A 72,089-nucleotide genomic window follows, 5' to 3' on the forward strand; every position below is an offset into this window, starting at 1 on the left:
ATGTCTTGGAGAAAAATCTATAATTTTGTTAATCGGTCTTGGTTTAAGTATATATTTTAGTGGCGCAAACAAATCTATTTTTTATCCCTTTTGCTCTCGCTTCCGTACAAAGAACCAGACTGGAGGAAAAGTGGCCATCAGACCAAACCTAAACAAAAAGCACGAGTTTTATATAAATGGATCGAAGTGGTTACCGTAACCGCTATGTCAAAAGTACCGTTCTTCGTATCTGCTGTGAACAGTGTTGTCGTTGAGAATTTTCAAAAAGTGGTCAATAAGGATTTTACTTTTATGCTACATATCCGCACAGAAACGTGCCACAAACTTTGTGTAGCAAGACCGCACCAAAATTATACATTGAACTGATCCGTTAAGGTCAAGCTCTTAGCAATGCACCTTTTAATTTAAATTTTTAACACCTATAAGCTGTAAATCAATTTAAAAGGAGTAATAAAAATTCTTCCCTACATTAAAATACCCAAAAAACTATGGTCATATTCACAATCAATGTTATGTAGGTGGTCTTTTTAGAATAATTTGTTATGGACAATATGTCAAAAAATCTGTGACAAAATTTGAAGTATAGGTAATTATATTTCGACTTTGAATACGCACCTTAATTTTTAAATAATGGATTTCTTATAAATTCGAAAGGATATAATTTCTGAATCATATTTCTATAGACACTTCTTAAAATAATCAAGTGCATTTTTAATTTTGATGTTTATTACAGGGTAAAATATTGAGCCCAACATAGTTCTAAAAATATTTGAAATAGTTTTCAAAGGAGCAAATTGTTCTAAAAAGGATGAAATCTCCGCAAAGCGACACAAGGGCAACACTGTATGTATGTACATATGTGTTTCAAAAAATCTCTCTTTGATTGCCCGCAAACGTTCATGCAAAACCCCATCTGAGAGATGAATTCTAGAAATTCTTACTGAAAGTTAAAAATTTGCATGAAAATTTGCGGAATTTTCCCGAATTTTCTAAAAAGTCTTAAGTGTATATTTGGATTGTTGGTGTTATATAATACTACATATTTTTATAAAAATATCGAAAATAATGAAGGTCGAAGCAAAACTTTGTAAAAACTGGAAAAATCTGAGTGATGATGACTTTTGTAGATGAGTGTAGATATGTATGTGTGTTTGTATGAAAAATTTTAAGGTCACTTTATCATACTTAAAAAGTTGACTTAAATCGCCCCCTCCCAAATCGTGCTGGATGCGCCCCTGGTAGAGAGTACCATTTTCCCCTCGTTTGTTGCCAAATCTACTCAGGATAATATCCACAATATTAAAATTAAAAATAATATCAAAAGTCACCTCGTCGCAGAGTTGCTCATTCTCGTCCAACAAAAAAACATCAATTTATTTCCAGCTAAAACCAGCTATTCTGGAAGTACACTCTAGCTGGCAGGATCGCCATATAGAATAAAACAAAAGATTATTTAGGAAGTGGCACCCTTGAGTGCCGAATACCCAATCTTCTTTTATTTAAAACTTTAGCTTATTTATACTTTATAATTCTTATTCGCTACTTGGATACTACAATACATTTTTACTCTAATTCTTACTAAGCCTAACAAAAGTCATGTAGCCAAGCGTACGCTTACACATTCGTACACAAATTCATGAGCTGCTTCAATGCATTTGCTTAAAGCGTGTGAAAGTGCCGGAGTAGAGGAATACGTGGTGTCAGCAAATTCTTAGTTACTTAGCTTCGTTTTGTTTATGTTACAGACTATACAACTTAGACGCTGCCCGTGCTATGTGTGTAGATATGTATACATTCACTTTGGATACATTACACCAGGAATAAATCTCATGACAAATAAGATTAAGGAAAAATATAGCTGGAAAATATGAGAAGTGACATAAAAAGTTATATGTATAAAACATTGCATCCACTGTAAGAAAAACAAAGTTAATAAACATATAAAGGAGCCAATGGCTATAACGGAGACGCCCCCGAAAGCGTTTTACATAGTACATGCCGATAAAATTGGACCACTGCCAAAGATAGTAAATGGAAACGAATACGGAGTAACCATTTTATGTGACTTGACTTAATATCTGTTTACAATATCCGTTCAGAGAAAACTCGCACTAACAGTTGCTAATGCGATATTCGACAACTATATACTTATTTATGGTTGCATGAAAACAATCAAGACGGATATGGGAAGCGAATATAAGAACAATTTAGTTGAGGAATTATGCAAACTTTTAAAAATTGAGCATACAATCTAAACAACCTTCCATCATAATACATTAGGTACGGCTGAACGCAGCCATAGAACATTCAATGAATATGTACGCTCCTGCATATCTAATGACAATACAACTCCATCGACAACCCACGGTTATTGTCCTTTTGGACTAATTTTCGGAAAATCAGGCCAGACTTACAAATTTTTACAAAAAAAAAACACAGTTAGCCCGGTATACAACCATGTTGCTTATGATAAGGAAATTAAATATAGGTTACAAATAGCACAACAAAGAGCGAATAGATTAGTACAAGAAGCTAAGAAAAAACCAAAATCTTATTATGATAAAAATAGTTGCAGTAAGGAAATAAACATAGGAGATTTAGTACTAGTTAAAGATGAAGCAGGACATAAGTTAGATAGTAAGTACACAGGACAGTATAAAGTACAAAATATAGATAGTAAAAATAATTACAATTTAATTCCCTATAATGTAGAAAATATAAACGAAATAAGAAAATTATAATATCAAAATAGGCTTAAAATACTATAAATTTAAAATGGTAGAATAATTTAAATAGAAAAACTAATTACAATAGCACACACTTAAATTAATATAAGTATTCCACTTTATTCCTAATATCCATTAAGTACTCATAACATAATATGTACAAAAAAAAATGCAATTGTAAACAAATCAAAAAGGACATAAAGAGTACATAACCAAATAAAGTTACGTCATAAATAAACAAAATAACAATGTAAGCACATACGGATTCAAAAGTTAATTGTGCCACTTACCACTTACTAGTAAAGTAGAATGCTTATATTTATTTAAGTGTGTGCTATTGTAATTAGTTTTTCTATTTAAATTATTCTACCATTTTAAATTTATAGTAGTTTAAAGTTAATTGTGCCACTGGCAGCTTCGGCTGCTCCCATCAGTCGCCTTTCTAAAGGCGACGTCGACGTGGTCCTTATCCAAGAACCCTGGGGGAACAACTCAAGGATTTGCGGATTGGGGCCCATTGGGTTTAAGCTCATCCGAAATGCAGATGAAGATAAAGTTAGAACCTGCATTTTAGTAAAGTCTGAGCTAAATATTTCTCTTACCTAATTATAGCAATGGTGACGTTACAGCGGCCAGCTTGGCAAGCGGAGGCACCCACTTAATGCTAGCCTCCGTTTATATGCCGTACGACGCAGAGGAACCTCATCCGCAAAAGCCGGTAAAAGTTCTGGTGGCCGACTCAAGCAAAGGCCATCTGCTAATTGGGACAAACGCAAACGTCCACCACGTGCAGTGGGGTATGGATTTTATGGGTCCTTACCCACGTACGTCCGATGCCCATGTGTATATGTTTGTTTGTTTAGACCATTTCTCTAAATTTGTATTTTTAAGACCAATGCGAAAAGCAACATCTACTGAAGTAATCAAGTTCATGGAGAACGAGATATTCCATGTATTCGGCGTGCCGGAGTACGTGCACTCAGACAACGGGAAGCAATTCATGTCAGAAATGTTCACCTAGTTCCTGAAAAGATATGGTACCACACCTGTAAGGACCGCTTTTTATTCACCGCAAGCGAACGCAGCAGAGAGGGTGAACCGATCAGTACTGCAGATCATCAGATCCTGCACCAAAGATAATCAAAGAAACTGGGATAAGTACGTTAGCGATGCAGCATTTGCTCTACGAAGTGCCGTGAACTCCGCCATTAAGACATCACCATACTACGCCGTCTTTGGCATGCCGATGATACAACACGGCACGGCTTATAACATCCATCGAAAATTAAGTGCGCTGAAAGACGCCTAACATGAAGTACTGGAACAATCCGACCGACTACAATTGATAAGAAACAAAATAATGAAGGAATTGCGGTTAGCTCACGAAAGGAGCAAGAAGGTATATAATACAAGGAGTAGAGAAGTAGCCTTTAAGACTGGACTACTCGTTTACCGCCGTAACTTCCGGCAAAGCTCAAAAATCGACAACTACAATGCGAAGCTTGCCCCAAAGTAAGTCAAGTGCATTGTACTCAAAGCGATAGGAAATTCGTTGTACGAGCTCGGGGACACTAGTGGAATGAAAGTCGGGGTATACCACGCAAAAGACATTTTTGTAGCCTAGTGTAGATATGTGGTGCCTCGTTAGTAATGTTGTAGTTGTCTTCTGTTTATATGTAGTTGCTGTCCTTCATGTATAGACATTATTTCACACCTGAAAATGTACTATTAAGGTAGGTTTTGGTGATATGGATAAGGACTAATACAGCGTGTGGATTTAGTAAGGCTAGAAAAATGTACACAGTTGTAAACAGGTAGTAGTAATGGTGATGCACTGCGGGAATGTTTGGAGTGAAAAAAAAAGAACTAAGCCCGGCACTAGGTCATGGGTCGAGGCCACACGTTGGGCTGCGTTGAAAATTCCTTTACGCACACGCTCCATGATACGGGTACCATCGGCGGGTGCGAGCCTGTAACGGCAGCCCTAATATAATAGCTTCAATTGCAAGTAGGCATACAGCACAATGTATCTAACATTGCAACTAAATATTAATAGAGGGATTTTGATTGATGCGCTGTTGACTAACATGCATTACTATGTTAGCGGTGGCTGCACATCATTCGGGGATGCATGTGTATTTGAAGATATATCTGTATATGCGTGTATATGTTAGGTTTTTAGAAACGGACATTACTGCCTGGTTCGCTCACACATGCTACTATGCCAAAAGATAGGATTTTACAGGAAAATTGCCGGTGGCACTGTTATGTCAAAAAACCGCTTTGCCTGACACTATAAAAGGGCCAGCACGCGCATCATTTGCGAAAGTTAACCAAATCGCGGATTTAATCGGGTGGTGTACCTGTGCTAAAATTTCAAGTGAACCTTAAATAAATAAAAAGACAATTTAGAAAAAAAACCGTAAAGTAGTGTGACGCGAGTGGAACAAAAATAACGAGGTGCACAAGAAACGGAGGAGAACAAATCGGTGTGACGGACACCGTTACAAATCCGCCAGGGTTTCTGACCAGGAATCTGCTGGCCTAACCGCGATTTGGTTTCCAAACGTTTTAGCTACTACCCTATCCAACAACAACATTCATCGACATTTTTGAATAGAAAAAAAATGCGTACCAACACACACCAGAGAAATCCACACACGCATCTAGGGACATACATCCACTAGGCACCAACACATTCACCCACAAGCACCAAGATTCGTCAATAACAACCAGCAACACTAACTTACAGCCTGACACACACATCACCAGTCACCATCTTTCACCTGGTCAAAGTTGATAATACACATCCATCCTATTATAAATCATAGCATTCCATCTTTAAACACACACACGCATATAACTCCATCCATCGTAACACCAACTGCACCGAGCTATAACAGATATCAACACACACCCCAATACGGTCGGCGACATCCAGTTAAAACACCCACTCATCCATCCTATTCACATTCACGCACCAACAAACATTCACCGGCAAAGACACGAAAATTTTACCAACAACACGCAAGTACACACCGATCTACATATTCACATATCCACTGTAACACGCACACATCAACACATAATTAAGGTAACATAATTTTAAAAGGGGTTGGCCATATCCATACTAGCCAGAAATAGTGGCGTTTAGCGGCAGCAGCGCGGTCATCGTGAGGTGACAGAGCAAAAGCGGTCAGCTGTTATAAAACTTATGTACGTTCTAGTACATGGAAGGCCAATGCACCCCAATCGCCCATTAAACCACCACAAAAAAATCATCATATTCAGCACTAAGTAAAGGCAGGCTCTCGGGTTCTCGGCAGCACAAGCTGTGAGATCAGAACAACATATATTTGTACCTGTATACACCACTCTTATGCAGCGAGAAACAGGGTGATTGAAAAAGGATGACCGGCACTAACCAAACCCGATATTGTTTTTCTTATTTTGATTAAATTTTCTTTTATAGTTTAAGTTTATGTATACTTGATTTTACGGAACATTCGGTCCCTAGTTTTGTGCATGAATTTCTATTTCCAGTCTTTTACACTTACACACACATCCCCATAGGCCATCTTAAAAGTTTTTTTGTTGAGTTAAATTTTTTCTGGTCCCAATTTTCTTTTTTTATTCATTCTTTTCAAGCATTCTACCTTGGTACGACGCGTTTAATTAAATTTTATTAACTAGATTTTTTTGATTTTGTTTGGCCTTACGCAACAATAACAACACAAACATATATGAAGTTACCTTGCGCACGAAACTTACACTATTCATACTTATGCCTTTTTGTAAATTGGCGCGAACTGCCAGTAATCCCCAGTGGCAGTTTTTTAACCCTTGGATTTCCTTTTTTCCGGATAATTTACCTTTTTATTAAACGCGTTATACTTATTACGAATACACGCACCTGGGTGTCTAAACGGAAATAATAATAGTTTAGAAACAGACACTGCAATAATTTTATTGCACTTTTATTCAGCTAGAGAGGGCCAATATTACATATGTGAGTAGGGTTGTTGTTTTGATCTCTATTTCTTTGCAGTACACTTTCGGATGGTACCATTAGAGAGTTGAAAGCGAGGTGAGTTTCAACAGCTGACCCATATTATATGTATGTATATGAATATGTATGCTCAATAACCTGTTCACGTAAATAATTCTCATATTAGAACACAAGTCTTTACATAAATATCACTATGTACAAATGTGCCTGCATTGCGGAAAATAATCTATGCACGCACGTATGTACATACTTATATTAAGTCATACGCTCATGTACGCTCGATTGTAGATACTCAGCTGAGACTGAGATTAGGCTTCAGAACATATACCCTATAGCACTCTGCGTAAATTTTTATTATTGGTACTCTTTTTTTTCCCCTATTATTGTGTTTTGATGCAAATCAATTTGCGGCTATTGAATAGTAATTTAATTTAAATTATACAATGTATCTGTACTAGTTGCATGGAGTACATAGTACTAAATATTGAACTTTTCTTGGATTTCATTTGGCTTCAATTTTTAAATCTCTTGTTATTGATACCCAATGCCAGTTATCATTTGCTGGGCAGAATATAAAATAAGATACTTAGAAGTTATTGTAATAAATTTGTAAGCCAGTATAAACGAATACTTGCTTTGCTTCATTTCAAATGGTTCGTTGAGAGTATCTAAAGGTAAATATGGAGAAATTTAACTTTCAGTGTTAGTGTGGGTGGGGCCCTTGGGGAAATGGGTGACTGTATGGGGGTTGTTAGACAGAAATGACGAACTGACCAGTGACTTAGACCGACCTTTTGACGGACGAACAAGTGTCTGGAAAGGGAACTCCACTCGGATTATGGAGCAAAAGTGGAGTTCAAGGCTGTTTGCGTTTAGTGAACAGGTGGGGTGGGATGGCTCCCCCAGACAAGGACAGGCTTCTTCAGGTTTTTCTTTGTTTATTTCTATCGTCAGATCCTTCTAAGGCATGAACTTTTTTGTTGCTGTAATTGTGGTTAGGTGCTGTGGCAAGAACAGCGCCCCAATACCGACGAGCTCTAGCCGGGCGACCAACATGCCTGCCGGCCGCCGTATCTAACCCCTACAGGCAGTTACACAACAGGTATTTCCGACATAAACACTCGTGGTGAGTCACTTTTTGATTACTTTTTAACAACTAACCTGGTAGTTTGCAATGTAGGTAATGAACCAACTTTTATTACTAAAAACCGTAAAGAGGTTATTGTGTTCTTAAGGAACATTCATTTTCAGACCACCGGTGTATTGAAGTAATGTTAGAGTTCTTCGTCGATCAGCCCATTGCGAGACGTAACCCACGTAATACAAACTGGGAACTACATAATGAGCTTTTAGCAAGAGAACTACCAGCACTGCCCCCACAAAGCCGCTCATCAACGGAGGAGAATTTGTTTTGTTGCCGCGACTTCAGTATATGCATAAACATACAATATCCGATTGATCTCACGAAAAAAACCGGTGCAAATATATTGCTCGCTATTGTTATTTATACTCGACTGTTAAAAAGCAGTCTGATTCATGAAATGTTATTAAATGTTTAACGAATATATGAAAATAGCAATGTATGCTCGAAGGAAAAACCCGAATCACACTTTAATGGAAAATTCGTACTTACCATTTTCGAGTTCCTCCGCCCTCGGTTGTTGTTGTTGTAGCGATAAGATTGCTCCCCGAAGGGGTGTTCGATGTAATGGTCCTTTGCCGGATACAGATCCGGTACGCTCCGGTACCACAGCACCATTAAAGTGCTAGCCCGACCATTTCGGGAACGATTTATGTGGCCACATTAAACCTTCAGGCCATTGAATCTGGTATTTTAGTCGCTTATTACGACAGGCATACCTACCGCTGGAATATTCTGACCCCCTAACCCGCCCTCGGTCTTTTAGTTTGCTGGTTGTCTGTCACTCGAACTTCCAATTGTCAATTAATTAAACAGATTTAATAGTTCACGATGCCGAACGAGTCGGTAAATCGAATGAATTAGGTAAAATTTTGTAATATTCTAAGGTTAATACAATCGCGAAAAAATTAATCAAAACACAAGCTTTAACACAAATTAACACAAGTACACAACTCACAAGTTCAAATGCCCATGACTAACTATATTTACGCCACGCGGCACCGACAATAATTTTTCACACAGGAATTCGTAGAGGTAACAATTCTAGATCGGCAAGCGGTAGAGGCAGAAATGCAAATGTCCGCGCTTTAAACGCGAGTGCCCCTCAGGAGCGAACACTGGGGAGGACGAACTAAGCGAGTAAGCGAACTTCCCTCACCAATAGGCATCTATTATTTAAATTTAAATTACTCAGATTTCATAGAATTACAACTTAACGAGTCACAAAAATGTTTTTCTTTCCTAGTAGACACTCAAGCCGAAATTTCTTTAATAAAAATATCATGCATAGACAGTAATATTTCTTTAAATACGAACGACATTATTAACATTACCGTTGTCACTTCTAATTCAGTTTCTACTTTAGGTAAAATTACAGCAAATCTAAATTTTTCAAACTTTTCTATTAAACATACTTTACATGTAGTAAATGAAGACTTTAATATTCCGTCCGATGGCATACTGGGTAAGGATTTTCTGAAAATTAACGAATGCATTATCAATTATGAAAGAAGTAGTATTTCCTTTTGGGTAGGTAATGAAAAATTCGCGATACCAATCCTGCACGGAACAGAAAGCGACAGGAGGAATGATATTCCAAGATGTGATATTCTTAGACTTTTTGATTTATGAGATTTACCCGAGCCACTTTTCGTGGACTCGCAGGAAATTGAAAAAGGTGTTTTCACAGCTAGGTGCATTGTTAATTCCAGTAACCCAATAATTAAAGTCACCACGGATGATGTCAAGTATATAAAAAGAAAAAGTATTCGGACAGAAAAACTTTCAAATTATAATGTTTATACAATTAACATGACAGAAACAGAAGACAAACGTACGAAAAAACTTATTTCAATTTTAAAAAACCAAATACCTCAACATGCTCATAGTAAATTAATTGACCTTTGCATAGATTATGCCGACATTTTCGCTCTTGACACGGACAAAATGACTTTAAACAACTTCTACGAGCAAAAATTAAGATTGACAGACAACGAGCCGGTATATGTTAAAAACTATCGATTGCCATACTCCAAACGCAAAGAAATAAATCGCCAAGTAAACAAACTGTTAGACAACGATTTGATTGAACCCAGTTATTCCAATTACAATAGTCCTTTGATTGTAGTCCGAAAGAAAGATACCAATTGCCACAAAGGTTATCGTATGTGCGTAGATTTTCGCGCAGTAAACAAGAAACTCATTGCTGATAAATTTCCACTAGCTAGAGTTGACGATATTTTAGACAATCTTGGAAGGGCAAAGTATTTTTCCACATTAGATCTTTTTTCGGGATTTCATCAAATCCCCTTGCATCCTGACTCACGTGACATTACTTCTTTCAGCACTGACCGAGGTGGAAAGTGCTTCCATTCGGTTTAAATATTTCACCTAATTCATTCTCACGAATGATGACAATAGCTTTTTCGGGTATACCACCCAACGTCGCATTTTTGTACGTCGACGATATTAGGGGGACTCATGTAACCGTATAAATGCCAGCACGAGCTGTCAAATTTTGTATGAAAAATCATTTATACAATTTGTATAAATTAACGCGCACATTTTACCGTGTAAACGTGATAAACTCAAAGGAATGCAACCTTGCAGACATAACAGCTGATAAAAACTATTTGCGTTTGCTAAAAAGTTAATTCAAGCAACGGAGGAGGTAAAATAAACAATTCTTTTGTAATTTTTCCATTTTTATATATAATCTATTGTATTTCAGAACACAAAACAAAAATCCAAACGAAGAAGAGTAAATCCATCACACCGATGGACAGAATCAGAAAATATGGATTTAATTGAAGCAGTTGCTGACGCAACTAGAGGCCGGCCGGAGTCTTTTGAGGTATGTATACAATTGTTTTGAGTGCATTAATTGCTGATAACTAAAAGTAATCTGTTTAAAGTTTAACATATGCGGTAGTCGACTTAACCTGCCTAATATTGCTGCCACCAGCTCGACTAACTTTCAATTTAGCTGCAATATTTACCAGCCTTGGCCAGGAGCAATGTGTCGTATATTTCTTTACATATTTATAAGTGATTGTTTATTGCGTATTTTATGCCAACTTGCACTGACCCAGCGTTGCTGTTACATGTTTCAACTAAATATCGCCGTTCAGGCTGGGACAGTCTGTTGTATACATATGTACATGTGCATAATTGTGGCCGTATGTATGTACGTTGATTTTGTGATTCTTTTACTAGGATTCTATGGTCTACCTACTTTGGCAAAATGATGTAAATACTTATATTCAAATATTTTGCTATTTCAGAAGCCGACAGCCGAACGCTTCTACACAAGAATAAAATCAATGGCAAGCAGTCTAGGACAAATAGAATGGATGTCATTAAAATGCAAAATGAGATACCTCAAGGCATCGTACGTTTCTGCTCTCGATTGGAAGAACAAGACGGGGTCTGGTTTGTTGGCCAGTGGTGACGAGTCTAGTGTGACAGCATACATACAAAAAATATGCCCAAATTTCGATATGCTTGCTGATATATTTGGGCAGCGCAAAAATGTAAGCCCGCCGTTTATTTTCGACAGCCAAATTGATACGCAAATGACAATCGACCATTCCTACTTAATTTCCTATGTCACAGACACAGAACCAGAACAGGACTACGTCTTTGAGCCTGTCGCCAGAAGCCAAACTAGTACTCCTGAGCCTCTTTGTCTTCAAAGTAGTGTTGATTTAACGCAACACAAGCAGAACAGAATGTGTAATGCAAAACCGGTCAATACACAACATAGCACTTTTGAGCATAAATTGCCACAAACCAGAACGTTATCACCGATTCAACAACAAAAAAACAAACGGAAAAAAATGCCTACTACTAACACCTTTAACGACTTATCTTGTTTGGTTGATTTTCCGACAGGGTGGATAAATGATGTATATTGGAACGATTTTCCGTCATCCCTTGTCAAATTTGGTTTTGAGACAAACCGGTTTCGGCGTTGTGCCATCATCAGTGTCGATTTTCGTTCTCGTTTTCCGTCATCCCTTGTCAAATTTGGTTTTGAGACAAACCGGTTTCGGCGTTGTGCCATCATCAGTGTCGATTTTCGTTCTCGTTTCTCAGAACGAAAATCGACACTGATGATGGCACAACGCCGAAACCGGTTTGTCTCAAAACCAAATTTGACAAGGGATGACGGAAAATCGTTCCAATATACACCTTTAACGACCTTCTTCTTATTCAAGAAAAAAAACTGGAGTTAGAAGTTCAAAAACTAGAGCTTGAGAGGGAAAGGGAAAAAAATAAAGTACAACTAAAAGAGCTTGAATTAAAAAATCAAATTGAATTAAGAAAGATGGAACTTGAAATACAAAAAGAAGAGAAATTACAAATTGAAAAATTAAAATTAGAAAGTCAGGAAAGATTGAAGAAGTATGAAATTGATTGTAAGCTTAAGTAGTTTCATTCTTGTATTTTAACCAAGCAGACGGACACACTGCTTATTGTCATAGTGAAGCCCATCGAGACAAAGTTTAGCTATGATACTATGATGGCATAGTTGGGAACAATGCATTAGATTTAAATTTCCACTACCACTAAATTTTTTCATGGAAATGAAAACAATTTGGACTACTACTTAATTTTTTAATGGTAAAAAATTTAATGCTGGTAGATAACGTTACACTAAAATTATAATGGTAGTGGAAAATTTAATTTAAATCAAAAAATTTAGTGGTAGTAGAAATTAAAACCTAATGCATTTTGTTCAACTATGAATAAAAGTAATTCTCTGGCAGCTAGATTCACGACTATTAATTTACCTGCTTTGTTGAACAAAAAATATGTGAGTAAAATGATTTTGTTTGTTTTTTTAGGGTAATATAAATTTTTAGAAAATGAATTACTTAATTATATTTAATCAGATATTAATGGCAACAACTCTGCCTATATCAGCACTTTTTAAAGAAACTAAAAATTTCAGTGCAATCGTATTTTTGTTTAATGAAATTTCACATTTTCAGTTCTTTAATTTAAAATTTTTTATTACAAAATAAAAGCGAATTCAAATGCAATGAATTTTAAAAATTAATAAATATGAATAATTACAAAATGCATTGTGGAGTTTTCCAAACATATAGCAAAAATTAATGTGTGTGTGTGATTTTGTAGAGAGGGTGGGGGCAATAGAAATAAAAACAAGTAGGGAAGGCTAAGTTCGGGTGCAACCGAACATTACATACTCAGTTGAGAGCTATGGAGACAAAATAAGGAAAATCACCATGTAGGAAAATGAACCTAGGGAACCCTGGAATGTGGTTGTATGACATGTGTATCAAATGGAAGGTATTAAAGAGTATTTTAAGAGAGAGTAGGCCATAGTTCTATGGATGGACGCCATTTAGGGATATCGCCATAAAGGTGGACCAGGGCTGACTCTAGAATTTGTTTGTACGATATGGGTATCAAACGAAAAGTGTTACTGAGCATTTTAAGAGGGAGTGGGCAATAGGTCTATAGGTGGACGCCTTTTCGAAATGTCGCCATTAGGGAGGGCCAGGGGTGACTCTAGAATGTGTTTGCATGATATGGGTATCAAATGAAAGATGGTAATGAGTATTTTAAAAGGGAGTAATCCTTAGTTCTATAGGTGGACGCCTTTTCGAGATATCGCCATAAAGGTGGACCAAGGGTGACTCTAGAATGTTTGTACGATATGGGTATCAAACGAAAGGTGTTACTGAGCATTTTAAGAGGGAGTGGGCATTAGGTCTATAAGTGGACGCCTTTTCGAGATATCGTCATTAGGGCGGGCCAGGGGTGACTCTAGAATGTGTTTGTACGATATGGGTATCAAACGAAAGGTGTTACTGAGCATTTTAAGAGGGAGTGGGCATTAGGTCTATTGGTGGACGTCTTTTCGAGATATCGCCATTAGTGTGGGCCAGGGGTGACTCTATAATGTTTGTACGATATGGGTATCAAACGAAAGGTGTTACTGAGCATTTTAAGAGTGAGTGGGCATTAGGTCTATAGGTGGACGCCTTTTCGAGATATCGCCATTAGGGTGGGCCAGGGGTGACTCTAGAATGTGTTTGTACGATATGGGTATCAAATGAAAGGTGGTAATGAGTATTTTAAAAGGGAGTAATCCTTAGTTCTATATGTGGACGCCTTTTCGAGATATCGCCATAAAGGTGGACCAAGGGTGACTCTAGAATGTTTGTACGATATGGGTATCAAACGAAAGGTGTTACTGAGCATTTTAAGAGGGAGTGGGTATTAGGTTTATAGGTGGACGCCTTTTAGAGATATCGCCATTAGGGTGGGCCAGGGTGACTCTAGAATATGTTTGTACGATATGGGTATTAAATGAAAGGTGGTAATGAGTATTTTAAAAGGGAGTAATCCTTAGTTCTATAGGTGGACGCCTTTTCGAGATATCGCCATAAAGGTGGACCAAGGGTGACTCTAGAATGTTTGTACGATATGGGTATCAAACGAAAGGTGTTACTGAGCATTTTAAGAGGGAGTGGGCATTAAGTCTATTGTTGGACGTCTTTTCGAGATATCGCCATTAGTGTGGGCCAGGGGTGACTCTATAATGTTTGTACGATATGGGTATCAAACGAAAGGTGTTACTGAGCATTTTAAGAGGGAGTGGGCATTAGGTCTATAGGTGGAGGCCTTTTCGAGACATCGCCAATAGGGTGGGCCAGGGGTGACTCTAGAATGTTTGTACGATATGGGTATCAAACGAAAGGTGTTACTGAGCATTTTAAGGGGGAGTGGACATTAGGTCTATAGGTGGACGCCTTTTCGAGATATCGCCATTAGGGTGGGCCAGAGGTGACTCTAGAATGTTTGTACGATATGGGAAAGGTGTTACTGAGCATTTTAAGAGGGAGTGGGCATTAGGTCTATAGGTGGACGCCTTTTCGAGATATCGCCATTAGGGTGGGCCAGGGGTGACTCTAGAATGTGTTTGTACGATATGGATATCAAATTAAAGGTATTAATGAGGGTTTTAAAAGCGAGTGGCCCTTAGATGTATATGTGAAGGTGTTCTCGCGATATCGACCAAAATGGGGACCAGGTGATCCAGAAAATCATCTGTCGGGTACTGCTAATTTATTTATATATGCAATACCACTAACAGTATTCCTGCCAAGATTCCAAGGGCTGTTGATTTCGCCTTGTAGAACTTTTTCATTTTCTTCTACTTAATATGGTAGGTGTCACACCCATTTTACAAAGTTTTTTCCAAAGTTATATTTTGCGTCAATAAACCAATCCAGTTACCATGTTTCATCCCTTTTTTCGTATTTGGTATAGAATTATGGCATTTTTTTTCATTTTTCGTAATTTTCGATATCGATAAAGTGGGCGTGGTTATGGTCGGATTTCGGCCATTTTTTATACCAAGATAAAGTGAGTTCAGATAAGTAGGTGGGCTAAGTTTAGTAAAGATATATCGTTGTTTGCTCAAGTTATTGTGTTAACGGCCGAGCGGAAGGACAGACGGTGGACTGTGTATAAAAACTGGGCGTGGCTTCCACCGATTTCGCCCATTTTCAAAGAGAACAGTTACCGTCATAGAATCTATGTCCCTACCAAATTTGAGAAGGATTGGTAAATTTTTGTTGGACTTATGGCATTAAAAGTATTCTAGACAAACTAAATGAAACTGGGCGGAGCCACGCCAATTTTGAAATTTTCTTTTATTTTTGTATTTTGTTGCATCATATCATTACAGGAGTTGAATTTTGACTTAATTTACTTATATACAGTAAAGATATTAAATTTTTTGTTAAAATTTGAATTAAAAAAAAATTTTTTTTAAAAAGTGGGCGTGTTCTTCATCCAATTTCGCTAATTTTTATTTAGCACATATATAGTAATAGTAGTAGCGTTCCTGCCAAATTTCATCGTGATATCTTCAACGACTGCCAAATTACGGCTTGCAAAACTTTTAAATTACCTTCTTGTAAAAGTGGACGGTGCCACGCCCATTGTCCAAAATCTTACTAGTTTTCTATTCTGTGTCATAATGTCAACCCATCTGCCAAGTTTCATCGCTTTAACCGCCTTTGGCAATGAATTATCGCATTTTTTCGGTTTTTCGAAATTTTCGATATCGAAAAAGCGGGCGTGGTTATAGTCCGATATCGTTCATTTTAAATAGCGATCTGAGATGAGTGCCCAGGAATCTACATACCAAATTTCATCAAGATACCTCAAAATTTACTCAAGTTATCGTGTTAACGGACGGACGGACGGACGGACGGACATGGCTCAATCAAATTTTTTTTCGATCCTGATTATTTTGATATATGAAAGTCTATATCTATCTCGATTCCTTTAAATATGTACAACCAACCGTTATCCAATCAAACTTAATATACTCTGTGAGCTCTGCTCAACTGAGTATAATTAGAACAGGAATAGGAATAAGAATAGGATATGAAACAGAGGCAGTGGAAAAGACGGAGAAAAATTGGTGGGAGGATGAAAATTGGGGAGATGAAGAGGAAGAAGAACAAGAGAGTAAGTGGAAGGAATAAAAAGGAAGAAGAGAGGTTGGTATGGTTATAGGTGTAGAGAGAGGGATAAGGATAGAAATGTGTAGTTCTGTTAATGTGATGCGTGCATAAAAGTTAGAATAGCACGCCGTTTTGCTTCACCCTCGCTGCTAGACCAATTTGGTGTTTCAGGCCCCTCTTCATCCTCGCCACCAATATCACCCTCAGTTATGTCGGTTATGTCAATGTTATCGTCTTTTTGCTGTATGACAATGTTGTGTAGAATTGCACATACTAGTATCCACCTACAAGCAAATTTAACCGACTCATCATTTCGTATCGTAACTCTGAGCTCTTTTAAACTGTTAAAGCGCTCCTTCAATATACCATAACAATGCTCAATTCTTATTCGATATTGGCTAAATTGGCGGTTAAATGCATTTCGCTCATGCGAAGTCATTTCTGTAGAGGTGGATCTGTAGGGGGTTATAACAGTACTTGTTAATTTATAAGCACTGTCGCCTGCCAGCCATTGTGCACCTGTAAACAAGCTTGAAGCTTGGGTCACTAAACTACAATTATTGTATATTCTGGCATCGTGGACGCTTCCAGGGAAGCCGAGCACCAAATGACGGATTCGTAGCTTATAGTCGCACACAGCCTGCGCTTTCACATGCTTCCTAGAAAAGTAAGCTTCTGGATCGTCAAGCGGTTTCTCGGCTAACTTTATTTCAGTGCCATCAACATAGCCAATACAGTGGGGCAACTCGTCAAAAGTTTCAGCTACTAAACTTTGACGCTCAGCACTGTCTGGCCAGTACACAAACTGCTGTCTCACCTTCAAAATGGCTTGAAATATTCTGTTCGTCATGTTCGCTATAAAGATTTGGTATTAATTATTATTTTTCAAAAAAAATTTTAAGTTCTACCTGTATTGCTCCGCCATCGCTAACACCAAACAAACTCGCAATTTTGCTTATCGTGGCACCCTCTCCACTTGAGCCCAGGCGATATAAAACAACTAAAAGTTGCGTTTCTAGCGAGAACTGCTTGCAAGAGCGCGGACCGTTGAATATTTCGTCGTCCTTGATCAAGTCATACAACACTTGGAACGTTGAGCGGCTAACTCGAGCAATTGTTCGAAACCTTCTTTCATCTAAGTCAGGCCATACGTCTTGCAAAAACTGGTGAGATTTAGGGACGGAATGGTGAACAAAGTCACACCCATACCTTATCTCAGTGAACGCTACTATAGCAAACGTGAAATCCTCCCAAATTTCGTCCTCTTTCCTTTTTTTATTCTCTGCAATGAAAATGGTTTTTACACAAGCCATCTGGCCAAAAGCACAAATATTACCGTCATTTTCATCAGAAATCTTCAACATCAGCAAGTCATTTACAAGAATATCTTTGTAGAGACGTTTTAGTTTTAATTTTTCACTTAATCTTGGCATTTTTTGATTAATAATAATAATGAAAATTTTTTTTGACAGTAAAACAGCTGATCGACAATTCAGTTTATCAAGAGTATTACTAGGTGCGTTCATATAACAGCGTGTGTTATTGCATATAATTTTACACCTTATAAGTTTATAAGCTATCATGAGTCCCCCTATTATCGTCATAGGTTGTAGTGAAGCAAACCATATTAAAAATCTTTCAAAAGTTTTCAATACTTGTAGGTCTTTCAATCTCAAACTTAACCCAAATAAGTGCAAATTTTTACGACCAGAAATCACATTTTTAGGTCACAAATATTCAGCCAAAGGTTTGTTGCCAGACGACTCCAAAATAAACGCAAATAAAAAGTATACAAAACCGACTGAAAAAGACGCGGTACGACGATTCGTCGCGTTTGCAAACTATTACAGACAGTTTATACCAAATTTTGCGTCTCTGGCAGCGCCTTTAAATCGATTAAGCAGAAAAGAGTTGAATTTGTATGGGATGTAGAGTGCGAAAGGGCATTTTTATCTTTGAAAGCAGCGTTACTTTCACCAAAATTACTTCAATATCCATATTTCACTAAACAATTCATTATTACCGTTGATGCTTCAACAACTGGATGTGGCGCTATTTTGAGCCAAGAACAGCAAGGTAGTGATTTACCAATTTGTTTCGCTTCTAAGCATTTAATAAAGCAGAGCAGAAAAAACCAATTATAGAATTGGAGCTCTTAGCTATCTATTTTGCAATAAAGCATTTTCGACCACACGTTTATGGCACAAATTTCATCGTAAAGTCAGACCATAGACCTCTAGTATACCTATTCAACATGAAAGACCCCTCTTCAAAACTTTCGAGAATTAGGCTAGAGTTAGCGGAATACAACTTTACTATAGTTTATATAAAGGGTAAATCAAACGTTGGTGCTGATGCACTATCGCGTATTACAATCGATGAGATTAAGGAATCGAACAAACAAATTTTAGCAGTATAGACAAGATCATTGAGAAAACGGCAAAACGACAATAACCTCCCTAGGAAAACAGACAAAAACGAAAAAAAAAACAACTTACTTTACATGTCTACGACAAATTTTCATTTAATTTTTCAAACGAATAAGATCCACGAATAAGATCTGAAACTACGTACGATAACAATAATAAAACAACAAGTTTAAGAATTTTTGCGCATATTAAACATAAAAAACTCGAGTTACTTAGTTTTGAGCTTGTTAACGAAATAATGACTTTAGAGAAATTACTTTCGAGGCTTGAATCATAAGCCGGCAAACGCAAAATTAAGCAGAATGGCCTAAAAACGATATTTTGTTCGAAATTTCAAAGATATTGGAAATAAGATTTTAAAATCATTAGAAATTATACTGACAGATACAGTGGAGACAGTAACAGATGACGATACAAAATTAAAGCTAATGAAAATTTACCATAACGAACCCATTTCTGGTGGACATTGCGGAATGAAAAAATTATACGCAAAACTACGAACAAAATTTTATTGGAAAGATATGACTCGTGATATATCGAAATATATCAAAAATTGTAAAGATTGTCTTTTAAACAAGGTTAAACCTAAAACAAAAGAAAAACTTGTTTTAACACCAACTGCTTGTAAACCTTTCGATATACTAGTAATTGACACAATAGGACCCCTACCTGAGTCCAAATATGGTAACAAGTTCGCACTTACCATGATTTGCGATATGACTATAGTAACAGTCGCTGTGCCAGACAAATCAGCAAAAACAATTGCATCTGCACTTTTTGAAGGATTCATTTTAACATACGGCACAATGAATGCCACAAAATCAGATTTAGGTACAGAATTTAAAAATGAATTATTCGAAGATTTAAGTAAACTTTTGCATATTAAACATAATTTTTCAACTGCATGCCATCACGAAACTGTTGGTACAATTGAACGTAATCATAGAGTTTTTAATGAATACTTACATGCATATTTGAAATATACTTTTTCTGATTGGGATGTTTATTTAAAATACTTTACTTTCCTGCACAATACTACGAGTACCACAGTTTTTGACAATCAGTTTTCGCTTTTCGAGTTAGTTTTTGGGAAAAAGGCAACTTTGCCTAATGAATTACCAAAAGAAAAAATTGACCCAATTTATAATGTCGAAAACTATGCTAAAGAAGTTAAGTTTAGAATGCAGAAAGCACACAAAATGGCACAAAACCTAATAAATAAAAATAAGTTACCAAGTAAAAATCTTTATGATAAAACGGCTCGTCCGTTAATTGTCAAAATCGGAGATAAAGTACTTTTACAGAAAGAACCACATCACAAATACGAAAATATTTTTCAAGGTCCGTTTACTCTAACCAAAATTAACGAACCTAATGTAATTATTTTTGATAAAACACAAAAAAAAAGCAAAAGAAGTACACAAAATAGACTTATAAAAGTAAAGTAACATCTTATATTACCGTAGAAAAACAAATCATGATTAAACTTAAAAAAAAACAAATAAATAAAAAATAAAATAATCATATTTTTAAATTCAATTTTTTTTGTATAACATCAAAATATTTAACACACAATACCTAGAACAAGAAGAAAATTGTACAAAAATGAAATAACTAACCTAAAACAAGAAAAAAATATTGTGCATACGAAAATACAAAAACAAAACATTGCACTAATAAAATTTTAATAGAGTAAAATAGTTACCTTATTTTATAAATAAACTAACACCAATGTAATTAATTGAAGTAACTAAGCTAACTTACAAAAAAACACAAACAAAAACTACAAATATTCAAATGCGTAAATATGTAGGTTAAAATACAGATGTAATTAATTATATTAACTAAGTTAATTTCAGTATATCTGCCACAAGAGTCCAATTTTTTTTTTTCATTTTCAATTTGCCATTCGGAAAAACTTAATTAAACTTAAAACTCATACCACTAAAAAAAAAAGTTCAAGCCGACAAACTTGATCAACTTGTCGACTTCAACCTTTTTTTCCCAAAGAGGGATGATGTAACAGCAGCCTAACAAATAATAAAAATGTCAACCTGTTTCCAAATTTCTGCAACACCCGTTGTCTACTGTGAACGAAGAACAGGTTTTGGAACAACTTGGAAACAGAGCAACTCGGCTCGGCAGAAAAATACCGGCTATTATTAAAATGTGGACTGAACGAGGCGGCATTGAAAAGTAAAAGGAAAATTATTTTAAAGTGAGATAAATTAATCAACCTAAAATTAAATAAACAGAAAGAACCGAGTTGAATAAAAGACGATATATACACATTGAAAAGTAAATAAGTTTTGTTTTAATAATAAAGAAAAAGTGCAAAGAAGGCAGTAGACAGAAACAGAAGAGAAGTGCATGTGCCCAGCTGTGCGTGTGTGGGCGCAAAAAGAAGATTTTTAGAAGTTCCGAAAAGGAACTTCACAACACTAAGAGTCCGGGTTTTCCCGAGAAGATGAGTGATGTGGCAAAGCATTCACTGACAGCGGCGCTGGTTGATCGTAGTAGTCCTTTCGGACAGATGACTACTCAAACGTGGAGATCTGTAGAAAGGGAGCTTATTAGCTTAATGCTTAAGATAATGCGGGAACAACCAAGTAAACCCCTTCCAACATTTGATTCGGGGGTATGGTATAATGGTGTGAAGATGATAGCGTGCGACAACATCGCGAGCTTGCGGTGGCTGGAGGAAGTGGTTCCAAGCCTCCAAAGGCAAGGCACGAACGCGCAGTTTGAGGTGGTGGATAAAGCGCAAATCCCCACAGTACCAAAAGTTAAGGTATGGATACCATGCGTGATGAATTCGGAGGATACACTGCGACTTCTGCAAAATCAGAACCCGAACATACCGACACAGGATTGGAAGGTACTTACTGTATCTCGACCTACGGCGGAAGGTCAGTTCTACATCTTCCAAATAAACAAGCAGGCGGAGGATATATTGTACACGCAGCTTGCCAAAATGACCTTTAGCACAGGAAAAATTTACAAGCGACTCAGGAAAAGAAGTCCCGAGGATAAAAATCCTAACACGCTAGAGGTGGGCGAAGTCCAAAGGACCTCAAAAACCTGAGAGAAAAAAGACAGGTGAAGGTAGCCGACGTCACCACGAAGGTGTTAGAAGAGGACAAACCGCCAAACGGTGCTGTGACTCGCACAGAGGACCACCCGGCACAACAGTTACGAGAGGCTGAAGGGGGCCTCGAATAGTCTAAACCAAAAGGGCAAGGGGAGGACGGCGAAGTCACGACGAAGGTGCTGGAGGGGGACAAACAGCCCCAAGGTGCTGCGAGTCTTACAGATAAACCTCCAACACAGTAAAGTGGCGTCGATCGAACTCCTCCTAACCCTTGGGAAGGGTTCGTTTGACGTGGAGATGATCCAGGAGCCGTGGCTCTCATCGGGAGGAAAGGTTTCTGGACTTAGAGCGCGCGGGTTTGGCGTTTACTACGCGCAAACGGAAGGACTGGTGCGAGCTGCAGTAATGGTAAGGAAACAACTGTATTCATATATGCTGCCTAATTAAACCACTGAGGACTTCGTAGTGGTGGCAGTTGAGCAAAAGAATAAGCAGGCATTTATCCTGCATCCTGCTAAATGGCCCAATCTGCGAAGGTTCCACCGATGGAGTGCAAAAGGCTAGTACAGGAGGAAGGGCGCAGAGGGCGGTTGGTCATAGGCGCAGATGCAAATTCGCACCAATTACATTGAGCTCCGAGCGTGATATATAAAGGTATGATTGGATGGTTCTTGATAGACCATCCTTCGCCGACCATGCATATATCAGTTTCAGCATCCCCCTAAAGAGGGTAGAGAAGGGAGGAACCTCTAAAAACCCTAGGTCAACGAACTGGACTAAATTTCAGAAACAGGTAGAAACCAAACTGGGGCAACCCAAAGACGTTGCCAATGTGGAAGAACTGGAGGAGTCGAATGAATTCCTAACAAAGACGCTTATGACTGCGTATAACAAAGCTTCCCTCTAAGAAGATTCAGAGGAAAAGCAAAGCCGCCATGGTCGAGCAATGGCTGAGTCTTCTAAGAAGACAGGTAAAAATATGTTTAAGCTCTCAAAGACTGCGGAAAGCGAAGCGTGTCGGAACGAGTACAGGGATCTACTGAGGATCTACAAGCGTAAAATTTGCAGGGCGAAGAGAAACTCATGGAAAAGTTTCTGTACGGACATAGAGTGCTCCAGCAAAACAGCACGGTTGAAAAAGTCCAAGCAAGGGGAAAAATAGTACAGGGACTAATAAAGAAAGGAACGTGGAATGGTCACGTGATAGTGAGGAATCCCTTGAGGTGCTTTTCGACACACATTTCCCATCGGGAGAAGGTTGAGAAAAGCCAGCAGACATCACTCACACTTCAATCACGTAGCGGGAACTACCGGGCTTCGTAACCGATACCAAGATCCAATGGGCAGTGAAGTGGTTTATAAGTTTAAATCGACGGGCCCAGATGGTATATTCTCGGCCATGCTACAAGTTTCAAGTATGGCGGTCGTGGAATGACTTAAAATAATATTCGATGGGTGCATAAGGCACTCTTGGAGAACTGCTCGTGTAGCATTCCTACCAAAGGCGGGGAAGGTCACGTGTATCCCAAAGACTATAGACCCATTAGCTTAACATCATTTCTGCTCAGACCTTTGAGAGGCTGATAGATGTGTACATAAAGTCCAACGTGGTTAAAAAGCTGCTCTCCACAACACAGCTTGCGTACACCAAAGGCAAGTCGGTAGACAAGGCATTTCATAGGGTGGTAATAAGCATAGAGAAATCCCTGGAATATAAGGAGTATGCTCTAGGAGTCTTCTCGGACATTGCCGGGGCTTTCAATAATGTTGCAAAATGTTACGAATATAAGCAAAACTAAACGGTGCTGCCATCTCTAAGCCGATGCTAAGCAGCGCCTTGAATGCACATCCATAGATCAATCATTATGTATCTACATAAACGAATCAATCATTATGTCTACACTAATGTAGGTACACGCAGCTGAGAGAAACGCACAAGCACATGCAGATATCTTATCTGAAATGCTCCTAAAGATATGCAATTGTGATTGTGGAAGTGTCGCTCACACATACAAGAGCATGGGGTATGAGAGAAGCTATAAAAATTATACATCTGTAGTTGTAGCTGAGAAATTTATTACTAACTAAGTAAATTCTGGAAGCGCCTGGAAGACGCCACGAGGAAATCACAGAGTATAAAAGCATCAGCGGTAGAAGCGCTATGGGCAGTTTCGATTAGGACGCTATCTAGCGAGCAATAGCAGTATTATTTTGAAAATCAGTTTCATTTTAAGCTATCAGTCAGTTTGGTTATTAAGCCAGCTAGTTGCAAAGTATAAGTGTTATTTTGACGTACTTTAATAAAGGCCATTTTTCCATTATTAAATATTGGAGTTATTTATTCAACAGTTTAGTGATTCGAACTTAGCAAAAGGGCAAATAAGAGGATTTGAAGTAAAATCGTTACAATTGGTGTCAGAAGAGGAATTGTTGAATAAATTCCAGAGGATATGGCAAAATTCAGTGAGTTGAAGTTCCAGCAACTGAAGAAGGAGTTGGAGAGCCCTTGATTGAATACAACCGGCATTAAACTAGAACTTCAGGAACGACTACGACAGGCAATGGAATTAGAAGGAATTGTCGTGGAAGAGTATGACTTTCATCTTGATAGCGAGGAAACAACAAAAATGGAAGAAACACCGCAGACAATGGCGAACACAGGCCTGAACATGATATTGGCTGCAATATCGGCACAAATGTCCGAAATGTCATCACAAATATCCACCAACATGTCATCCCAACTGGAATCACAGGAGACATGTATTACATCCAAGATGGAAACTCAACTGGAAGAACAGAAGACAAGTATTGCATCTCAACTGGAATCGCAGGAGACAAGCATACCATCTAAGATGGAAATACCGTTAAAAGAACAGAAGAAATATATGGCTGAGCAGTTGAAAGCACAAGAATCTCCCATATCTTCGCAACTGTTAGAACAGGAAGCAAGGGTATCATTAAAACTGGAGCTCAGGATGCAAAAATCCCTCAATTTCAAGCAGAAGTCGATGATTTGAAGGGTCGTATGGAGCAGTTGCAATTAAATCGCCCAGCTGTTTCAGCAAGCAATCCAAAGGTAAAAACACCATCTTTTGACGGTTCTGTTCCTTTCCAGGTGTTTAAGATTCAGTTTGAGAAGACCGCAGCAGTGAACAACTGGAGTGCTGAAGATAAAGTTGCTGCACTATTCGTGGCATTGAAAGGATCTGCAGCTGAAATCCTACAGACTATTCCTGAGGGAGAGCGGAACAACTACGAAACATTGATGAGCGCTCTAGAGAGGCGATACGGAAGCGAACGCAGGAAGCAAATACACCAAATAGAGTTGCAAAACCGCTACCAAAAAGCTAATGAGACATTGGAGGAGTTTGCTTCAGATATTGATCATCTTGCGAATGCGGACGCACCCTTGGAATACACTGAAAAGGTAAAGATTCAGAGTTTTCAAAGCACGCCGTGTGGAAGTAGAAAGGCCAGAGTGGGTAGACGCAATATTGGAGGCGCTGAAAGGATCGCAAAAGCGGAGTGAAGGAGTTATCAAATGCTTAAAATGCGGGAAGCCCTGTCACATTGCACGTCATTGCGATCTTGGTCCTGGTAGTTCCAACTTGGGAGGCCGTAAGGGCAAAGCTGGAGGAGATGAGCAAGAGCGTGCCAGATTTAAAAATCGAGAGCTAGCTCCAGCTATTGAATGTCCTGTGATATCTGTGTCGCAAATTGGAAGGAAATCAAGCAGTCTTACCGTCAGAGGGAATGTGGATGGTAAAGAATGTGTATTGACTGTAGATACGGGCGCATCTCATTCCTTGATTCGATCTGATTTAGTCAACAGGAGAGTAAAGCCGTTACCTGGAGCAAGTTTGCGTACTGTCACAGGCGAGTATAACCAAGTCCTGGGAGAAGTGATATGTGAAGTCCTAATTGGGAAGGTCATGGTTCTACACAAATTGGTTGTGGCGGAGATCGTTGATTAAGTCATATTGAGAGTGGACTTCTTAGTTGACCATGCTATCAGGATCGATATGCCAAGAAAAATTCAGAAGGGTTCAGCAGTAATCGAGTGCTGGTGAAAGAGATCCGACAAAAACCGCAAAATTCAAAGGCAACAGATCGGGCAAGGGTTGATGGAACGAATGGGCCAAAGAAATCGAAACCGAAGGTACCTGTGAGAGAAATACTGGCATAGAAAAGCCCTTACGGACGTACTAAAACGAAGGAAAGAATTTCGCAGAAAGAATGCAAGGGTGGTTTCAAGCCAGGGCACACTACTGTTGTGAAGCATTGGAACGATTCTGATTATGCAAAGCAAATCCGTCCAGAGCAAGCTCTACGAAGTAGTTCATTGGCCAAAAAACAGAGTGTGAAGGAACGAACCAAGGTTTCTTGGCGGGAGATTTGGGACTGTTACAAAACCCTCACCGGCAGAAAGTTGTTCCATCCAAATTTCGGTGCAGTTGGGAAGGCCCGTACAAAGTTGTGAAGAAGATCAGTGACACCATCTACCGCATACAAACAATTGGGAAACCGCGGAGTAGAAGAGTGGTACATTTGGAGATGCTAGCGGCGTTTAGATCGGGAGATTTGTTTGATCGGGACGATCAGATTTAGGCGGAGGGCAATGTTACGAATATTAGCAAAACTAAGGGGTGCTGCCTGGCGGCCACCGTGGTGTGATGGTAGCGTGCTCCGCCTACCACACCGGATGCCCTGGGTTCAAACCCCGGGCAAAGCAACATCAAAATTTTTAGAAGTAAGTTTTTTCAATTAGAAGAAAATTTTGCTAAGCGGGGTCGCCCCTCGGCAGTGTTTGGCAAGCGCTCCGGGCGTATTTCTGCCATGAAAAGCTCTCAGTGAAAACTCATATGCCTTGCAGATGCCGTTCGGAGTCGGCATAAAATAATGTAGGTCCCATCCGGCCAATTTGTATGGAAAATCAAGAGGAGCACGACGCAAATTGGAAGAGAAGCTCGGCCTTAGATCTCTTCGGAGGTTATCGCGCCTTACATTTATTTTTCTTTTTAATGGGTGCTGCCATCTCTAAGCCGACTAAGCAGCGCCTTGCATGCACATCCATAGATCAATAATTATGTATCTACATAAACGAATCAATCATTATGTCTACACATATGTAGGTACACGCAGCTGAGAGCAACGCACAAGCACATGCAGATATCTTATCTGAAATGCTCCTAAAGGTATGCAATTGTGATTGGGGAAGTGTCGCTCACACATACAAGCGCGTGGGGTATGAGAGAAGCTATACAAATTATACACCTGTAGTTGTAGCTGAGAAATTTATAACTAACTAAGTAAATTCTGGAAGCGCCTAGAAGATGCCACGAAGAAATCACAGAGTATAAAAGCATTAGCGGTAGAGGAGCTATGGGCAGTTTCAGTTAAGCACGCTATTTGTCGGGAAATAGATGAGTTTCATTTAAGCTATCAGTCAGTTTGGTTATTAAGCAAGCTAGTTGCAAAGTATAAGTGTTATTGTGAAGTACTTCAATAAAGGCAATTTTTCCATTATTCAATATTGGAGTTATTTATTCAACAGTTTAGTGATTCGAACTTAGCAGAGGGTTTCAGATAAGAGGTTTTGCAGTAAATTCGTTTCAATATATTAGATTAGATTAGATTAGATAAAGTTAGGTGATTTAACAAAGACGTTTATACCTGCGCTTAAAAAGGTTATATTTGTTAAATTTGGCTGTTCTTTGAGCTAGTTTGTATAGATTGTGTTTATATACGCAAAGATTCGCTAGTTCGGAGTCGTTCCGTTTGTTTACAAGTTTCAAAGTGATTTATTTACAGTATGTTAATCTAGTTAATGCATTCGATAATGTATTGTTTAAGAATGAAACCTTGTTTTCAACAAAGAGATTCTCAAAGGCAGAATAGTTAACCTATCGCAACTGGTTGACAAAAAGTTATGGTTCATTTAGCTCTCACTTGGTATTCTCTAACTTGATTTTGAACTGTATAATTCCGTTATCAGAAATCTGATGATCTTCCAATTTTTCACATGAAATGGATTCACTGTATGATAATAAAAATCAAAAAAATCTTTCACCAGTATCAAATAGGATTTATCTTTCGCCTAGTGCTGCCTTTATTTTATTCCTGAACGAAATTCTAAACAACAACTGTCTTACACATGACGAGGTCGTCCTTAAGATTTGTTGCAGTGGCAAACGCAATATTTTTGGCCATAATTTCTGAAGACGGGATGTGCAGAATGGCATGCAATGCTGCTGTCGGGTTAGTTATTCTAATCATTGATAATCTGCGTACCTTCTCTAGTTTTTTTTGTGTGGCTGTTCACCAAACAAGAACCCCATGGTAAAATATGGGTTTGACAATAGCCTTAATACCCAATGAGAGAGATTGGGTGATAGGTCCCACGTTCATCCTAGCATCCTCCTTCATGCATACAATGCCGCGGAGGCTTTCTTCGCCTTGTCTCCCACACAGGGATTTTATGACAACTAACTATCTTGTATAGCTCCTAGATATTTTATGCTACATTTTTCTTGTAGAGTTACCTCTCCACGCTTAGGCTTTGTCCAATAGGGACCAGATGCCCAGGCATGTACATCCCGTAGTGCCAGATCCATCAAAGAGCTAGTTGTTTTAGCCATCTGCCGCTTATAATAACTGAAACATAATTTGCATTAACCGTGAGTTTGACTTGTCCTCCACTGAATCGCCTAAGCAATTGGTTGGTAACCAGCGTCCACAGCATTGGTGATAAAACCCCAACCTGCGGCGCTCCTCTGTTTACAAAATTTTTTGCCTCGCATACACCCTATTGTGACGTGATCGTTATGCAGCTTAACATGAAGCCTATCCGATTTGATAAGGCCGGATGAACTGCAATTGTGTTGAGACTGTCCATGATTGCTCGTTTCGGGACATTGTGGAAAACATAGATTAATATTCATGTACATTGGAACGATTTTCCGTCATACCTTTTCAAATTTGGTTTTGAGGCAAACCGGTTTCGGCGTTGTGCCTTCATCAGTGTCGATTTTCGTTCTGATCTGTTGTTGTCGTTTGTCCTGCATTTATATTTCGTAGGTACATAAGCAGGTATTGTCAAAATTAATGCTTGTGTATATTTAGTTATGTGTATGGGCTGTTTGTTCATTCAGAACCGAGGGTGGTTTACTAATCGATTTGTGTGGCTGCCTGGGGTAGGTAAAAATCCGTAATTTTAGTCGTTTGAACTTCTTTGTGGGTTTGTTATTTGTGTGTTAATTGTTTCGTGTTTTTTTGTTGTTGTGTGTTTGTCTGTTGTACCTGTGTGATTACTTTGTTTCTTGTTAAAGGCTCGAATATTGTGCAAGAAATTGTGTTTATCTGTTCGTTTATTATTATACCGTCGAATGTTTTCTGTTTGTAGATTTCCATGCTTTCGAGTACGTTGAGGCGTGGGCCTTTTGCTTGTATGTGAAGAACCCTAACTGTTTTATGTGATGTTTGCTAGGGAACATTTATGAGGTGGTTTGGTCTAAGGCTGGGGTAGCGCTCAGTCAATCCAGAGTCGAGTAAAGGTCCCGCAAACCCCTTCTGAATAAATACACAATATTTATGTGTTACGAACACACGCACACACGGCTGGAGATATTAGGCGGGCAGCAGCTTTCCGGCGCAAGATGGCGATTGGGCGGAGCAGCGACTAACGGTCGTTGGAGTAGAGGAGGTTCGGTAGGGCGGTTGAACGGTCGGGTAATGGACGGATTGGTACGGTGGCATGGAAGCAGCGGCTTAACGGCGGTAGGAGGTCAAGCGGCCTGTGGGTGGTGTAGCAGCGGCGGGACGTATGCCGCGGCTTAACGGCGGTAGAATGGCGGACGGCCAACGGTTGCCGTAGCAGCGGCAGAACGGAAGCAGCTGCTGAATGACGATAGGACGGCGAACGGCCAGTGGTTGGTGTGGCAGCGGCGGCACCAGCAAGGCGGGATGAGTACGGCGGTAGTATGGCGGACGGCCAACGGTCGGCGTAGCACTGGCGGGATGGAAGCAGCGGCGGCACCAGACGGGCGACGTTGCGACGGCAGCGGCGGTGGGCTACGGAGCGCGTATCAGGGCCGTTGCGATAGAGGGGAAGTAGGCTGGCGATGTTGTTTACCTGGACAGCGGCCGCTCGTTCCGGGCGGGGTCGGTTGACGGTATCGGCGGGATCGGATTGATCGGTAGTCTTCGGCAGGATCTATAGTCGGCGGTGTCGGTCACCTGGGGAAGAGACTGCGAGTACTCGGGTTAGTGCTGGTTTCACCGCTGGACTCCCCCGCCTTCCTACTTGCACACTAGTAGAATGTGCGTATGGGGGGCGGGGTGGTACCAGCCGAGACGCCTTCGGTCGACCCGTGGCGCAGGGGAAGTGCACCTTAACGGCACAACGGTAACCCCTTGTGCGCACGCATCGGCTCACGTCCGAAACCAGAGCTGCGGAGAGGGCGTCGTGCGGTCGTTCGGGCGGCGAGTCATTCCTTACCAGACCAGGACGACGGAGGGAAGGGTATTCCGAAGACACCACTCGCGTCGTCTTGGTGCAGCAGGGGGTAACTCGCGCCACGGCCGCACCCTGTTCTCCCGAGCTAACTAGAGGAAGTGGTCCCTCCGCTCCGGCAAGCCTACTAAAACCAGAGCTGAGGGGGAGGGTGTTATTTGGTCATTAAGGCAGCGGGCCGCTCAACACCGAGGTGGCCGACGGAGGGAAGGATAGTCCGAAGACACCATTCGCGTCATCCAGCCTAGGTGAAGGGTGACTCGCGCCATGACAGCGCCCCTTCCGCTTAGTCCGAGCTGCGGGGGAGGGGGTTTTTATTAATTGAGGTGGCGGGCCGCTCAGCACCAGGGTGGGCGACGGAGGGAAGGATAGTCCGAAGACACCACACGCGTCGTCCAACCCCGGTGGAAGGTGACCCGCGCCATGACAGCGCCCCCTTCCACTGGCTAGCCGGAGTGGCAATTTTGTCTTTAAAAAGACAACCACTCCCGCTGGCCCACCTGTGAGGACTGAATTGCAAAAATGCAAATTCGCTGTTTATATGGGTGGTGCCTCAAACTGGTTGTGATTTTCTTGTGCTTTTCTTATGTTGACGGAACACACCATTGGTTTTCTATCAGTCGTTGGAAGCGTGTGGTTATTTACCATAGTGGTTGTTGGCTATGCTTTAGAAAAATAAGTACAGGGAGGTTCAGGTTTAAGTGAATAAAGAAATACAGGGGGGTGATGTTATTGTAACGCTACGTTATAGTCCCCCTCCCACTTCGGTTGACGGAAAGCTGCGGTGGGGAGAGATGGATCTCCAGGCATGGCCTCGGTCTTATGCCGGTGTGCATGTGGGCGAATCACTTAATTAATTATTTTTTTCTTTTCTCTCAAAAATATACAGAATCATTCCACTTATAGCTAACAGAGTTTATGTTTATATGTCACGTTTTAATTCATTTGTATAACGTAAGAATAATTACATTTGATTGTTATTAAAACCAACAGAGTATATTTCATACAATGCATTATAATACATAACATTCTTCTTCTTCGTTTCCATCTTCCTCGGGTTGTGATTTCATCATGGCCATCAGGTATTCGGTAAAATGTGACCCAAAAAAATTTGGTCCCCTTTGCGTTTTTGCTTGGTTGGCTGGCCACTGGTACTGCTCCCTCCGTGTGCACCCGCTCTGACGTCGTTTTATTTCGCCAAAGTTTATGCCTGTTGCAGATGCTTTTGTTCCCTCTTTTCTGACCATGTTTATTGCAAGTGTCATTTGTGGAATTTCCTAATCCCATGTGCGGTGGTCGCTCAGGAACGGTGCTAACGCTTTTCCGCCGAACTGCTTCCCATTGTCGGTGAGGAAGGTTTTCGGACAACCAAGTAAGTATGTGACCTTTCCTTGTAGTGCTTTGAGCACGCTTGCCGTTTTTGCTTGGCGCGCCGGGATTAACTCAATCCAATTGTAGAATTTGTAGATCATGGCGAGGATGTAATTGCTTTCTTGCTTGGAACGTGGTAGTGGTGGTACGAAGTCGGCGTTTACTATTTCCCATGGCTGCGGATATTGCATGCTTGCCAATAATCACACCGGGCTCTTCTCTGTAGCTTTTTATTGAGTAAAATATGTCTGGTTAGGTGTTTTGTAACGGGCGGCGGGGGAGCGCATTGCATATCGCGTTTGGCGCTCTTTTTCGGTACTCTTTATTGAAGTTGTATTTTTGTATAGCCGGGTAACGGGGGTAGAAGCGTTGTTTCAGCGGTCGGTTATGTTTATGGATGGTCGAAAGTTTGGCTGCGGTAATTGGGCTAACGGTTTTACTCAATCGCTTCTGGTGGTGCTCCCGATTTTGACCATTGTTCCCGTGTTCCCGGCTGGTCATTGCACATAGTGTGTCTAACTAGGCTGATCTCCTGGTCAAGGTGACTTCTAACGGCTGGCCGTCTAGGGTGAGGGTGATTCCCCTTTCCCGTAGAAAGTCCATTCCTAAGATCATCCGTTCTACCAGGTTCGGGATGACGGACATCATTGCTTTAGTCACTCGTACTTGGTACTTAATCCTTGCTGGGTAGGAATTCGAAATATAGACACACGTCTGGTCTGCCATTTGGACGCTCCGTCTGTGAAGATGTGGTTTGATGTTGCTCCTCTCCAGGTGATTTCGTATTGACTCATCGGCGTATGAAAGGGTGGCGCCGGTGTCCACTAGTGCGCGCCCGCTCATGCCCTCGATGGTTATCGGTATATAGAAACGGTCATCTATTTGCATTTCGGCAGCGGGCTCGCAGCTTGGTGGTTCCATTGGCTTCTGTGGCCGAACAAATAATGCTTGGCGGCTTCCTTGGAGGTCAAGCGGCCTGTGGATGGTGTAGCAGCGGCGGGACGTATGCCGCGGCTTAACGGCGGTAGGATGGCGGACGTCCAATGGTTGCCGTAGCAGCGGCAGAACGGAAGCAGCGGCTTAAAGGCGGTAGGATGGCGAACGGGAAACGGTCGTCGTAGCAGCGGCAGCTGAATGGCGATAGGACGGCGAACGGCCAGTGGTTGGTGTGGCAGCGGCGGCACCAGCAAGGCGGGATGAGCAAGGCGGTAGTATGGCGGACGGCCAACGTTCGGCGTGGCACTGGCGGGATGGAAGCAGCGGCGGCACCAGAGGGGCGACGATGCGACGGCAGTGGCGGTGGGCCACTGAGCGCTTACCAGGGCCGTTGCGATAGAGGGGAAGTAGGATGGCGATGGTGTTTACCTGGACAGCGCCGGCTCGTTCCGGCCGGGGTTGGTTGACGGTATCGGCGGAATCGGGTTGATCGGTATTCTTCGGTAGGATCGATATTCGGCGGGGTCGTTCACCTGGGGAAGAGACTGCGAGGACTCGAGTTAGTGCTGGTTTCACCGCTGGTCACCCCCGCCCCCTACTTGCACACTAGTAGAAGGTGCGTAAGGGGGGCGGGGTTGTACCAGCAGAGACGCCGTGGGTCTACCCGTGGCGGAAGGGAAGTGCACCTTAACGGCACAGCGGTAGCCCCTTGTGTGCACGCATCGGCTCACGGCCGAAACCAGAGCTGCGGAGAGGGGGTCGTGCGGTCGTTCGGGCGACGAGTCATTCCTTACCAGACCACGCCAACGGAAGGAAGGGTAGTCCAAAGACACCACTCGCGTCGTCTTGGTGCAGCAGGAAGTGACTCGCGCCACGGCCGCATCCTCTTCTCCCCAGCTAACTAGAGGTAGTGGTCCCTCCGCTCCGGCCAGCCTACTAAAACAAGAGCTGAGGGGGAGGGTGTTATTTGGTCATATAGGCAGCGGGCCGCTCAACACCGAGGTGGGCGACGGAGGGAAGGATAGTCCGAAGACACCACTCGTGTCGTCCAGCCCAGGCGAAGGGGACTCGCTCCAAGACAGCGCCCCCTTCCGCTCACTCCGAGCTAGGGGGGAGGTGGTTTTTGGTCATTGAGGCGGTGGACCGCTCAACACCAGGGTGGGCGACGGAGGGAAGGATAGTCCGAAAACACCACTCGCGTCGTCCAACCCCGGTGGAGGGTGACCCGTGCAATGACAGCGCCCCTTCCACTCAGCTGGCTAGCCGGAGTGGCATTTTTGTCCTTGTTAAAGCTAAATTAATTTCTTTTTTCGCCCAGATCATTTTGATATATAGAAGTCTATATCTAACTCGATTAGTTTATGCCGTAACGGATTACCGTTATGCGAACAAAGTTAATATACTCTGTGAGCTCTGCTCAGCTGTGTATAAAAAGGCAACCACTCCCGCTGGCTCACCTGCGAGGACTGAATTGCAAAAATGCAAATTCGCTGTTTATATGGGTGGTGCCGCAAACTGGTTGAGAAACCAGTACACCATTATTGTGATTTTCTTGTGCTTTTCTTGTGTTGACGGAACAGACCATTGGTTTGCTATCAGTCGTTGGTAGCGTGTGGTTATTTACCATAGTGGTTGTTGGCTATGCTATAAAAAAATAAGTACAGGGAGGTTCAGGTTTAAGTGAATAAGGAAATACAGGGGGTGATGTTATTGTAACGCTACGTTACACATTCGTTCTCGACCATGTGATTCGCGAAGTTAGATTCGGGTATAATGTTTGGATTCCGGATTTTTTTGTTTTAATTTCTAATATATTCTCTGAACCTCACTCTTATTTGCCGTCCTGTTTGTCCTATGTAACTATGCTGGCATCCGCAGGTAAGCTTGTATACGCCGTGGCTGCTAAACGGATAATCTGAGTTAGTAATATTTCTTAGTTTTCGCCCTACATTTTTCGATGTTTGAATGCTGTGTTAATGTTGTATTTTTAAAAGAAATTTTCCAATTTATATGTTGCTTTTCCAGTATATATCATAGTCGTCCAGATATTATTTTCCTTTTAATTATTTCTTTTTGTTTCTCCATTTGTCCTTCTGAGCTTATCTACTAGTGCTTTTTTTATATCCGTTGTTTTCAGCGATATTACATATGACCTCAAGTTCTCTCTTATATGCCTCTTATGTAAGAGGTGTTCTTTCAAGTCTTTGTACCAAGTGCTTTAATGCTGCATTTTTATGCAGGTATTGTGTATTATTGTGTCGGTGGCCGTTGGCTTTCTATATATGTCATAGTTTAATCTTTTGGTTTCTTTATCAATATTTATCGTGAGGTTGTAACGTAGCGTTACAATAATATCACCCCCCTGTATTTCCTTATTCATTTAAACCTGAACCCCCCTGTACTTATTTCTCTATAGCATAGCCAACAACCACTATGGTAAATAACCACACGCTACCAACGACTGATAGCAAACCAATGGTGTGTTCCGTCAACACAAGAAAAGCACAAGAAAATCACAATAATGGTGTATTGGTTTCTCAACCAGTTTGCGGGACCACCCATATAAACAGCGAGTTTGCATTTTTGCAATTCAGTCCTCGCAGGTGAGCCAGCGGGAGTGGTTGCCTTTTTATACTCAGCTGAGCAGAGCTCACAGAGTATATTAACTTTGTTCGCATAACGGTAATCCGTTACGGCATAAACTAATCGAGTTAGATATAGACTTCTATATATCAAAATGATCTGGGCGAAAAAAGAAATTAATTTAGCCATGTCCGTCCGTCCGTCCGTAAACACGTTAACTTGTAAATTTTGATGTATCTTGGTGAAATTTGGTATGTAGGTTCCTGGGCGCTCATCTCAGATCGCTATTTAAAATGAACGCAAGATAGAAAATTAGTAAAATTTTGCACAATGGGCGTGGCACCGCCCACTTTTAGAAGAAGGTAATTTAAAAGTTTTGCAAGCTGTAATTTCGCAGTCGTTGAAGATATAATGATGAAATTTGGCAGGCACTTTCCTTCTATTACCGTATGTGTGCTAAATAAAAATTAGCAAAATCGGATGACGAACACGCCCACTTTAAAAAAAAATGTTTAAGTCAAATTTTAACAAAAAATTTACTATCTTTACAGCCACGCCCAGTTTTTATACACAGTCGACCGTCTGTCTTTCCGCTAGGCCGTTAACACAATAACTTGAGCAAAAATCGATATATCTTTACTAAACTTAGTTCACGTACTTATCTGAACTCACTTTATCTTGGTATAAAAAATGGGGGAATTCCGACTATGACCACGCCCATTTTTCGAAATCGAAAATTACGAAAAATGAAAAAAAGTGCTATAATTCTGTACCAAATATGGAAAGGGGGATAAAACATGGTAATTGGATTGGTTTATTGACGCAAAATATAACTATAGAAAAAACTTTGTAAAATGGGCGTGACGCCTACCATATTAAGTAGAAGAATATGAAAAAGTTCTGGAGGGCGAAATCAAAAGCCCTTGGAATCTTGGCAGGAATACTGTTCGTATTATTACATATATAAATAAATTCGCGGTACCCGGCAGATGATGTTCTGGGTACCCTGGCCCACATCTCGAAAACGCCTTCACATATACAACTAAGGGCCACTCCCTTTTAAAACCATCATTAATACATTTAATATGATACCCATATCGTAAAAAACATTCTAGAGTCACCCCTGGTCCACCCTCATTGCGATATCTCGAAAAGGCGTGAACTAAGGCCCACTACGTTTTAAAGAATCATTAACACCTTTCATTTGATACCCATATCGTACGCGCGCATTGTAGAGTCACCCCTGGTCCACCTTTATGCCGATATCTCGAACTAAGGACCACTCCCTTTTAAAATACTCATTTATACCTTTAATTTTATACCCATATCGTACCAACTCATTCTAGAGTCACCCCTGATCCACCTTGATGGCGATATCCCGAAATGGCGTCCACTTATAGAACTATGGCCCACTCCCTTTTAAAATACTCTTTAATACCTTCCATTTGATACACATGTCACACAAACACATTCCAGGTTTACCTTAGGTTCATTTTCCTACATTGTGATTTTCCCTTATTTTATCTCCAAAGCTCTCAGCTGAGTATGTAATGTTCCGTTACACCCGAAATTAGCCTTCCTTACTTGTTAAAGACAAAATTGCCACTCCGGCTAGCTAGATGAATGGAAGGGGGCGATTTCATGGCACGAGTCACCCTTCATCTGGGCTGGACGACGCGAGTGGTGTCTTCGGACTATCCTTCCATCCGTCGCCCACCTCGGTGTTGAGCGGCCCGCTGCCTTAATGACCAAACAACCCCCCCTCCCCCTCAGCACTGGTTTTGGGAGGCTGGCCGGAGCGGAGGAACAACTCCCTCTAGTTAGCTGAGGAGAAGAGGGTGCGGTCGTGGCGCGAGTGACCCCCGCTGCACCAAAACGACGCGAGTGGTGTCTTCGGACTACCCTTCCCTCCATCGTCCTGGTCTGGTAACGAATGACTCGCCGCCCGAACGACCGCACGACCCCCTCTCCGCAGTCTGGTTTCGGCCGTGAGCCGATGCGGGCGCACAAGGGGCCACCGCTGTGCCGTTAAGTTGGACTTCCTCTCCGCCACGGGTCGACCCACGGAGTCTCGGATGGTACAACCCCGCCCCCCTTACGCACCTTCTACTAGTGTGCAAGTAGGGAGGCGGGGGTGTCCAGCGGTGAAATCAGCACTAACCCGAGTCCTCGCAGTCTCTTCCCCAGGTGACCGACCCCGCGGACTACCTATCCTGCCAAAGACTACCGATCAATCCGATCCCGCCGAAACGGTCAACCGACCCCGCCCGGAACGAGCCGCCGCTGTCCAGGTAAACACCATCGCCAGCTTACTTCCCCTCTCACCACGACCCTGGTACGCGCTCCGTAGCCCACCGCCGCTGCCGTCGCATCGTCACCCTTCTGGTTCCGCCGCTGCTTCCATCCCGCCGGTGCTACGCCGACCGTTGGCCGTCCGCCATACTACCGCCGTGCTCATCCCGCCTTGCTGGTGCCGCCGCTGCCACACCAACCACTGGCCGTTTGTCGTCCTATCGCCATTCAGCCGCCGGTGTTACGACGACCGTTCGCCGTCCGCCCTCCTACCGCCGTTAAGCCGCTGCATCCGTCCCGCCGCTGCTATGACGACCGTTGGCCGTCCGCCATCCTACCGCTGTTAAGCCGCTGCTTCTATTCCGCCGCTGCTTCCATACCGCCGTACCAATCCGTCCGATACCCGACCGTTCAACCGTCCTGCCGAACCTCCTCTGCTCCAACGACCGTTAGCCGCCGCTCCGCTCCCTCACTATCTTGCGACGGGAAGCTGCTGCCCGCCTAATACCTCCAGACGCGTGTGCGTGTGTTCGTAACACATAAATATTGGGTATTTATTCAGTAGGGGTTTGTGGGACCTTTACTCGACTCTGGATTGACTGAGCGTTACCCCAGCCTTAGACAAAACCCACCTCACAAATGGTGCCCGAGTAGGCACCCTCCCTCGGAGATGACCGTGGAAAAACAAATACAACAACCACCAATACTGCCGGGGAGGGTTCGACGAACACACCATCAGAAACAACAAACACACCGGCCCCCGAAGTTACGATGCTGAATACGAACTAACTCAATTGGATCTACTTACTGAAAAGGGCGAGGCTGATAGAGGAGTGCAAGAAACATAAGATTCACGTGGAGGACCAAACCGTAGCCGAGGTGCGCCGCGCACTGAGCACATACGTACAAACAAAACGCACGAGGAAATCAAGCGAAGACCTATTGTAGGAGTTGGAGAAGGAAGTAGAAGAGGACGATGGAAAACCAGTTAAACTACCAATACCGACACTAAAAATCTCCCCCACACCACCGACCAAGTCAATCCCCACCATCCCGATTCATTGTCCCCAACCGCATGCGCATGAGAGAGAACGCGCACCACCGAAACGAGACGAAATGAGCACCGGTGAGCTAATGAATACCGTCGGCTACTGGGCTCTGCATTTTTCGGGAGAGGAGTCGCTGCACGAATTTCTGGAGAGAATAGAGGAGCTCGCGCAATGTTTCCGCATTCCCATCGACAGGCTCCTCCTAACGCTGCCGGAACTGCTGCGTGGTAAAGCACTCCAATGGTACCGCATCCGTAAGTAAAAAATCAACCACTGGAGTGATTTTCGATGGGAGGTGAATTTTTTTTTCCTTCCTAAGAGTCATCTTCAACATTTAGAACAGGCCATCCGAAAACGCAGGCAACAAGGCGGAGAAAACGCCAAGGACTACGTCCTCGCATTGGAAACGCTGATCCGCCAGCATCCGACAATGTGCAAAGAAAGCCATTCCGAGAGAATATACGATGGCCTGCGCATTGAATACAGCCCCTTCGTGAAGCGCGGCGAGTTTAAGACAATCGATTAGCTGCTGGAAATAATGGAAAAATTTGAGCTGCTAAAAATCGAGGAAGCGAAACAGGATAAAGTGGCGATCCACAGTCTGTATCATCTTCAAACGGAGTACGATAGAAAGGAGTGCTGCTGGTGCTTCAAGGAACGCGGACACCGGCGCTTCCAATGCAGGAGTCGCTGGAGAATGTTCTACTCCAGGTGAGGACAAGACAACATCCTCTCCAGGGACTGCCTATGCCTTTCGACCAACAAATCCACCGACAACAACACATCCAGGATGCCGTCAAACCATGTGAGAGGAAGCCGCCAAGCATTATTTGTTCGGCCAGAGAAGCCAATGGAACCACCAAGCTGCGAGCCCACTACCAAAATGCAAGTAGGTTACCGTTTCTACATACCGATAACCATCGAGGGCATGGGCGTGCGCGCGCTAGTGGGCACCGGCGCCACCCTCTCATACGTCGATGAGTCAATACGAAACCACCTGGGGAGGAACAACATCAAACCATATCTTAACAGGCGGAGCGTCCAACTGGAAGACCAGACGTGTGTCTATAGTTCGAAATCCTACCCAGGAAGGATTACGTACCAAGGACAAACGACTAACACAATGATGTCCATCATCCCGAGCCTGGCTGAACGGATGATCTTAGGAATGTACTCTTAACACCATCGCCAGCCTACTTCCCCTCTCACAATGACCCTGGTACGCGCTCCGTAGCCCACCGCCGCTGCCGTCGCATCGTCGCCCCTCTGGCGCCGCTGCTGCTTCCATCCCGCCGGTGCTACGCCGACCGTTGGCCGTCCGCCATACTACCGCCGTGCCCATCCCGCCTTGCTGGTGCCGCCGCTGCTACGACGACCGTTGGCCGTAAATTCTCCGATAGTGGTATTGATGGGTATAAATCTTTTATGTCAAAAGATTCCAATTTTCTGTACCTTGTTAGCTCTACGGTCTCGAGTCTCTCTATTAGTTCTGTTGTGTTAGCTATTGCATATTCGTTACATAGCTCCAGAGTATCTTTCAATATCATTTTTAAATATTGGGACAGTTTGTAACATGGTGCCGATTTAAAATTATTGATGGGCCTCATTGGCGTGTCCGGCTTGTGGATTTTTGGTAGCGCAATCAGTGAAGGAGCCGAAGGGTTCATTTGATGCAATCTATGTGCAATGCTAGAATATACTATATTTGTTGCATTTTGTATACCAACTTTGATTTGTTTTTGGTATTCATCTGTGGGATCCTTTCTCATTCTAAGACATTTCATTTCCACTATGAGATTTTCTGTTTTGGATATATATTTCTCTTTTTCGATTAGCACAGTGGTGTTTCCTTTGTCCGCTTTCGTTGTGAAAATATTGTTCCTTCTTAGTTTATTCCGTAGATTCTTTATTGTTTTCTCCTCTGTATTCAATTTTTGTCCTTCCTGTGTTTTCACCTCCTTTTTTATGATTTCCCTGCTCATGTGTCTTGCGTGCTCCTGTTCTTTCTGTGGTATCAATGATATCGCGATCTCCGCATCTACAATCGCTTGTCCGTTTTTCTTGCTGTATTTTGGTCCATGATATTGTGCTTCAGGCTCTTCTCGAGAAGTTGTGCCTCTTCCTTGGTAATGGCCACTGTTGTGAGGTTAACGAACTTGTCATGAATCTGGTGAGTTTTGTGGTTTTGGTGGTCCTGCCAGCTTGTCCAATTTTCGGTTCAGCGACCTGTATTTTTGTTGCAGTTCCTGATTGACCTCTGTCTTAATGCGGTCGAAATATTCCATTAATGCAGTCGTAGGTTGTTGTTCTGCAAATCTTAAATGGATAGATAATAACTCGGCGTTTATGTCATCCTTATTCGAGTATAAGCTTTCCAACTGATATTTTAAAAATGATGCAATAGCTAACACAACAGAACTAATAGAGAGACTTGAGACCGTAGAGCTAACAAGGAACAGCAAATTGGTATTTTTGACATAAAAAATTTATACCCACCAATAACGCTATCGGAGACTTTGGGCATAGTCAGCTCAAGTGTTCATGCAAAATCTGGAAGAAAAGTACATACAGGAGCTGAAGTACAAATTAGGCGTGTCATTTTATTCTATATACGTGGATGACATAATATGCGTTTTAACTACTAATAACGAAGAGCTTGTACTGGAGTACCTCAACAAGCAGCAAGGAAATATAAAATTTACAATGGAAACCGAAAAAGACGGAGGAAACAACTATCTAGACCTCACGACAAATATTGATAAAGAAGCCAAAAGATTTATCTATGACATATATAGAAAGCCAACGGCCACCGACACATTAATACACAATATCTCAAATCGCCCCCAAGTGAAGTTTTGAAGTGTTTACTTAATACTAGTTCAAAGTTATTACTTATTTATATATTTAATATTAGTTACTGACAGAGCGAGATTCAAAAGGGGAGATCAATTCAAAAAGTGAGATGAAGTAAGACAAAATCATAGATATTTTTCATAAGTTCATTAACAAAGGATCTGGTGTACAGCTAACTTGAAGCGCTTAGGATTTAGTTCTGACTTTACTTTATTAGGCAACGCATTCCACAATTGCACAGCTCTAACGAAAAACATTCTGGATGTCACCGAGTACTTAAAGTGCGGTATAATAAGGTTGCAAGTACGAGTTGACCGCGCAAAAGAAAGCTTCAAAAACAGACATTCTGGGGAACGCGAGTAAATAATTTTATGTATAAAAAATAGTAGACGGCGATCAAAGAACGAAGACAAACTACATTCAAGAATCGTTCTTGAGAAGCTGGAAATATGATGGTATTTCCTTTTAAGAAAAATATATCTGGCGCAATTATTAATTATAAGTTGATATTTCCTCATGGAACCTTTATCAAGGCAACCATATATCAGCTCATGATACGACATTATTGGCAGTAATAGAGTTTTAACAAGTTTAAGCTTGGTATCTTCACTAATAAAATTGGCCGTTTTCCATAAATGTCTCAATATATAATATAACCTACTAATTGATGAATTTACATGATAAGCGCAAGTAAGATGCTTATTTAATATGAAGCCAAGCGTTTTAACAGGCTTCTCAAATTTCACAACATTCCCATTAAGTATTATTGGAGAAACGTCATCCAAATTATAAGAATAATGAGAAATGGCAATCGCCTGTGTTTTAGATGCATTAAGACAGAGCTTTTTATTGTTAGACCATTGATTTGTAGCTTTTAGGTCTTCAATTATTCGACAAAAAAGATCCTCCACTAACCCCAGAGATGCCGAGAGGTATACTTGCGCATCATCAGCATAAAGATGCATAGATACATTTTGACAACATTTCTCTATGTCATTTATATACAAGCTAAATAAAATTGGACCAAGAATAGAGCCCTGAGGTACACCAGATTTCATCGGCAATGAGCTGGAGTTACTATCTCTACACACTACCCTCTGATACCTGTTTGTCAAGTAGCTATTTATGAGCCTTGCAGCATCCCAACTGAAACCAAAGTATGTTTGAAGCTTATGAATAAGAATTTTGTGGCAAACAGTGTCAAAAGCCTTGGAGAAATCCAACAGTGCAAGAATTGTCAGGTCACCGTTATCAAAGGAAGGCCGTGTATCTTCCATTACCTTAAGCATAGCCGTTGAACAGCTATGACCCCTACGATAACCTGATTGGTTTCGTGAAAGCAGATTTTCTTTTGTCAGATAGTTCATAATTTGGCTCAATAAAAGTTTTTCAAAAATCTTTGATGGACACGGGAGAATACTGATAGGCCGAAAATCAGATGGTTTGGAGGCATTAACTTTTTTCGGAACAGGTACAATATTAGCAACTTTCCAAGCATCAGGAAAATTTAAGGAAGTTAGTGAAAAGCTTAGAATATGTGTAAAAGGCGCAATAATATAAGGTAAAATTAATTTAATGAATTTTAAACTGATCTTATCATCTCCCGTAGCGTTCGATTTTATTGAAAGAATGGCTTGTATTATTTCAGCCTCAGTTATATTTGAAAAATTAAATATTTGACCAGGATCATTAGAAGAATCTTCACTCGAGTATATATATGGATTATCCCCTTCTGGTAATTTCACAGCAAAGAAGTCATTCATAACATCAGCGTCAACCAAGCATTCGGAGTTAAGATTGGGCTTAACACCAAGTTGTTTTAAGTTACTCCAGAGAATCTTGGGTCCTAGGCTTACATCAAGTTTGCGATGGAAATAACACCTCTTGGCCTCCCTGGTGATACTAGTAGCTCTATATCGCAATACTTTGTAAGCCTGCCAATGTTCGATTTTAGACGTTTTCTTCCAAAGCGAATGACTTTTATTTCTTGCTTTTATAGCCTGAAGTACTACGCTATTGAACCATGGCTGTTTATTATTCTTAACTTTAATTTTTCTAAGTGGAACATATTTATCGAACAAGTAATTACCTAAGAACGAAAAATATTCAACTTTATCATTAATATTTGCAGAAAACCAAGTTCCAAGGAAGTGCAGATGCTTCAGTGGCTAAGTCTCTGATATTTATTTTCTTGAAGTCTCGAAAATTTATGTAGTTTTCTGAAACATTTAATTCTGAGTGCATAACTAAATTATAGCTTAGAAAAATTAAGTCGTGGTCGCTAATACCACTCAGGGAAATTTGGTCAAAATGTAAGACATTACTCATATCAGAAACGCAAAATACGTCTAGTAAACTTGGTCTACAATGGGGACCAAAACGAGTAGGAAACTGGTTTACAACTTTAAGCCCTAGGCCTGACATATCTTCAAGCAAGTTTTCGAAACGATCATTTTCAACAAGCAAATCTATGTATATTTAAATCTCCACACAGTAGTATATGTTCGTAAGTGGCACTATATTTATGTATACATTGAAAAAGGTTATTTAAGTCATACGCCTTATTTGGATTATACACGCATACAACAAGGCAACGCTCGTAATTATTGTAAAATTCCACTATCAAAAACTCTACAGGATCGGAATTATCTGATTTATTTATTATTTTACACTGCAACGTCCTCTTGTATTATATCGCAATACCTCCACCTCGCTTACCTTGCTGTCTGTCATTTCTAATCACACAATAGTCAAGAAACTGGTTATCATTATTATTCATGTCATTTTTAAACCAAGTTTCAGTGACACACAGAACATCAACACTCACAGAGCTAAATAATTGGTTCAAATAATCAAGCTTACATTGATTCAGACTTCTAGAGTTGAAATGGCAAAGCTGAAATCCAGGGTGGAAATCACTCAAAAGCTTCAGTACTATTTTAGTGTTGAGTTCGTTAGAGCCGGCAAATGAACTATTTGAGTTTATAAACATATCTATGCACTTCAAATTGCCAACATAATATAATACATGCTAGAGCAAGAGCATTAAAAAATAAGTATGGCAGCGAAAGAAAAAGAAAAAATGAAAAGTATAAATTAAAAAACCTAAGAAAATAATAGTAAATGGTTACACATCTTAGACTAACGTTAAATTCTAAACCAATAAAACAATATATATATTTCATTTTCATTATCAACTTCTTAGTTTCAGGTGCTTAAAAGTGAATCCACTTCCACTATGGTGGTCACCAGTTTAGGCTCTTCATTGGGCTTCAGTCGTACAAGCACTTTTCCACGTATTGAAAACACTGATGCCAAGTGCTTCTTTCTCTTCATTTCCGTCGCATACGACATTACGTCTCTTAATCTCTTTGGTAAACTCTCATGTAAATATATAGATCCGTAGCCAGGTACATCAATATCAAACAGCGCAAGCGATCTCTTTTTTTGTTTGCAAAATGCAGCAATAGAGGTAAAAAATTGGTTTCGCTCACGCGCAGAGTGTAGGTTTAGAACAATAGGAATGTTGCTGTTTATATTATTTTGCATTCTGTTTTGCTTTTTCCGTAACCTAAAGGCATCGCGTAATGGTGGTTGGCTTAGATTTATTGCTTTGCATATTTTGGCAAATAAATCAGGCAAACTCTCTTCGCCAGCATACGGAATACCATTAATTATTAGATTAGATTAGATTAGATTATTATTTATTTCATTATTCTCATAAGCGTATGTACATATTCGATAGCTTAATTCTATATGTCTACAATATCATTACTTAGAGAATAGTTAGTGACATCTTTATTTTATATAATAAAAATAGTGTTGTATGTCACATCATGTTTTAACAAATTCCATTGTATAAATAGTAGTAGTGGGGTGAACAAAATAAGAATACAAGATATATATAAAAAAATTTATTTAAAATGAGAATAAGATATTTCAAAAATAAATTGACTAAATTAAGTCATGAAACAATTTGAAGAAAGAATACAAAAGCTAAGTTTACAGAATTCCTCATAAGAAAACTGCAAAAAGAAAGTTCAAAACTATACAATGCATATATAAAATTAAAGACTATATTATACAACGTAGTGCATCAAAATTTCTATCTGGTTGGTATCAAACTCAAGAAGCCTAGCTTTTATTTTTTTTAAAAACACAGATCTGGATCTAATGTCTCGTATGTTTTCTGGAAGGGAATTAAAAAGTTTGCAGGATAAGACAGTGTAGGAATTTCTAAACAATGTTGTTCGAAAAACTGGTAAAGAAACAAGTGTGCTATGGTTACTACGCAGGCTGTACATTCCTCGTGTTGGATTTTGCAAATAGCCACCTCTCACACATTATCATATCAGTGGCGACTGCATTGCTCTCAAGCTCGTTAAGTTGACTACGTGCAGCCACAATTTCACCGCGCAATGTCATAACCTCACTATTCATATTTTCTAGTGCAGTCACCCTACCTTGAATTGTTGTTATGCTCCGCTTAAGGTTAGCAATCTCCGCAGTCAACTCACCTATTTTCTGCATTACCCTCTCTTCGAAATCGTTTATTGTTTTTTTTTCATTATTACCGTCAGCTCTTCAATTATTGCGATTCTTTGCTCATCCATTATGCGCTCAAATCTGCCATCCGCGAGTGACGTTTTTGGTGTTTTTACCGGAGATGTTAGCTCACGAGCTGGATTTTTGCGTGAGTTGGACATGATGAAACTTGTTTACTTTTAATTTCACTTATATACTGAAATCGCTCGAAAGAAATGGGTGAATCAGATACTGGCAACTGTATACAGGTGTAGCACCAATTTTTGGAAATTATTTGTATGTTTTTTAGTGGAAAAGCGAAAAAACTTTAAGAGCACCACACAAACACGTCTTACTCACTCATTCGATACATATAAGAGAGAATTTGAGGTAATTATAATATCGCTGCATACAACGGATATAAAAAAACACTAGTAGATAAGCTCAGAAGGACAAATGGAGAAACAAAAAGAAATAATGAAAAGGAAAATAAACATATAAATTGGCAAACTTCTTTAAAAAATACAACATTAACACATCATTCAAAACATCGAATAATCTATGGTGAAGAACTAACACTAACTCAGAGGATCCGTTTAGCAGCCACGGCGTATACAAGCTTACCTGCAGATGTCAGCATAGTCACATAGGACAAACAGGACGGCAAAAAAGAACGAGGTTCAGAGAACATATTAGAGATTACAACAAAAAATACGGAATCCAAACACAATACCAGAGTCTATTTTCGCGAATCACATGGTCGAGAATGAATGTTCCCCAGCAAACATCAATACAACAGTTAGGGTTCTTCACATACAAGCAAAAGGCCGACGCCTTAACGTATTCGAAAACATGGACATCTACAAACAGAAAACATTCGATGGTAGAATAATAAACGAATAGATAAACACAATTTCTGGCCTTTAAACTTGTTTACAAGAAACAAAGTAATCACACAGGTACAACAGACAAACACACAACAATAAATAAACACAAAACATTTTAACACACCAAAACAACAAACCCACAAAAAAGTTCAAACGACTAAAATTACGGATTTTTACCTACCCCAGTCAGCCAAACAAATCGATTAGTAAACCACCCTCGGTTCTGAATGAACACAGAGCACATACACATAAGTAAGTATTCACATGCATCAATTTTGACAATACCTGCTCATGTACCTAGGAGCTATAAATACAAAACAAATGACAACAACAGATCAGAACGAAAATCGACACTGATGATGGTACAACGCCGAAACCGGTTTATCTCAAAACCAAATTTGACAAGAGATGACGGAAAATCGTTCCAATATACATCATGTTTTTACCCACGGTCCAAAACATATATATTTTGTGTCGCCCTAGTATGTGAGATGCTAACGTCAACTGTTTACTACTTTAGTCAAACAGTTAACTACAAGAATGGAAAGATCTCACCGTTTTCAAGGGATAGCGAAACTCTTGCAAATGGTGGCTCTTCCACTTCTTTTGCAATCATCGAAGGATCGACAGCAATCTTCAGCCACCACGATTCACGTCAGTAACACTAAAATTAAATTCATATTATTATCTTCATATATACATATACATATACACACGAACACATTACAATACCATATTGTAATTAATTAAACAATTTTGCATATTTAATTAATTAAATGAATAATATTATAACGTGAAAGCTAATACCACACTTTTGATTTTTTATTTATCTCTTCGGACGAGCCCAAGGTCTCCTGCTCCCTCGAACATGGTCCTTCAGCGCCGTTAAATGAGAAACAAATTTATTTCCAGCGACCAACTTTTGTGCGAGAATTTAAGTTCACTCAAAACGTTATTTTTGTGGCATTTTAGTGATCCAGCGTTGGAAAATTTTAGAATTATTGGAGATCCAGCGAACTTTTATCGGAGCAGCCCTCCACATACATACATACATCAAAAAATCTGCGAATTTTTAAACAAAAGGTACGTGTGAAAAATTTCAGTGCACTTTTTTTTTTAAATATTGGTTTCAAATTGCTTAATAAAATTAATTTGATTAAATTGAAATTTTATTAAAAGTGTTAAAAGTGATTTCGCAATTAATTGAAGTTAAGGGTTGTTTTTGTTTGTGACCAACGCACATATGTACATACGTACATTTTCTTTTTCTTGATTTCATAAATAGTGCACGCAAAGGCCAAAAAGAGTGTTAAAATAATTTTTTTGTGATTTCGGTAAATTTTTTGTTAATTAGTCACAAATATTTTTACATTAAATTAATTTGCCTTTGAAGTTTCAGGAGACAGGCGTATGAGTCGGTAGGCAGAAAGCAGAAACTATATTTTTTATCTCGTTTAAAAGTTATTCACGGAAAACCCGTTGATACTATTGTCGCTTTTTTCGTTGTTGCAATTAAACAAACGAAAACAAATGAAGGTGGTGAATAGTGTTGCCAGCTCCGCAACAATATCTGTTTATCTTGGTAGAACACTATAAGGTGGTGGCACGTCGATATAAATGCAATCAAACATACCCTATCAATGTATTTTGACGGGTTTGTTTGGAGGTAAATTGTTTACATGTTAACTAATTGTTGTTTTTGTCCACAGGTCCTGAGGATGATCTCAGAATGAGATCGAAATATCGACCAAATAAAATTGAAATATAAAAATTTAAACTGTGTTTCAATTTTTAAACTGCCTCGAGCTCATTAAAATTTAATAAATTATAATATTTGAAGGCAAATAAAAATATTTTTAAATTATCAGTTTTTTTGCGTTTCTTTGTCTAAAAACATATATTTTCTCGTGCTGGAATTAATTTTTGCGTGTATAATCTGTGGTGGCAATACACAAACCCTTAAAATATACATTTCTGTGCAATTTTCGTTTTAAATTAATTTCGAAGCTTTTCATTAGTTTTTTCTAACAAAAAGGGAAACCTTTATCAGACTCATCGATTCAGTAGTAGAATATGACCAAGATTCTCTAAGCACTCTCATAAGTGACCATACAATACATTCGCTGAAAATTCGGCAAACTGATTTTAACGCTATGTATGACAAAGTGAAAGCAGCATATGATGAATTGTTGGCAGATGTATCCATTCCTGATAAGACGATTGCCTTAATTCGTAAAAAGCAAAAAATATGCTATGCAGCCTTCATAAGAACGATGGCAAAAATAGATAGCTTAAGCGAAACTCTTGAAAAGGAAGCAGAAGGCAAGGAAAACGACGAAAAGCAATTAAAGCGTCATAATATCCGTTTGCCACCGTTCGATACCTTAGTTTTCAAGGGTGATTATATTTCATGGCCAACGTTTCGTGATATGTTTACGGCCATATATATTAAAAATGGCACACTTGAAGGAGTCGAAAAGCTTTTCTACTTGAATCAAAAGACACAAGGTGAAGCAAAAGAAATTGTTGAAAAATTTCCGTTGACCAATGAAGCTTTTGACATCGCTTAGAAAAACCTTAGCGATAGGTATGAGAATAAGAGAATTCTTATTAATTCTCAATTGAAAATTCTTTTAAATTTAGATTCAATAGAGTCAGAGTGCGGGACTTCTATTAAAAAATTGCAGAGGGATATCAACCATTGCATATCCGCCCTTAAATGTCACAAAATTGACATTACTAACTGGGATGCAATTATTACTTACTTATGTTCAACTAAATAACCTGAACTAACACTATCACTTTGGGAGCAGTCAGTCGAAAATAAAACGGACATATCTAAGTGGGACGACATGGACAAGTTTCTCACAAATAGATTTCAAACTTTTGAAAGCGTTTCAGGTCCACGAAGGGCCAAGCCAAAGATTCAGAAATCTAATAGTTCGAATAAATCCTCCCCCGAACCTTCACAAAAGAAGCTTGGTGCACATCAATCTAGTGTCGCCAATAATGCGTGCAAGTTGTGCAAATCAAAAGAGCACAAACTTCTTAGATGTCCCAATTTCAAAAGGTTAGAAGTTAGCTAAAGGAATAGTTTATTTTAATTAAATCCAATGGCTGCTGCCTCAATTGCCTCTCTACGGGACATTCGGTATCGAGATGTTCTAGCCCGTACAATTGCGGCACTTGCCACTCTCGACATCATTCTTTATTGCATTTACAGAATCAACGGTCGAAACCGTCTAACAAATCACAGAAACCTTCGGATAATATACAGTCCACTTCTACACAAGCCCAACAAACGCGCGACTCTACTAGCAGTAACAAACCATCTGCTAGCAATGTACAATCCCATCATGCTAATACAAGCAAAGGGATTTTATTAGGTACGGCGCGGGTTAACATATATCACAATGGTACAAACTTTTCTGCCAGTGCACTTATAGATTCAGAGTGTTCCTTTATTACGGAGAGGCTCAGACGCAGAATAAACCTGCCAACGCGTAAAATGCATGCTCAAGTTTCGGACATCAATAATACTGTTACGAATATTAGCAAAACTAAAGGGTGCTGTTATCTCTAAGCCGATGCTAAACAGTGATATCATGCACATCCATAGATCAATCATTATGTATCTACATAAACGAAACAATAATTGACTCTACACATATGTACCATGTACGTATACGAGCAGCGGAGAATCATTGCACAAACACATGCATATATCTGAGATACTCCTGAAAGTATGCAATGAGAGAAGCTATAAAACCGTGCAATTGTAGTTACAGCTGAGAAGTTTGAGAGCTGATGGCAACTAGTAGATTCTGGAAGCGCCTAAGAGATGCGAACGTTGAAATCAGAGAGTATAAAAGGCAGCAAATGTAGAGGCGCTGGAAATCAGTTTGATTTCAGCTATCAAGCAGTTTCGATTAAGACGCTATCTAGCGAGTCATAGCAGTATTATTTTGAAAGTCAGTTTCATTTAAGCTATCAGTTTGGTTATTGAACCAGCAAGTTGCAAAGTATAAGTGTTATTGTGAAGTACTTTAATACAGGCCATTTTTCCATTATTCAATATTGGAGTTATTTATTCAACAGTTTAGTGATACGAACTTAGCAAAAAGGCAAATAAGAGGATTTGCAAGTAAATTCGTTACAATTGGTGTCAGAAGAGGAATTATTGAATAAATCCCAGAGGACAACAAGGACATGGCAAAGTTCAGTGAATTGAAGATCTAGCAACTAAAGAAGGAGTTGGAGAGCCGTAGATTGAATACAAGCGGCGTTAAACTCGAACTTCAGGCACGGAAACGAGAGGCAATGGAAGCAGAAGGAATTGATGTGGACGAGTATGTCCTTTATCCTGATGGGGACGAGACAACAGAAAAAATTGAAAAGAAAATTGAAACACCGCAGACAATGGCGAACACAGACCTGAACATGATATTGGCTGCAATATCGGCACAAATGTCCGAAATGTCATCACAAATATCTACCAACATGTCATCACAATTGGAATCGCAGGAGACACGCATAACATCCAAGATGGAAACTCAACTGGAAGAACAGAAAACGTATATGTCATCACAGATGGAATCACAGGAGGCATGTATAGCATCTCAACTGGAATCGCAGGAAACCCGTATAACATCACAATTGGAAGAACAGAAGACATATTTGGCATCTCAACTGGAAGCGCAAGAGGCACGTATATCTGAAATGTCGGCACATATTTCGGAACAGGAATCATCGCAGCTCTTTGTGAAACTGGAAGAGCAGGATGCAAAAATTTTACAACTCGAGGACAAAATTGATGCCGAAATAGAAGCGTTAAAAGGTCGTATGGAGCAGTTACAACTAAACCGCCTAGCTGTTTCAGTAAGCAATCCAAAGGTAAAAACACCATCATTTGACGGTTCTGTTCCTTTCCAGGTCTTCAAGCTACAGTTTGAAAAGACCGCAGCAGTGAACAACTGTAATGCGGAAGATAAAGTTGCTGCACTGTTCGTGGCATTGAAAGGGCCTGCAGCGGAAATCTTACAGACGATTCCAGAGTTCGAACGGAACAGTTATGAGGCATTGATGGGTGCTGTAGAACGACGTTATGGAAGGGAGCATAGAAAACAGATATTCCAAATTGAGTTGCAAAACCACTACCAAAAAGCGAATGAGACTTTGCAGGAATTTGCCTCGGATGTTGAAAGGCTGGCACATTTGGCAAATGCGGACGCATCCGTGGAGTACACCGAGAGGGTAAAAATCCAGAGTTTTATAAATGGCATACGGGACGTAGAAACGGAGCGAGCGACATATGCAAACCCAAAACCCACATTCGCAGAAACAGTATCCTATGCACTGACTCAAGAAACAGCGTCACTTTTGAGTAAGCCAGCGTACAAAGCTCATCGCGTGGAAGTGGAAAGGCCAGACTGGGTAGACGCAATTTTGGAAGCATTGAACAGTACGCAGCAAAAGAATAATGATGCAGTCAAATGTTTTAAATGTGGAAAGCCAGGGCATATTGTTTGTTATTGCAACACCAACCCTAACAGTTCCAACAATGTGGGTGGTCGTAAACGCAGAGCAGAAGGAGATGAGCAAATTTCCAAGACCACTCAATCGTTAAACTAAATCGAGTCAGCCGCAAGGGGCGACAGCGGGATTCCGCAATTGAATGCCCCATAATCTCTATCTCGCAAATTGGAAGAAGGTCAAGCAATCTTACTGTCGGAGGACATGTGGATGGAAAGGACCGGTTACTGACTGTAGATACAGGTGCATCCCATTCCATCATTCGATCAGATTTAGTCAACAAAAAGATATGACCATTGCTTGGAGCAAGATTACGTACAGCCACGGGAGAGGACACCCAGGTAATTGGAGAAGTACAATGTGAAGTAGCAATTGGGAATGTCACGGTATTACACAATTTTATAGTGGCAGATATTGTTGATGAAATCATAATTGGTGTGGACTTCTTAATCAACCAAGGCATAAAACTCGATATGCAAAGCAAGACGATGCGATATAAGAACATGGATGTGCCACTTAATTTCGGCTACGAGAGAGGCTACAGCAGTAAACGAGTGCTGGTTGAAGAGAGTCAGCAAATACCACCAAAATCAGAAGCAGTCATCTGGGCAAAGGTTGATGGAGATTGTGGGACAAACAAATTGTGGGTTGTGGAAGCAGCAAATAAATCAGCACTGAACATACTTGTAGGAAAAACCCTGGCTATGACAAAACAAGATGGACTTATTCCAGTAAGAGTACTCAATGAATTCAAGTCACCATTCAATTTGACCAAAGGAGCTATTTTGGGAAGATGCCAAGAGGCCGAATTAGTTATAACCTGTGAACAGCTCCAGGAACACGTTTCATCTAGTAATAATGTTCTTTCAAATGACATCACGGCATGGACGCAGGGGCTAGAGGAAGCCTATGAGAGTAAGGCAAAACAACTGCTCCTAAAGTACGCGAACATATTTGACCAGGATGGTTACAAACCAGGCCGCACCAATGTTGTGAAACATCAAATTGACACTGGATATGCGAGGCCGATCCGTCCAGCACCACGTAGTGTTCCACTGGCGAAGCGGGAAGTTGTGAGTCAAATCATACAAGAAATGAGCGACAGCGGCGTCATCGAATCATCAGCTAGTCCCTGTTGGTGTTGTTGTTGTAGCAATGCTCGCCCCACCTAATAGCCGCGACCGATCACAAATTGTGATCAATATCCTCTAACGGGAGTCCAAGGAAACTTGCCCTTTCAACAGGGGTGGACCATAAGGAAAGGGGTGTTAGAGGCGTTGGTTCCACATTACAATTGAAGAGATGGTTGGTGTCATGTGGGGACACATTGCAAGCGGGGCATACTTTTTGTATGTCAGGGTTGATTCTGGATAGGTAAGAGTTTAACCTGTTACAGTATCCAGAACGAAGTTGAGCAAGAGTGACACGCGTTTCCCTGGGGAGTATGCGTTCCTCTTCCGCAAGTTTTGGATAATTTTCGTTAAGTACTGGATTCACCGGGCAATTCCCGGCATAAAGGTCCGACGCCTGTTTATGGGGTTCACCAAGGACCTGCTTGTATTTTTTCACTTCATTCGGCTGGGTTCTCAAGTGCCGTATTTCCTCAAAATGCTTACGGAGATGACTCCTTAAGCCCCTAGGCGGTGCTGGTTCATCAATCAGATGTCTATTGGGATGCCCAGGTTTCTGGGTATTCAACAGGAACTGTTTGGTCAGCATCTCATTTCTCTCCCTGATGGGGAGTATTCTCGCCTCATTATGCAGATGGTGTTCTGGGGACATAAGAAGACAGCCCGTGGCGATTCTGAGAGCAGTATTTTGGCAGGCCTGTAATTTCTTCCAGTGGGTGATTTTTAGGCTTGGCGACCATATGGGTGACGCGTAGCACGTAATCGGCTGGCTAATTGCTTTGTATGTAGTCATGAGCGTTTCTTTATCTTTTCCCCAAGTACTGCCAGCGAGGGATTTGAGGATTTTGTTACGGCTCTGAATTCTCGGAACAATTTCGGCTGCGTGCTCACCAAAATGTAGATCCTGATCAAACGTCACACCCAAGATTTTGGGGTGTCGGACAGTCGGTAGCGTAGTGCCATCGACGTGGATGTTCAAAATGGTCGACATTTGGGGCGTCCATGTTGTAAATAAGGTCGCGGAAGATTTAGTCGGTGATAATGCCACGTTTCGCGAGGCGAAAAAACTGGAGAGATCAGGAAGGTAGCCGTTTATTTTATTGCATAGCGCATCGATCTTTGGGCCTGGGCCTGTGGCCATTACTGTGTAGTCATCGGCGTAGGAAACGATTGTGACTCCTTCCGGTGGTGAAGGTAGCTTAGATATGTAGAAATTAAACAAAAGTGGGGATAGGACACCACCCTGTGGCACCCCCTGTTTAATTCTCCTTGGTTTTGATGTTTCGTTTCTAAATTGCACCGATGCCTGCCGACCACCCAGATAATTTGCGGTCCACCTTTTAAGACATGGGGGAAGGGTAGACCCTTCCAGATCCTGCAGTAACGAGCCATGGTTGACCATATCAAACGCTTTTGATAGGTCTAGCGCTACGAGTACTGTTCTATGGTGGGGGTATTGATTTAAACCGCAATTTATCTGGGTGCTAATGGCACTCAGCGCGGTGGTAGTGCTATGGAGTTTTCTGAAGCCATGCTGATGAGGGGCTAGCTGCAAATTTGCTTGGAAATAAGGGAGCAGAATGGCTTCAAGCGTCTTTGCCACTGGCGATAGGAGAGATATCCGACGATAAGACTCACCTATGTTAGCTGGTTTCCCAGGCTTTAGTGGCGGGACCTCCTTGGCCATTTTCCATTTCTCAGGTATGACAAAGGTGGAAAGAGACAGATTGAAGACATGTGCTAAATATTTGAACCCCTCTTTCCCTAGGTTTTTAAGCATCGGCATGGCTATGCCGTCTGGGCCCACTGCTTTGGATGGTTTAGCACGACCAATGGCGTCCTCAACCTCTTTAGCGGTGATGGTGATTGGTGACGCGCTGAATTTGTGTTTATGTGTGCGTCTATTGGCTCTCCGTCTATCTTTGCCGACCGTAGGATGCATTACATATTGTCGGCAGAAAGCGCTCGCGCTTTTTTTCCGTCCGACAGCACTTTGTCGCCAAAGGCGATGGAAACTTTGTCTTTGTGCTTAGTCGGATTCGATAGGGACTTTACGGTGGACCAAAGTTTACCCACACCGGTAGAGAGTTTACAACCTCTTAGGTGCTCCTCCCATTTCGCCCGCTTATGTTCATCTACAAGCAATCTGATGCGTTGGTTTATATCCCTTATTTGGGGGTCGCCTGGGTCAAGCTGTCTTATAAGGTCACGTTCTCTTGCTAAGTTTGCGGCCTCCGCCGGAAAGTGGGCCGGATTTCGGGAATTCTCCCGGCGGGAATGAAATGTGCCGAGGCGGATTCAATGACCTTATGGAAGGCACGCTCCCCTTGGCGGGCATCAGTCGGGATAGGGAGGGAAGCTAGGCGGCTGTCTGTAAAGGATTTATATTCTTCCCATTTTCCTTTTTTGAAGTTTATGAAAGTGCGTTTTTCAGTGACGATGAAGTCGGCGTTACGCTCAAGCGAAATAAGTATGGGCAGGTGGTCGGATTCCAATGTTACCATCGGCTGCCAGTTGACGCAGTTTACGAGTTCTGCGCTCACGATTGAGATATCTGGCGAGTTGTGACAGCTTCCTACCATACGTGTGGGGGCGTCTCCGTTTATGGTGCAGAGCGTCGTTTCTTCTATTTGATCCGCCAACATCTCACCCCTACTGTCCGCCCGCAAGTTTGAATGCCATAGATCATGATGGGCATTGAAATCGCCTAAGATAATGCGATTGTTGCCAGTGAGTAAAGCCGTGATATTAGGGCGGTATCCACTGGGGCAACAAGTGGCAGGAGGGATGTAGATGTTGATGATTTCTAGGTTTGCATCGCCTGACCGGACAGATAGGCCTTGACGTTCTAAGACATTGTCCCTGCGGTCGATGCCAGGATCAAATATACAATATTGCACAGAGTGGTGTATGATAAACGCGAGACCGCCTCCATTTCCGCTTTCGCGGTCTTTCCTGTGGACGTTATACCCAGAGCAGGTCTGCAATGCAGATCTTGCTGTAAGTTTAGTCTCTTGAATCGCAGCAATGCGGATGTTGTGCCGCTTCATGAAATCGACTATCTCCGTAATCTTCCCAGTTAGTCCATTACAGTTTAACTGCAGAATTCTGAAGTGCATAAGGGGAGACGTCGCCACTCTGGGGGTAAGTAAGCTAGTCCCTGGAGCTCACCGGTAGTACTTGTAAAGAAGAAGGATGGAGGTTTTGCGTGGACTGACGGAAGTTGAATGACGTTACGAAAAAGGATAGCTACCCATTGCCAATAATTGATGACACTCTGGACTCGCTCTCTGGTCCGAAATGGTTTTCCACACTGGACTTGAAAAGCGGCTACTGGCAAGTGGTGGTGAAGGAGGAAGACAAAGAGAAAACAGCCTTCAGCATCGGAGATGGTCTTTGGCAATATACAGTAATGCCCTTTGGACTATGTAATGCACCAGCTACTTTCGAGAGACTCATGGATCAGGTATTGAAAGGACAACATTGGAAAACATGCTTGGTGTACCTGGACGACATCATCGTATTGGGCAAGAACTTTGATGAACATCTTAAAAACTATGATAAAGTTTTCCAGAGAATAGCTCGCTCTGGTCTGAAGTTAAGTCCTAAAAAGTGTGCGCTGTTTAAAAAGGAAGTGAATTATTTGGGTCACAAGGTAACGACAGAAGGTATCCGTACAGCGAATGAAAAGATAGAGGCAGTAAAAGATTGTCCAAGACCACAGAATCTGCATGAATTGAGAAGTTTCCTTGGACTGTGCACATATTACCGCCGATTTGTACCAAATTTTGCCAGCGTAGCCCATAGTCTCCACGAGCTAACAAGAAAAAATAAAGCTTTTGAAAGGAAGAAGGAGCAAGAAGTAGCTTTCCAAACATTGCAAGAGCGTTTGTGCACTGCCCCAATGTTGGCATATCCGATTCCGGGAGCAACGTTTATTCTAGATACAGATGCTATAGGAGGCGCTTTATCACATCTGGTCGATGGACAGGAGAAGGTAGTTGCATATTACAGCCGTTCGATTGGAAAATCAAAGAGAAACTACTGCGTTACGCGGAGAGAGCTGTTGGCATTGGTAGAGTGCATTAAACATTTTCACAAATACCTCTACGGTCAGCGATTCCGTGTCAGGACAGATCACGCAGCTTTAAAATGGCTTCTGCAGTTCCGTAATCTGGAAGGACAATTGGCACGGTAGATCGAGCGACTACAAAGTTATGACTTTTCCATTGAGCATCGAAAAGGTAGTACCCATGGAAATGCCGATGCAATGTCACGAAGACCATGTAGTTTGGAATGCAAGCACTGTTCAAAAGCCGAGGCTAAAGAAGACATTATAGATGTCCGGCTAATGACTATAACATGTACAGATAAATGGGACAAGGAACAGCTAAGAAAGTGTCAGCTAGAAGATACAGATCTGTCACGTGTTATGCAAAGCTCGAACGAAACGAAAGACCAAACAGAGAAGAGATGTCAGCAGAGAGTCCCATTGCGAAGTCATATTGGGCACAGTTGAACAGTTTAGAATTGATATCCGTAGCCTTCATCGAGTATGGGAGAGTGAGGATGGTAAATGCAAGAAGAAACTGATAGTTGTTCCCAGAAAGAGGATTCCTGACGTGCTCAGCGAGCTGTATAATGGTTCAAGCGGAATCACGAAGACACTCGAAAAGATTAAACAGAGATTTTATTGGGTTGGTTGCCGTCAGTCGGTCACTGAGTGGATTGCGAACTGCGAGGTTTGCAGCAGAGCGAAAGGGCCCAGAACTCGAAGTCATGGCCAGATGAAGCAATATAACTGAGGTGCGCCATTTGAAAGGATAGCTATGGATGTCGCCGGTCCATTTCCTACTAGCAACGGCGGAAACAAATATGTACTGGTAGATATGGATTATTTCAGTAAATGGCCAGAGTTATACCCAATTCCAAATCAAGAAGCGGAAACGGTAGCAGAAGTGGTTTGCAAGGTATGGTGTACCAATGGAGTTACATTCTGACCAAGGCAGAAATTTCGAATCAGCTGTGTTCCAGGAAATGTGTAAATCATTGGGCATTCGAAAAACACGGACAACTGCATTGCATCCTCAATCCGATGGTATGGTAGAACTATTCAATAGAACATTGGAGGAGCACTTAAGGAAAGTAGTAGACAAGTACCATAAAGGGTGGGATACCCGCATGCCATTATTCTTGATGGCTTACTGATCAGCAGTGCATGAGACAACGGGCCAAACCCCTGCAAAAGTAATTTTTGGCAATGACCTTAGACTGCCAGCTGATTTGAAGTTTGGGATGGATGCCAATGCGGAGAAAAATGTCAAGAAATCCACTAGTGATTTGGAAGAAGAGCTAAGAGAAATACATGATCTGATAAGGCAACGATACGATAAAGCAATTAATTCGGAAGGTTTTCAGGAAGGAGATTTGGTGCTGTTATACAACCTACAATGTAAAAAAGGTTTGTCCCCGAAATTGCAGTGTAATTGGGAAGGCCGATACAAAGTTGTAAAACGGATCAACGATGTAGTGTACCGCATACAAACCATCGGTAAACCACGAACCAAAATGAAAGTGGTCCATTTGGAAAGGCTGGCAACGTTTAGATCGGCAGATTTGTCTAATCGGGACGATCAGACTTAGGTGGAGGGCAGTGTTACGAATACTAACAAAACTAAGGGGTGCTGCTATCTCTAAGCCGATGCTTAACAGTGATATCATGCACATCCATAGATCAATCATTATGTATCTACATAAACGAAACAATAATTGCGTCTACACATATGTACCATGTACGTATACGAGAAGCGGAGAATCAATGCACAAAAACATGCATATATCTGAGATACTCCTGAAAGTATGCAATGAGAGAAGCTATAAAACCGTGCAACTGTAGTTACAGCTGAGAAGTTTGAGAGCTGATGGCAACTAGTAGATTCTGGAAGCGCCTAGAAGATGAGAACGTTGAAATCAGAGAGTATAAAAGGCAGCAAATGTAGAGGCGCTGGAATTCAGTTTGAGTTGAGCTATCAAGCAGTTTCGATTAAGACGCTATCTAGCGAGCCATAGCAGTATTATTTTGAAAGTCAGTTTCATTTAAGCTATCAGTTTGGTTATTAAGCCAGGTAGTTGCAAAGTATAAGTGTTATTGTGAAGTACTTTAATAAAGGCCATTTTTCCATTATTCAATATTGGAGTTATTTATTGAACAGTTTAGTGATACGAACTTAGCAAAAAGTCAAATGAGAGGATTTGCAAGTAAATTCGTTACAATACGGTTTCTGCGCAGGTCAAGGAAGCGTGCATGATCCAACTGCGGTCACCTGTCGACCCACTGATTGCTATCAAGGCTATGCTTCTTGTTTTGCCAAAAGTAACTGGGAACTTGCCAACATGCCAAATTTCGGCGTTGACACAACAAGCTTTTCCAGATCTTATCTTGGCGGAAAAGCGGTTCTTCATCAACGAGCAAGTTGATCTTGTTTTGGGTGGAGACGTTTACCCACAAATAATATTAGAGGGTATTAGGAAAAACGTGCTTAATACACTTTTAGCCCAAGAAACTATGTTCGGGTGGATTTTAACTGGTCAAGCGGACGCAGTAAAACCATCCAACCATCGGGCATCCTATGTCAATGAAGTTTCATTAGTGAAACAATTAGGAAGCTTTTGGGAACTAGAAGATGTACCAAAAGCAAACATTCGTACGCAAGATGAGCAACAATGCAAAGAGCTTTTCAAACGTACAACTGTGCGGAATGGTCAGGGAAGATATATCGTTTCACTTCCTTCCGATCAGATTTCCCAAACAACATTAATTTAGGCCCTTCTTTAGGAAAAGCCTGTTCACAATTTTATTCAAACGAATCACAACAGGAATATAATAGGGTGGTCATGGAATATGAATCCATGGGCCACATTTCCAAATTACCTAAAATACAGTCAGCTAATGCTACTGACAATTATTACTTGCCTCATCATGCGGTAATCAAAGAGGAAAGTACAACAATAAAGGTTAGGGTGGTTTTTAATGCCTCGTCTACAACAGCAAATGGCAAAAGCCTTAACGACGTTCTCCTTCCAGGGCCGGTGCTTCAGTCTGATTTAACTATGTTGTTATTACGTTGGCGACCTTTTAAATACGTCTTCAATAGCGATATTGAGAAGATGTATCGCCAGATTCTGGTTAATAATGGCCATACCAAATATCAGAGATTAGTTTTTCGTTCTAGTCCGAATGAACCAATCAGTTTTTATGAATTGAAGACTGTAACTTTTGTACTCCTTACTTAGCAATTAGAACTTTATTGCAGCTAGCTGATGACTCGGAACCCGTATACCCAATCGCATCGAATATTTTGAGAAATTATATGTACGTCGATGACGTCCTTGCTGGGGGTCATTCCATAGAATCGACAATTAAAGCGCGAGATCAAGTTAATACGGTTTTGAAATCAGCTGGTTTTCCATTACGAAAATGGACTTCGAATTTTAGTGAAATTTTAGGCGGGATTCCAAAAGCACATCTTTTGCATGAAGATTTTCTCGAATTCGAAGATACGAGCAGTACCAAGGCACTTGGTATTAGATGGAATGCTCATTCTGATCATTTCTATTTCAAAGTCAAATCTATTGAAACTAATCAAATTCTAAGTAAGAGGGAAATACTTTCGGCTATTGCCAAGCTTTTCGATCCATTAGGGTGGCAGGCACCAATTATTATACTTGCTAAAATTTTGATGCAAAACATCTGGTTAGAGGGTACTAATTGGGATAAACCGGTTTCACCATCCACGCAGGATCAATGGAACATTTTCGCGCAAAACCACATTGCAATCGAGAAAATGAGGATTCCACAATTGGTACTATTTTCTCCAAAGGACAACGTCGAGATTCAGGGATTTTGCGATGCATCGGAGAAAGTTGCTGCTGCTGTATATCTACGTGTGGAAAAGGAAGAGGGGATACACGCAAACGTACTTTTAGCGAAAACCAAAGTTGATCCAGTTAAAACTATTTCTCTGCCGCGCTTGGAGCTTTGTGGGGCCGTTCTACTCGAAGACATTTTTGAATCGGTTATCAATAATCTTGATTTAGGTAACCTGAAATTTCATCTTTGGACTGATTCTACGATAGTCCTCCCAAAGATACGCAAACCCCCATGCTCATGGTCTACCTTTGTGGCCCATCGCATTACTAAAATCCTAGATAAAGTAGGAAATTCAAGTTGATCTCATGTAGATCCGCAACCAACCCAGCAGACGTAGATAGTAGGGGTGTATTAGCACACGAGTTGCTTAACAATTCCTTGTGGTGGCAGGGTCCTTCAAGAAGGTAAAGAAAAATGGCCGCCACAAAATAGAGACTATACTTCTAATAGCGAGGAAAAAAGGGTCAAAGTACATACTACAACCACAGGCAATGTTAGTGATATTCTTGAAAGATTTTCTAGCCTACCCATAGCTTTGAGAGTGATTTCATATATTTTTAGGTTTTCTCAGAGAACAAATCCAAAAACAAAAGCCTCATTCAAAACAACGTCTTGCTCAGTTGCAGCAGGCGAAATTAAATTAACGATTACTCGATTAATAACCATTGCACAGAGGCAACACTTTCGTTCGGAAATCAATAAACTCGAAGCAAGAGAAGTAATATATTCAAGGAGTGAAATACTTTCTTTCAATCCATTTATTCACGAAGGTAATCTTTTGCGGATATAAGGGCGTAATGAGGCATCCGAAAATTTACCTTTCAACGAACGTTGTCCAATTATTTTCCCGTATAATTGTAGGTTATCACGTCTGATAGTTCAATTTATCCATGACATATCACTTCATGGTGAAAACCCAACTAATGTTGCGACTTATCAGAACGCAATATTGGATCCCTAGAGCGAAAACAATGATTAGCTCTGTCATTCATAATTGTAAGATCTGCACGATGTATCGGAAAATATCGCAAAACCAACTTAAGGGTGCATTGCCGAAGGAGCGAACTACCCTTTCGCGAGCGTTTGCCAATACAGGGGTTGACTTTACAGTACCATTTGATATTAAAAGTTATCGCGGCCGTGGTTGCCGCATTTCAAAGGGTTACGTTTGTTTATTTGTTTGCTTTGCTACCAAAGCTATTCATTTAGAAGCCACAAGCGGCTTAAGTACCGCATCCTTTTTAGCAGCTTTTGGCAGGTTCATCGCTAGACGAGGATGTCCAAAAAACATATATTCCGACAACGGAACGAATTTTGTCGGAGCATCAACGGCTCTTAAAAAAGAACTTTTATGGCTGATGGGCGTGATAAAACTTTATCAAAGCATACACATCTATTTCTGCAATGGCACTTCATACAGCCATCTGCGCCGCATATGGGCGGTCTCTGGGAAGCGGGCGTTAAAAGCTTTAAAGCACATTTTAAAAGGTAGCATTTGAGGGGAAATACACGTTTGAGGAATTTAGCACACTCCTATGCCGAATAGAGTTGTGTCTCAATTCGAGACCTTTAAGCCCTGCTTCTAACCAACCTTCTGACTTAGAACCTCTTACCCCGGGTCATTTCTTAGTAGGAGGACATCTATTAGTCCCACCAGAATTAGATACGAACGAGAATCCTGCTTCGATTGTTAATCGATGGCAGAAACTGAATACTCTACACCATAAGTTTTGCCGAAGATGGAAATCCGAGTATTTAGCTGAACTACACAAACGGAATAAGTGCCAGCAACCTCAAACTAACATAAAGGTCGGAGATCTTGTCGTCATCAAAGAGGATAATTTGCCACCTAACGAATGGAGAATGGACAGAGTGATCAATTTATATCCCGGTTCCGATAACCGAGTTCGCGTCGTAGACCTTATTACAGAATATGGTCAGGTTACACGATGGTTAGTGAAGTCGGTACTACTACCAACAGATACCATTGAAAATGGCGAACCTACTTCAAGGGAAACTAGGTCTAGGAAAAACCCTAATCAGCAAATTAGCTGTTAGGCAAATTTTAACAAAAAAAAATTCTTTCCTTTTACTTAAACTACCACCATCGACATTCATTCGTATTCTCGTTGTTCAAAACATTTTTTTTCTCATTGCATCTCGTTCATTTTACCCCAAAAATACAAACATATTTTTATTATAATGCTGTAATCCAAATTACCAATGGTATTGGAGTTGCCCATAAAATTCATTTTTTTTTCATATAAACTTTTCGCGTTTGCATATCTTTTGATTTATGTAATTTATGCATTCATTGAAATTTGATCGAACTTCAAAAAAATACCGAAAAGTTCAAAAAGAAAAAAAATTGAATTTTTTTTTGGCAACACACTTCAACTCATATCAACCTTCGGCGGATTATACACTTTGTTTATCGCACATCCAAAATAAAAACCCATCTGTGAAAAATATTTTCACGTTCCTTCAAATTTTTTTTCTCGAATTTTTTTTTTTTAAAGGCACCGACCCACTCTAATGCTCATTCTGATTTTGCCAATTTATTTGCACAGTTAAATGAACATAGTATAGTGAAGCTATCTAATATTTAAAATATCAATATATTTTAAATATTTATTTGCGTAAATTAAAATATTTTATGTCTTTTATTTTAGAAATATCTCACAAGAAAAAAATTTTATATTCATTCATCCAAATTTATGCATCATAAAAATCACTGTTTATAATAAACAAAAGAACAAATAACAAGTAGATATTAAAAAAAGTATATATAAATTAATGAAGATGCAGAGACACTACATAAACTCCCCCTCCATAAAAAAAAATATATATTAATAACAATAATAATTGTTTTATCATACTAAATTAAAGAAAATGTAACTCCCTTCTTTTGTTTGAAAGACATGTTTGTGTTTTGAGATGTATTTTGATCAATGTAAGCTGGCTAGATTTGATCAATTGTTATATTTTCAGATATACCATTCCTAATAATCTTAAAAAATTTTAGATTTTTCTTGATTACTTCAAAAGGTCCTTCATAAGGATAATTAAAATGCTTCTTTGTAATAGGAACACGAACAGGAACTTGTTTGCATGTGCTCAAATCATTTGGCATACGAAATTTTTCATGTTTGTTATGATGAGATAAATTAGATCTTGTATTCATAAAATGATTTCTTAACTGTACAAATTCAGTATTATAAAACTCATTATTTAAATTTACTACTAAATCTCCAGGTAACCTTAAGGTTTGTCCATAAACCATTTCCGCAGGAGTGGACCCTAAATCTTCCTTGAAACAAGAACGTAAACCCAATAAAACTATTGTCTATTCGTCCGACCAATTGCTTGAACTATCGCGTGCAAGGATTGAAGATTTTAATTGCCGATGAAAGCGTTCTATCATTCCATTTGCTTGGGGATGATATGATGAAGTTCTAACTAATTCACTACCTATATATCTTGCGAGTTCAAGAAAAGTACTCGAAGTGAATTGACCACCTCGATCAGTTGTTATATGCGTGGGTACACCAAAACACGGAATATATTGTTCAATAAACTTTTGAGCAATAGATTTTGCTGTAATTTCTTTTAAAGGATATTCCTCAGGCCATCGAGTATTTCTATCAATTATTGTTAGGATATATCGAAATCCATTTGAAACTGGACCTACAATATCAACATGCACACGATCAAATCTTCCTTTTGGAATTGTGTTATTCTGAACTGGAGATTTAATATGTCTATAAACTTTAGATTTTTGGCAGTCTACACACGACTTTGTCCATTCATTTATTTGTTTATTCATAAATGGCAACAAATACCTAGATGTTATTAAATGACAAGTAGATCTAATACCTGGATGACTTATTGAATGTAATTTATGAAATACATCGGAACGTAGACTGTTTGGTACATATGGTCTTGTCAAACCATTATTTTCTTCACAATAAATATGAACTTTTAAAAAAGGTATCTGAATACCTTTATTTTATATGGGCACGGTGGGTTCTGAAGAAGCGTCTTTAATTCCTGATCCTTGTTTTGTTCTACGTATAATCTCTTTAAACTAAATTCTTGTTCCAATGTTGTAACTTCTGGTGTTCTAGACAACGTATCTGCAACTATGTTATCCCTATCAGAAATATGTTGTATGTCATTTGTGAATTGAGAGATATATTCAAGATGTCTAATTTGACGAGGACTTCTGTCTGTTTTCAAATTGAGAACGTATATTAAGGGTTTATTATCAGTATACACAGTAAAATTTCTCCCCTCTAAAAAATGTCTAAAATGCTTAATTGTTTGATAAATCGCTAAGAGCTCCCGATCAAATGCGCTGTACTTTGACTCTGCAGCTGTTAATTTCTTTGAGAAAAATGCTAAGGGTTCTGGCAATTTTTATTGTGTTGCTATTGTTGAAGCATCTGTTGAAATTGAAAGTCTAGCGTTAATATCAAAATGGTTTAAATGAACTGATGTCGCAAGTGCTTCTTTTACTTTTGTGAAGTTTGTTTTAGCATCAGTATTCAAAACAAGAATTTGACTTTTCTTCTGCAATACATTTGTTGCTATTGAATGTAAAGAACTTAATAATTTTTCTAAATTTGGAATGCAGCGATGTTAATAATTTATCATACCAATAAATTTCTGCAATTGCTTAACTGTTTTAGGTTGTTCAAATTCGCATATAACCTTTACCTTTTCTCCTGTCGGTTTTATTCCTTCACTAGATATATTATAACTCAAGAAATTTATTTCAGAAACACCAAATATACATTTATTTGGTTTAATATTTAGCCCGAAGTCATTAAGTCTCCTAAAAACGATTTCAAGATCTAAAATATATTGTTCCTCACCGCTACTTGCTATTAAAATATCATCCAAATATACAAATACAAAATTTAAATCACCCAGCACTTCATTAATAAAACGTTGAAACGTTTGGGCTGAATTGCGAAGACCGAACGACATCCTAACAAATTCATACAACCCAAATGGTGTAGTGATAGCAGTTTTAGAAATGTCATCTTCTGACATTGGTGTCTGATGATAAGCTCGTACCAAGTCAATTTTTGAAAAAATGTTTTTTTCACGAAGATTCATATTCAAATCATGAATATGAGGAAGTGGATCCTGATAGGTAAACCGTAACAAAATTTAACCTGCGATAATCACCACAAGGTCTCCAGTCATTCACTTCTTTTTTAGAAACTAGATGCAACAGTGATGCAACATGTGATGAAGTGGGGCCAGATTCCTGATTTAACTAAAAAATCGAATTCACTCTTGGCAATTTTAAATTTAATGGGATTTAATCGACGGGGTTTTGAAAAAGGTAAATCCCCATGACATACAATTCGATGAACGGTGGAAGGTTTAACCGGTTTTGTATAATCCGGCTCTGACAAAAGAGAAGGATATGATTTAAGTAATAGTGTATATTTATTATCAATTGAAAAAAGTTTTGGTAAAGAAATTTTTCGTAGCTAGAAATTGCATCAACAGACATTTTAGTTCATCAACAAGACGGTTATTTTTAAGATCAATAAGGAGTCCAACCTTTGCTAGAAAATCTGCTCCTATGATTGGCTTTGTTATATCAGCTATAACAAAAATAAACGGGAACTCTCTACGTAAAGACAAGTTCACATTAACAAGTTTTTTACCGAAAGTTCTGATACTACTTCCGTTTGCAGCAGTTAAGAATAAGTCAGAAGGTTTTTTTAATGCTTTGAATTTTGACGATGGTAGCACAGATATTTCTACAACACTGTCTATAAGAAACTTCAATTTATTATTCTTATCATAAATAAACAGACGGCGTGCAGAGCAATTCTTTAACCCATCAATTGCCGTAAAAATGATGGGTGAATTTAGTTTCCCTTAGAATTATACGAACATGGTTTCTCACATCTTCTCGCCTTACTACCAAAACGATAATGATATTTACATACCCAATCACGCGATAATGATCTATCTCGTACGTGATTTCGACTAAATGGTCGTGACTGCCTTTTTTGATTCTGAAACGCTTGTCGCGTTGAACAAACTTCAATTGACAACTTAGAAAAATTTTCACAAATTGTTGAGGTATCTTTGTGAAGATTTTCTATCTCTTTTTCAAAATTTATGTCTATTTGTTTTTCCGAACTAAAAGCACACATTTCATTTCGCTTAGTAGTCTCCCACATATCATCAGGATGTTTTACTAAGTCAGTAATATTTTGTATATTAGATGAAGTTAAGGCTATATTTAAATTTTAGGTAATCTTCTTAACCAAAGTTTTTTAATGAGATCCGATCCGAAACATGATCCGGCATGAAAAGAAAGATAGCGATATAACTCCGATGGTTTTCTATCGCCATTATCCGCATCAGACAAAACTTTATCTAACCGTTCCTGTTCACTCAAAGAGTGACGCACAATTAAAATTCTCTTCAAGTTTTCTTACTTGTTACTAGTAGGGGGATTTTGAATAATGCCAAACACTGTCATTATTGTTTCTTGTGATAATGATATTATTAAATATACGTATTTTGAATTATCAGCACTTATTCTTTTTTAAGCAAATTGTGTTTCAATATGAACAAACCCTGCTTCAGGATGTTCTATCCAAAACTTAGGCAGTTTGATCGAAGCAGTATGTATTTCAGAATTTGTTGGTGTATAGTTGGTTGCTGTGTTTGTGTTTCTGATTGCGTTTGTTGTGGTGTTTCCTGAGATGTTCTAACCATCTGTATGGAAGAATCAGAACGTATAGGTGACCTAGTTGTCATTTCGAATTCAAATTAAATTTAATCTAAGCTACACAAAAATATATAATTTAATTTAGTAAGTAGTATCCCTCACTAGGGTAGGCACCTTGTCGTTGGTGTGAGGGCTTAGCCGAACTCCATAGCGCCCGACTATGAGGCGGAGCTGGTTAGGACTGACATCTACGCCGTTTCGCCTCATACGAGGGCGGCGGGATGTCGGTGACCAAGAACTGCCAACCCCCTAATCCAGGGTGTTATGCGGACCGTGCCTATTGAACGATTTGCAGCCAGGGGATAAATTCGGCTGTATTCGAACGGAGCCTTCCCGATACCGGGCCACCTCGGGAAGTATTAATGGCCTTACCACAGCAAGGGGCGCTGCTGTGGCGGACTGCTCTTTCCCCGTATATAATACTGGACCGCTGAGCCCGCCTTGTCGGGCAGGTGGTCGTACGACCAAGATGAACGACTCACTAACTGACTGTAATAAGGACGATGTAAAGAGGAGGACTGAGTCGCAATCCAAGGACGACAAATACGAATTAAGCGATGCGTCGGACTCTGGGCACGAGAGTAGTGCTGATTCAATGAGCTCCGTGTTGGAGAAGCACACAAATGAAAACGGAGTAGAAGAGTGGAGAAGGGTACGGAGCAGAGGAAGTAAAAGAGCTCTCTCGCAGTACCGTGCAGCACTAAGTTGTTCCACGCTTGGGAGCAGTGGTCGACCCAACAGAAGTGGAGATCGAGCGCTTGAAATGGGCCCATGAAGCGGTAGAAATAGGTCGAAGGCAGTTCAAAAGGTTTGCTGCGAGAAACCCTCGGTTCTGCAATCTGTACGAGGAGGAAGAAGCGTCGAATGGCAGAATGAAGAGGCAGCGTTCGGCGGAAGGCGATAAGCCTGCTTTCAAGAGGCAGAAAGGACCCAGTCCTAGAGCCGCGAGGCAGGGCAGTCGCATAGACAAGACAAGTAGGCCCAAATCTGTAAGACAGATGGGCTCCAATAGCGAGGTAGCAACTACCTCGAAAGCTGCGAGTCAGAGGGAATTTCCAATTAAGGAAGTAGGAGATAAGCTAAAGGGAGATAACGCTAAGACTGCGGCTTTCTCGGAGGCGCTAAAGGGAGTTAACGCTAAGACTCCGGCTTTCTCGGAGGTGCCAAAGGGAGATAACACCAAGACTCCTGCTTTTCCCGAGAAGATGAGTGATGTGGCAAAGCAGTCACTGACTGTGGCGCTGGTTGATCGTAGCAGTCCTTTCGGACAAATGACTACTGAAAGGTGGAGATCTGTGGAAAGGGAGGTTATTAGCTTAATGCTTAAGATGATGCGGGAACAACCAAGTAAGCCCCTTCCAACCTTTGATTCGGGGGGATGGTATAACGGTGTGAAGATGATAGCGTGCGACAACATCGCGAGCTTGCAGTGGCTGGAGGAAGTGGTTCCAAACCTCCAAAGGCAAGGCACGAATGCGCGGTTTGAGGTGGTGGATAAAGCGCAAATCCCCACGGTACCAAAAGTTAAGGTATGGATACCATGCGTGATGAAGTCGGAGGATACACTGCGACTTCTGCAGAATCAGAATCCGAACATACCGACACAGGATTGGAAGATACTTACTGTATCTCGGCCTACCGAGGATGGCCAGTTATACATCTTCCAAATAAACAAGCAGGCAGAGGATATTTTGTACAGGCAGCTTGGTAAAATGTCCTTTGGCACTGGCAAAATTTACATGCGACTCAGGAAAAGAAGTTCCGAGGATAAAAACCCTAACACGCTAGAGGTGGGCGAAGTCGAAAAGGACCTCAAAAGCCTAAGGGAAAAAAGACAGGTGGAGGTCCCCGACGTCACCACGAACGTGCTGGAAGAGGACCAACCGCTAAATGGTGCTGTGACTCGCACAGAGGAACACCCTGCACAACAGTCACGAGAGGCTGAAGGGGGCCTCGAATACTCTAAACCAAAAGGGCAAGGGGAGGACGACGACGTCAAGACGAAGGTGCTGGAGGGGGACAAACAGCCCAATGGTGCTGAGAGTCCTACAGATAAACCTCCAACACAGTAAAGTGGCGTCGAGCGAACTCCTCCTAACCCTTGAGGAGGGTTCGTTTGACGTGGCGCTGATCCAGGAGCCGTGGCTCTCATCGGGAGGAAAGGTTTCTGGACTTAGCGCGCGCGGGTTTGGCGTTTACTGCGCGCAAACGGAAGGACGAGTGAGAGCTGTAGTAATGGTAAGGAAACAGCTGCATTCATATATGCTGCCTAATTACACCACTGAGGATCTCGTAGCGGTGGCCGTTGAGCAAAAGAATAAGCAGGCATTTATCCTGGCGTCCTGCTACATGGCCCATGCTGCGGAGGTCCCACCGATGGAGTGCAAAAGGCTAGTACAGGAGGAAGGGCGCAAAGGGCGGTTGGTCATAGGCGCAGATGCAAATGCGCACCACAATGCGTGGGGAAGAGCAAATACGAACGAGAGAGGCGAATCTCTGTTTTGTTACATCCTGCAAACCAATTTGCAGATAGCCAACAGGGAAATGTCCCTACATACATTGGTCCAACATCCAGCAATGTTATGGATATTATATTGAGCTCCGAGCGTGATATATCAAGGTATGATTGGATGGTTCTTAATAGACCATCCTTCTCCGACCATGCGTATATCAGCTTCAACATCCCCCTAAAGAGGGTAGAGAAGGGAGGAACCTTTAGAAACCCTAGGTCAACGAACTGGACTAATTTCCAGAAACATGTAGAAACAAAACTGGGACAACCCAAAGAGGTTGCTAATGTAGAGGAACTGGAAGAGTCGAATGAATTCCTAACAAGGACGCTTATGACTGCGTATAACAAAGCTTGCCCTCTAAGAAGATTCAGAGGAAAAGCAAAGCCGCCATGGTGGAGCAATGAGCTGAGTCTTCTAAGAAAACAGGTTAAAGAAATGTTTAAGCTCGCAAAGACCGCGGAAAGCGAAGCGTGTCGGGACGAGTACAGGGATCTACTGAGGATCTACAAGCGTGAAATTACCAGGGCGAAGAGAAACTCATGGAAAAGTTTCTGTACGGACATAGAGTGCTCCAGCGAAACAGCACGGTTGAAAAAATTCCTAGCAAAAGGAAACATAGTCCAGGGACTAATAAAGAAAGAGAACGGGGAATGGTCACGTAATAGTGAGGAATCCTTGAGGTGCTTCTCGATACACATTTCCCATCGGGAGACGGTTTAGAGGAGCCAGCAGACATCACTCACACTCCGATCACGGAGCTAGTAATGCCGGGCTTGGTGACCGATACCAAGATCGAGTGGGCAGTGAAGACGTTTTCTAAGTTTAAATCGCCGGGCCCAGAAGGTATATTCCCGGCCATGCTACAAGTCCCAAGAAGGGCGGTCGTGGAATGGCTTAAAATAATATTCGATGGGTGCATACGACTGAATCATGTACCGCACTCTTGGAGAACTGCTCGTGTAGCTTTTCTACCAAAGGCGGGGAAGATCGGTCACATGTATTCCAAAGACTATAGACCCATTAGCTTAACGTCATTTCTGCTCAAAACCTTTGAGAGGCTGATAGATGTGTACATAAAGTCCAACGTGGATGAAAAGCTGCTCTCCACAACACAGCATGCGTACACCAAAGGCAAGTCGGTAGACACCGCATTGCATAGGGTGGTAATAAGCATAGAGAAATCCCTGGAATATAAGGAGTATGCTCTAGGAGTCTTCTTGGACATTGCCGGGGCTTTCCATAATGTTGCAAAATGGGCGATTATGGATGGTCTTAATTACATTAAAATACATCCTG

The 72,089-nt window shown here is 40.7% G+C and overlaps 2 protein-coding genes across 2 annotated transcripts; one reads left to right on the forward strand and one right to left on the reverse strand.

Moving 5' to 3' along the window:
• The first annotated feature begins 10,934 nt into the window (after nucleotides 1–10,934).
• On the forward strand, nucleotides 10,935–12,454 carry LOC137234267 (uncharacterized). Its single transcript, XM_067757879.1, has 3 exons — nucleotides 10,935–11,063; nucleotides 11,161–11,732; nucleotides 12,071–12,454. The coding sequence occupies exons 1-3, from the start codon at nucleotides 10,947–10,949 to the stop codon at nucleotides 12,309–12,311; spliced, it is 930 nt and encodes a 309-aa protein (XP_067613980.1). The 5' UTR covers nucleotides 10,935–10,946; the 3' UTR covers nucleotides 12,312–12,454.
• Nucleotides 12,455–16,364: 3,910 nt separating this feature from the next.
• On the reverse strand, nucleotides 16,365–17,825 carry LOC137234332 (uncharacterized). Its single transcript, XM_067757930.1, has 3 exons — nucleotides 17,729–17,825; nucleotides 17,299–17,674; nucleotides 16,365–17,243 (listed from the first exon to the last, which is right to left on the reverse strand). The coding sequence occupies exons 1-3, from the start codon at nucleotides 17,823–17,825 to the stop codon at nucleotides 16,484–16,486; spliced, it is 1,233 nt and encodes a 410-aa protein (XP_067614031.1). The 3' UTR covers nucleotides 16,365–16,483.
• Between the last annotated feature and the right edge of the window lie 54,264 nt (nucleotides 17,826–72,089).

The sequence above is a fragment of the Eurosta solidaginis genome, chromosome X, assembly GCF_040869045.1.
Source record: "Eurosta solidaginis isolate ZX-2024a chromosome X, ASM4086904v1, whole genome shotgun sequence".
Lineage (NCBI taxonomy): Eukaryota > Metazoa > Arthropoda > Insecta > Diptera > Tephritidae > Eurosta > Eurosta solidaginis.

Excerpts from the sequence above, each read along its gene's own strand:
- LOC137234332 (XM_067757930.1), bottom strand. The coding sequence starts at position 17,825 with ATGCCAAGATTAAGTGAAAAATTAAAACTAAAACGTCTCTACAAAGAT. Across the intron at positions 17,675-17,728 it reads GATTTCTGATGAAAATGACG|AGAATAAAAAAAGGAAAGAG; the intron begins GTAATATTTGTG and ends TTTTCATTGCAG. Across the intron at positions 17,244-17,298 it reads GATGGCGGAGCAATACAGGT|CATGACGAACAGAATATTTC; the intron begins AGAACTTAAAAT and ends CTTTATAGCGAA.
- LOC137234267 (XM_067757879.1), top strand. The coding sequence starts at position 10,947 with ATGCCAACTTGCACTGACCCAGCGTTGCTGTTACATGTTTCAACTAAA. Across the intron at positions 11,064-11,160 it reads ATAATTGTGGCCGTATGTAT|AAGCCGACAGCCGAACGCTT; the intron begins GTACGTTGATTT and ends TTGCTATTTCAG. Across the intron at positions 11,733-12,070 it reads AAAATGCCTACTACTAACAC|CTTTAACGACCTTCTTCTTA; the intron begins CTTTAACGACTT and ends TCCAATATACAC.